This window comes from Dromiciops gliroides, chromosome 3, assembly GCF_019393635.1.
Source record: "Dromiciops gliroides isolate mDroGli1 chromosome 3, mDroGli1.pri, whole genome shotgun sequence".
NCBI classification, from domain to species: domain Eukaryota; kingdom Metazoa; phylum Chordata; class Mammalia; order Microbiotheria; family Microbiotheriidae; genus Dromiciops; species Dromiciops gliroides.
In genome coordinates this window covers 585682145-585744813 of record NC_057863.1, presented here as the reverse complement: position 1 = coordinate 585744813, position 62669 = coordinate 585682145, and the positions used below count along the sequence as shown (strand labels likewise).

General features: G+C 41.9%; 1 protein-coding gene across 4 annotated transcripts; it reads left to right on the top strand.

Moving 5' to 3' along the window:
* The first annotated feature begins 2322 nt into the window (after positions 1 to 2322).
* On the top strand, positions 2323 to 37215 carry TRIM3 (tripartite motif containing 3). 4 transcript variants are annotated; one of them, XM_043994689.1, is made up of 13 exons: positions 2326 to 2391; positions 3237 to 3435; positions 18582 to 18747; positions 18855 to 19086; positions 19351 to 19502; positions 19952 to 20132; positions 20586 to 21318; positions 21582 to 21685; positions 22437 to 22604; positions 23296 to 23464; positions 27578 to 27648; positions 27877 to 28017; positions 28109 to 28982. In XM_043994689.1, exons 3-13 carry the CDS (start codon positions 18617 to 18619, stop codon positions 28259 to 28261), a joined length of 2235 nt encoding a protein of 744 aa, XP_043850624.1. In that variant the 5' UTR covers positions 2326 to 2391; positions 3237 to 3435; positions 18582 to 18616; the 3' UTR covers positions 28262 to 28982. The 4 variants fall into 4 exon arrangements, with proteins under 4 accessions (XP_043850626.1, XP_043850624.1, XP_043850625.1 ...); XM_043994690.1 differs by lacking the exon at positions 2326 to 2391 and adding an exon at positions 2741 to 2756; XM_043994691.1 differs by lacking the exons at positions 27877 to 28017; positions 28109 to 28982 and adding an exon at positions 36564 to 37215 and having other exon boundaries at positions 2323 to 2391.
* The last annotated feature ends 25454 nt before the right edge of the window (positions 37216 to 62669 follow it).

Below are 62669 nucleotides of genomic sequence, written 5' to 3'. Positions count from 1 at the left end.
AGAGATGGTGGTGGCGGTAGTAATCTCTACAGGAGAGAAAATGTAGAGTTGACTTGTGGGAGTTCAGTATTGGAGAATAGTGAGAGCTGTTTGGAGTAGATAGGGTCAGTATGAATGAGGAGATCTGTGTGGGAAACAATGGAAGGTTGTGTGTGGGAAGACTTGGCTCATGAGGACTTTTGAGGGCACACTGTAGGTGTGTAGAGGGGCCCAGTGATGGGTCTAAAGAGGATAGAAGAAAGTTGGTAGGGGAACAGTGTAGATCCAGTGTATGAGATAGTCTGTTTGACTTTTAAAGTCCTTTATAAACTGGTTTCTTCCTACGTTTCCTACACTTTACCCACATAAGCATATTTTATGATCTAGTGATATTGGTCTCTTATTGTTCCCTAGGCTTAAAATAAACTGATTATTATTATAGATTAAAAGAAATTTCAAGAAGTAGAGAGTACAAAGGTATGTGTGTGTGTGGGGGGGGGGCATTGTCAAGAAAGACCTCCTTTAGAAAGTAGCACATAAGTTGTGAATTTAAGAAGGGCATACCTACAGCCTATGTAGTAGCATGCACCAAAGTAGGAAATGGAATTTCTTGTAAGAGAAATAGCTGGCAGATCAGTATGAGTCAAACAGAGGACCATAATAGAAAAGAAATGAAAATTTAAATGAGAGCTACATTGTGGAAAGTGTCAGGCTGAAGAGTTTGTATTATATTCTAGAGGCAATGGGGTGCCATTGATGATATTTTTGGAGAGAGATGTGACATGGCCAAATGCTTTAGGCATATCATTTTGGCAGCGGTGTGAAGGAAGTAGTGAAAAAGGGAAAGACTGGATGCAGGAGGCCTATTAGGAATTATTTCCATAGACTAGGTGAGAGGAGAGAAATTCTTGCTTGAACTAGGGTGATGGCTGAATGGAGAAAAGTGGACAGGGAAATTGTTGAGGAAGAATCCACAAACCTCACCAATGGATTGGATACTGTAATTGAAGTAGGGTTGAAATCTCTGTATGTGTATGTATGTATGGGGCGGGGATAGTAGAGATTGAGTGTAGATAGTGCAGTTCACTCTACCCCAAGTGGCAGTTGGTGAATTTATAGAGGGTCTGGTACCCTACAGGGTGAACAGTTGCAGATTCTCTGTGTGGGAATCGTTTGAAAGGGGGTTAAAAGGGATATCAGCTTTGGGGACAGAGGACTTGGGTTCAAGTCTGTTCTGTTACTTGCAAACAAGTCACGATGTACCTTCACTTTCCTCATTTCAAAACAATGAATATAGACTAGATGAACTTGGAGGTCTCAGCTCTTAAATTTATGAAACAAGGGTGTCTGGGGGAGAAGGTCAGTGGTAATGTTTATGTGTGGGAAGACAGAGATGAGTTCGTGTTTGGGATTCATAGAACGCCCCTTATGGAGGAATGTATGAAGTCTATTTTAGAGAAGGTGAGGAAGTCTGGGTGTGGGGATGGTATAAGGGAAATTGGAGGGGGTCTGTGTGTAGGGAGTCATTGCTTTATGGGGAGGGCAAAGAGGATGTACAATTACAGAGGCTCTTTGTGGAGGTAGATTATAATGGGGAGAGAATTCTGTGGGGACACCATTAACTGTCTCTGGACAAGACATCTATGTGGTCTTGGTTTGGACTGGACTAGTAATGTTATTGGTTTAGGGCACTCCTGGTGAAGGGAGACCCCTTGTACCAATACAGATCTTCCCAGAGTTGGGTGAGGGTGGGGGGCAGCGGAACTCAGATTAAGTCTCTGAGGCTGAACTCGAACCCAGATCCTCAACTCTGAGGCTAGTTCTGTACTAGATTGTCTCTACATAAGCATCTGTCTAATGTTTCTGGTGGGGGTTTGGGGGGAAAGAGGGAAAGGGGACTCGAGGGAGCAATAAAGAGCTATAGAGAGGGACCCGGGTCGGCTGTGTAAGGTGGAGCAGTGGGAGGAGGTAAGCATGTGGACAATAGAGAAGGATTCAATTGGTGAGGGTTATATGTGGGGGAGAGAATAAAGAGTTACCCCCAGAATACTCCCCTATGTGTAGAGGTAGTGAAGGTGATCTACGTGGGGAGGGGGAGGTTTTGAGAGGGGGAAAATCTGTGTGTGAAAATAATAAACGATTCATCGGGAAGTATTTGTATTGTGGAGACAATAGATGATTCAGTGGGAGCTCCGTGTATTTGAGAAGGGACAATAGAGTGTTATGGGGGGCATTAGAGATTTCAGTGGGGGGAGGGGATGACTAGATCGGGAGGTGGAGACAATAGAAGAGGCACTGATGGATCTCGGGATCTGCCCTGTGGAGGGAGGGTGGGGAAGGGAGAGCAGGCCATGGCTGGTTGGATTAGTTATGCCACGTCTGTACAGGGTGGTTGGTTCAGACAATGGGCAGGTAGGTCTAGGCGAGAGGGTTAGAGAGGGCAGCTTTGCCTATAGGCTGGGTCGAGAGCTGGGATTTAGAGGCGAGGCCGTGGGACTAGATGGTACCTAGGATGAGGGTGGGGGAAAGAGTTTACTCAGGAGGAGGGGTAAATGAGCCAGAGCCAGAGCTCGGCATAGGGTAATAGGCCTTAGGTGGGGCGGAGCCCTGGCCAAATGGGGGTAGGCTTGGAGGAAGGATAGCGGGTGTGCGTCGAGTTTTGGGAGGAGGGAGCTTGGGCCAGAGTGGGCTGAGCCAATTTGGGGCCAGACGGAGATGGGGGTTGGGAGGAGAGGGACACTGTAGGAGGGTATTTATGAGCTCAGGAAGGAGCAGAGGTATGAGATTGAGAAGCAGGCCCTGGGATGAGCCAAGTAATAGGGTAGTGGATCCTAGTACAGTGTGTATGGATCCGGGGACTGGGGTAGTGTGGCGGGGCTGGGCTCTGTGGAGCTGTGGGCGGAGCTTGATCCCCCTCCCCTTTGGTGAGGGGCGGGGCAAGTGGGGCTGGGGGGGCCTTGGTGCGGTGGAGATGGAGGGTGGGTGGGGCTGGAGAACCAACGGGCAGCCCCACCTCTTTTCTTCTCCTCCCTGCCCCACCCCCCTATTCTTCCCCCGCGATCTGGGGTGGCTAAAACGTGGGTGGAGCCGGACCCTGGAGCCCTGGGCGGGTCAGGGTGGGGTGGGGTAGGGTAGGGTGGTGGGGAGCCGAGAGGTCCTTGGGGGGCGGGGCCTGGAGTGTAAGAGCCCATCGGCAGCCACTCCCTCTCTTTCCCTTTCTCCCCGCCCCTTTCTCCCGCCTTCCCGGCCGTGTGCAGCCCGGGCCCGGCGGGCGGGCGCTGGGACTGGGACGTGGGTGCGGCGCGGCGCCGTTCGGTCAGCCTGGTGCAGTGACGGCCCCGGGGACAGCGGGGACAGCGCTGCTTGGCACCACGTGAGCCTGAGCCCGGCCGGGCCGCACAGAAAGCAAGGCGGAGAGCCTGGCTCCCGGCCCCTCCCAGCTTTCCTCAGCCTGGGGTGAGTGCGGCGGGTGAGGGTGGGCGGCTGGGCTGTCTCGCAGGGTGTGTTTGTGTGCGTGCGAGTTTAATTGTGTGGCTGACTCTGTGTGACAGTATGCATGCCTGTTTGCGGGTGTAGATATGTACGCATGTATGTTTGGGCTCCTGCGTCTCAGACTCTGGAGCGTGGGGTGGGGTGGTGTTGATGCTGAAGGGCCTCCATGTCCCTAGGGCACAGCTGGTATGGGATTGCTTCAGGGCATAGTGCCACTGCCTGGCACGCCCATCCCTTTCAGCCCCCCTCCTTTCCTGCTAGCCCAACCCTCACTGACATTTGCCCATCAGGACCTCCTTTCTCACCTCCTTCCCACCCCCCTCACCACGGCAAGGAAGCAAGCTGAATGCATCTTCCAGTTCGAGAGTCCAAAGGACTGGACGCCAGGAGGGGGTAGCAGGTGGGATAGGAGAGGAGCTAGGTTTTTTGCAGCTCTGCCTACCGAAGGTCGGAAATCTGGGCCCACCTCTTGGCCCGTGCCTGAGGTGGCTCTGAGGGAAGCTTGTTGGGAGGCAGACTTGACCAGATGGCTCTCTGTATTCTTTAGGGGGCTGTCCCCTCCCCCTCTCCCCGAAGATTCCTTTTAGGCTGAAGGGAAGGGGCTCCAGGACCCTTGCATCTCCGACAGAATCTGCTTTTTTACTAGAACCCCACGCCTGGCCCCTCCCTGTTTCTGGACTTTTGTAGCTTCCCTTCCTCCTGGCCTTGGCTTCCTGCCTATTTCCCTCCCCTGGCCCACCCAATCTGGCAAGTCCCTACCAGGCCTGGTACTCTGGTAGAGGGGGTTGTAGGATTGGTATCTGAGTCTGCCTCATCCTGGTGTTCGTTTTTGCCCTATGATGTTCAGTGGTGCTCCTTAGATAGAAGGATCCTCACCTCTCCTCTCCCAGTTACTTCCATTGCGGCTTGTACATGTAATATAGACAGTTATTGTTGTAGGTCAGGGAAGGAAGTGATCATTCTAATCTGGCTTCTTACCATCTGATCCATCCTGCATATACACTGCTAAAACACAGCTCTGATCATCCAAACACAAGTCAGGTCACAGAATTCCTTCTGAGTCACCCCAGGCATGGTCCCTCTTACTCTATAGCTTTGTCACTCCCCACTTGAAAAATCTATCAATGGTTCTGCAGTAATTGGACCTCTGAGGTCATTAGTAGAGAAATTCCTGCAATTCTACTTCAACACTTTCAGTAATGGGGCACTCATTATTTCCCAATTCATTTTTGAACAGGTGTATTGTTCTTATATTTAAGCAAAATCAGTAACTCTACAACTGATACCCACTGCTCCAAGTTTTGTCCTCTGAGGTACAAGTCAGTTCCTATTCTATGACAGCCCTTCAAATAGCCATTAATTCCACAAATATTCACTGAAGAATATGTTCATCGCCCCCAATTATAATAACAGATAGTATTTGCGGAGTTCTTTAAGGTTTGTAATATGCTTTAAAAGTTTAATCCCATTTGATCCTCACAGCTAACCCGGGAGGTAGGTGCTATTGTTATTCAAATTCTATAGATGAGGAAACTGAGGCAGAGAGGTTAAGTGATTTGTCCAGGGTCACACAAGTAGTAACTATCTGGATTTGAATTCAGGACGTTCTAACTCCAGGTCCCATGCTTTATCCACTGTGTCTCCTAATTATTATTAGCTATCTCTCAAAAATAGGCAATTAAAAGATTAATGGGGTATGTATGTGTACATATATGTATGTATGTATACACACACGCACACACACACACACACATATATATATTTATATATAGGTTTTTTTCCCCTTCTGTCCTTAGCTAAATCTATTAGAGAAGAAAAGACATAGGCACAAAGTACAATGTGAAAATGCAGTAAGAGGCACAAAGAGAGTGCTCTGGGTTTTCAGACGAGGGAGAAATCACCCTGTACAAATTCCTTCCCAGATGAACTGACATTTCCGCTGGGTCTTGAAGGACCATCTTCTCCTTAAGTCTTCTCTTTTTTCAGGCTAACCATCCTTAATTCCTTCATCTGGACCTCAGATGTCATGGCTTTGAGTTCCTTCACTATCCTGTGATGTATGCCACTTTGTCAATGTCCTTCTGAAAATATGCCCTCCCCCCAACTGAACACAAAACTCTAGATGTTGTTTGATTGGAGCAAAAGATAATAAGATTATCACCTCCCTTGTTTCTGGATGCTGTGCTTCTATTTATATAGTCCATGATCTTGTTAACCAGAATATTGACTCAAATTGAGTTTGCAGTCCACTAACCCCCCACCCCAGAATTTTAACTTGACATGCTGTCAAGCCACAGACACCCCCATTCTTTTTTATGTCATTGATTTTTTAACTCAAGAGCAGATCCTTAACATTTGTCACTATTAAGGCTCATAATTAGATTTTGCTCATCAATCTATGCTCTTTGTGGGTTGTTTTTTTTTTAACCTTAATCTTGACAGCCACAATATTAGCAATCTAAAGTTTTTTTTAACCTTTATCTTCTCATCCAACATATTAGCAACCTCTCTTTACTTTATTTCTTCCATAAATTTGAGAAGCATGCTACTTATCCCTTCCTTTAGATCTTTGATAAAAAAAATCTTGGAAAAGAACAGGATCTAGGACAGATCCCTGTGTCGCTCTCCTGGACATTTTCCTCCATCCAGATTGATATTACTCCATTATTCAATATTCATTGACTTTGATTGTTGAAACGCCTATTGTTCAGCCTAGATATTTTTTTTTCATTTTGTTAAGGGTATTATGTAAGACTGTCCAATGTTTAGCTTAAATCAAGATAAAATGTACAATATGTGACCCCTAATCATACCAACATAGTAACTGTATAAGAAAGGAAAATGTTATTATGTTACTACTTGGATTTAGGATACCTAAATTGTCTCCTATGGAACACCACTGTCTAATATTCCAGAAGCTCTGTGATTTCACTGGGGGTAAAATGCCTTAGTAGAGGGTCTTCATGTGTTTTTGTGGAAGGGAAGAAAATTTATTGCCAGTAGTCTGGTGATGAAACTCTGAACTTAACTGGACTGGTCCTCTGATGACATACACAATCTGTCACCAGGACTGGACAAGAAGACTTTCTAGCTTGGTGTGGGACCTGCCAGAACTAGTGGTTTACTGTTATAGACTTTTTTTTTTTTTTTTTTGGTGAGGCAGTTGGGGTCAAGTGACTTGCCCAGGATCACACAGCCAGTAAGTCAAGTGTCTGAGGCCAGATTTGAACTTAGGTACTCCTGAATCCAAGGCTGGTACTTTATCTACTGCGCCACCTAGCCGCCCCATGTCATAGACTTTTTTAAATTAAATTAAATTAAATTTTTTTAGTGAGGCAATTGGGGTTAAGTGACTTGCCCAGGGTCACACAGCTAGTTAAGTGTTAAGTGTCTGAGGCCGGATTTGAACTCAGGTACTCCTGACTCCAGGGCCAGTGCTCTATCCACTGCGCCATCTAGCTGCCCTGTGTCATAGACTTTTAAGAGCCCAGAGTCACCTCCATGCCATGGTGAGTACGGGATTTTAATGGAGAAACAAATACCACATTCTTTCCTAAACAGTGACCAACACTCATTTAATAATCTGTAGCCAGGGAGTTATATCAAGTTTACCACCCCATCTTTTGGTAATGCATCTTTTCCTTCTTTTAGAAAGCCTGGCATTTGCCCTTTTTTAGTCATTTGCAACCTTTACCTTTTATATAAACATTGACTCTGAAATCATATCTGATGTCCCTTTCGCACCTAGGAATATATCTGAATCTAGATAATAGAATCTGAGAGATAGTGGGTATCTTATCTAACCTAACACCCTCATTTTATAAAAATGAGAGCCAGAAAAGGCATTGACTTTCAATTCTCAAAGTTTGTTTGTGGCAGATTTCCAGTTCAGTGTTGTCTATGTTGCAACAGGTTACCTTTCTCAAAATTAATATGAAGACAAAATCCACAACTTTCTGAATAATTTTAAAAATAATTTTACTCATTTGTTTAGAGTCTAAGGCTCTAAACAAACCATTATTTGAACATTTAAAAGTCCATTTTATCAATATTTTTTGTTTTCTATCACAGTCATTTCTGGGGGAAAAAATAGCCTCCAGAGTAGACCCTCCCTTGTGACAAAGAAAAACAACAACAATAATAATAATAATAATCCAGCACAGTGATTTCACCTTAAAATGTAGCAGACATTCTGCTCTGTCAGCCCTCTCTTTGATGGTTTGAGGAGAGAGGTATGTCATCTGTCCCCTGGGAACTTCACATATTTTTACTTACAGTGTAACTTCGTTTTAGTATCTTTTCATTCACATCTTCATAATTATTGTGTGTAACATTTTTTTTTTTACTCTGCATATTTTGTTCTTCATCAGTTCATTCAAATCATCTTGTGTTTCTCCAAATTTCTTATACTTGTCATTTCCTTATGCATAATAATATTCCATTTCATTCAGATTTCATAATTTTTTTCAGCTATTCTTCAGTTACTGGGCATCCATTTTGTTTGCAGGTCTTTGTCATCACAGAGTGCTACTATGAACATTTTTGCATATATTTGACCTTTGTTCTAGACTAACTTTGCTTGGGGTATATGCCCAATAGTGGAATCCTTGGGTAAAAGGGTCATGACCATTTAAACACTGAGTTAATTTAATTTAATTCAGAAATGTCACAATGATTAGGAATAAACAGGAATATTTACTGGTATTGTTTTGTGAGGCAATTGGGGTTAAGTGACTTGCCCAGGGTCACACAGCTAGTAATTGTTAAGTGTCTGAGGCTGGATTTGAACTCAGGTCCTCCTGAATCCAGGGCTGGTGCTCTATCCACTTTGCCAACTAGCTGCCCCACCACCTTCACTTTTTACAGTTTCTTCCAAACATCTATTTTCAAATGTGTCAGCTCACTGACAGCGGACAAGTGCATTTCAGCATTGCTGGGAAGGATGTATATATAAGGCACAGAACAATTGACTCTATTCTGGGGTATTTGGGAGACCATTTCCTTTAGTAGCTCTAACACTTGGGCATCAAGCAAACCAAATTCTTTTATATATTGGGGCTTGTATTAATAGTACACAAGCCTTGGAGCCTATTCAATCCATTTATTAAGTGCCTACTATGTGGTATGTCCTGAGCTTGAAACCACAGCTTTGTGGTACAATAGATAGAGCTTTAGGCCTGGAGTTAGGAGGACCTGAATTCAAATCCAACTTCAGACACTTACTAGCTATATGACCCTGGGCAAGCCATTGGCATGCCTGCCTCAGTTTCCTCAACAGTAAAATAGGAATAGTAATGGCACCTCACAAGATTGTTGTGAGGAACAAATGAGATAAGTTTGTAAAGTGCTTAGCACACACCTAACAAATTCTTCCCTTCCCTTCCCATCACCAGTACTTACCAGTGGGGATGCAAAGATGAAAAACAAAATAATCTCTGTCCCCAAGGTGCTTACATTCTAAAAGGGGAGATAAGCACAAAATACGTGCTAAATAACATAATGATTGTGAAAACAGGAGAGGTAACTTCATGTTTGTCTTAGGGCAGGCTTAAGGGAAGAGGGTACAGCTGAGCTGGATTTGAAGGAAAAGAATTTCAAGGGGCAGTTAGGTGACACAGTGGATAAAGCACCGGCCTTGGATTCAGGAGGACCTGAGTTCAAATCTGACTTCAGACACTTGACTGGGCAAATCACTTAACCAGAAGGGGTCTGTTCAAGACATGGAGAGTACATCAAATTCATGGATGTAGAAGAAGGCAGGACAAAAAAATCTGGGAATGATGAATGGTATTTGGCTGAACTAGGCAGTACGAGAAGGGGAGTAATTAATAACGACTAGCATTTATATGTTGCCTTAAGGATTGCAAAGTGTTATATCTCTTTTGATCCTCACAAAAACTCTGTCAGGTACATGCTGTTATCTCCATTTTACAGATGAAACTGAGAGGCCAAGCAACTTCCACAGGGTCACACAGCTAGTATACATCTAAGACTGTTTAAACTCAGGTTTTCCTCATTCCAAGTTCAGTATTCAATCCACTGCATCTCTATGAGACAAAACATGAATGGTAGGATGGAGTAGCTTGTCATGGGCCTTGATTGCCCAGCTGAATTTCTGTTTTCTTTTATAAGAAGTGGGTGGGGGGCAGCTAGGTGGCACAGTGGATAAAGCACCGGCCCTGGATTCAGGAGTACCTGAGTTCAAATCTGGCCTCAGGCACTTGACACTTACTAGCTGTGTGACCTTGGGCAAGTCACTTAACCCCCATTGCCCTGCAAAAAAAACAAAAACAAAACAGAAGTGGGTGGTCACTGAAGGTTTTTGAGCCGGAGAGTGATGTGTTCAGACCCAGTGCATTAGAGAGAGCCTGGAAAGGAGAAAGCTTGTTAAGGAGACTGTTAACAGCACCCAGGAGAGGTAATGAAAGCCTAATTGAGGCTATTGGCAGTTAAGAGTGGAGAGGAAAAGGAACTATTTTAGAGTCATTGGTGGAATCAGTTGGAAGGAACTTCAGAGGTCAATTAGTCCAATCTGTACCTGAATATAAATCCCCTCTAGCATTCCTGAGAAGTGGTCACCCATCCTTCACTTTAAGTCTGCCAGGGATGAGAAACCTATTGCCCCATAGGGCTCATTCTACTTTTGGACAGCTCTAATTGCTAAGAAGTTTTTCCTTCCATCACTTTCATTTGACAAACATTTAATTAAACAAATTAATTGAATAAACATTAATTAAAAAATAAAACATGGCCTGTTGTTTCCAGGGAATTGTGCAAGACAGTGGCTATACAAACATAGACATGAAACAGTTTCTGCCTTTGAGATAATTATATCCTGTGGAGGAACTTACATCCTAAATCTAGCTAAAATCTGCTTTTCTGTAAATCTTCTCCATCACTCCTAGTTTTGTCCTCCAGAAAACAAATTTAATCCCCTTTCCACATGACAACCTTTCAGATAGTTATGTCCCTTTTAAGCTTTTTCTTTTTTTAGGTTAAATACTCCCAGGTTCTCTAACTGATGTGTGGTCTGGTCTCTATTTCACTATTCAGGTTGCCCTCCTTTGCACACCTGCTAAAGGTTGGTTGTCCATGCCCTTCCTAAAATTTGAGATACATGACTGTTCACAGCACTCCATCTGTGGTCTGACCAGAGCAGGGTAAAGCAAGACCACTACATCTTTCCTTTTGAATGGTCTTCTGTTAATGCAGCCCAAGAGCACATTCACATTTTTTTCTTTTTTGGCTGCTGGCACACTGTTGACTCATTGGGCTTGCAGTCCACTAAAACCCCTAGATGTTTTTTCATGTTTAATAAGCACTTTACAGGATCACAGCATCTCAGAGTCAAAAGGGAGCATAAAGTCCATCTAAATCCAACATATAGGAGAAAGGAAGAAGTATTTTTATAGCACCTACTATATGCCAGGCACTCTACTAAGCACTTTACAAATATTTTCTCATTTTATCTTCACAACAACCATGGGAGGTAGGTGCTATTATTATTCCCATTTTACAAGTTGAGGAAACTGAGGCAGACAGAGGCAGACTTGCTCAAGGTCACATAGCTAGTCAGTGTCTGAGACTTGGATTTGAACTCAGGTCTTCCTGACACTAGGCCTAATATACTATCTGTTGGACCTAGCTGTGCTACATACCTGACTGAGAATCATGCCTACAGCATTCTCCCAAAGTGGTCAACCAGCCTTCATTTAAAGCTCTGTAATGCAGGAAAACCTGTTATATCCCAAGGAATTATTGTCTAGTTACATTTCCCTATTCTGGGAAGTATAGTGGATAGAGCACTGGACCTGGAGTCAGAAAGATGAGTTCAGATTTGGCCTTAGACACACTCATTATGTGTCTTATTATATATGTATGACCCTTGGAAAGCTTGCCTCAGTTTTCTCATGTAAAATGTGAAGGTTAAATAGTACCTACCTCCCAGGAAATGATAAGGATAAAAGGAAATAATATTGGTAGAGCACTTTGTAAACTCTAAAGCCCTAAAACTCCCAACTCTAAATGGCACCTTTTATTCTGTTCTTATACTATTGATAAGTATAGAACTTTTCACTTAAATGTATTAACTTTTATCTTTTTACATCGGGTCATTGTTATAATAAGACAGGACTTATTTGCTAATTGAATAGGTGTGTGTCCTATTTCTCCACAACTAGACTGTGGACTCTCTGATTGCCTGGACTATGTCTTCTCTCTTATTCTGCCCTTAAAGGGCCTAGCATAGAGCTAGGAATATTGTGCATGTTTGGTAAAATACCTGTTAAATGAATAGGGGAGAAGAGTTAGGAGAAAGCTTCTTGAAGGACCTAAGAGTTAGATCTTGAAAGATGCTGAGAAGGAGGAGGGTGGTGATGGTGAAACTAATAGCTGAAGGGGGCAGCTACGTGGCACAGTGGATAAAGCACTGACCTTGGATTCAGGAGGACCTGATTCAAATCTGACCCCAGACACTTAACACTTACTAGCTGTGTGACCCTGGGCAAGTCACTTAACCCTCATTGCCCCCCCCAATTAATAACTGAAAAATATAAATATGTAATATTATATAAATAATATAAAGAAATTATAGCCCTTAAGAGTTTCAAAAATTACACATGCACATGTATGTATACTTGTTAAACAATGTGTATGTATATGCATACTATGTATGTTCTAGATAGTATATATCATCCACATATACACACATGATTAAAACTACACCAAGAGTTTTGGAATATCCTATATAATCTCACTTGTTCCTCACAACAGTGTGGGTGAGATAGAGACTTATCTCCCTTTGAGGTTCTCCATCAGATAAAGAAACGGAAGTTCAGAGGGGTCAGATGATTGGTTTGTAGTGCTATAACTTGTCAGGGAAAGGTTAAGTTTGAACACAGGTCTTGGCTGACTCCAAGTCTAGCTTTCCCCACACCACCTTGATGTAGAAAATCATAGATTTACAACTGAAAGGGGCCTTAGAACCCATCTAGTCCAACCTCCTCACGCTATAGCTGAGGAAATGTGTTTTCAGGTTTAACAGACCTTTTACATACATGATCTCATTTGATCAGGATCAGTGGAGAGGAAAGAGGGGGATTTGTTGGGGCACGAAAGGAAGGAAACACAACGGGAGGATCATCTGCTGAGAGAGGGGTGGGTGACAGCTTTGAGGAGGGAAAAGGGTGGTGAGGAGAGAGAAGAGTAGAGTGGTGGGGGGAGTTAGAATTGGGTAGTGAGGCAGTGAGAGGAAGGAAAGGGCAGTCAAGAGGGGGACAGTGAACTTTGAACCCCATGTCTTTGTATTGGCTCTGGTGTGCATAGTTCTTCGTTCTCAGGAGTACACTGAGTATCTTAGGCAATTCACTTCCTTGAGCCTCAAGCTTACATATCTGTCAAATGAGGGGGTTGGACTACATGACCTCTAAGGTTTCTTTCAGCTTTAAATCTATGACTCAGGTCTGAGGATTGAGTCACATGAATCTTAAAAGTTGAAAGAGGCCTCAGAATCATAACATTCTAGTTGTGTGATCATCCAGTCTTTGTTTTCCATTGATGGACCATGTCCTGAAATAGGGCCTACAACCTATTTCAATTTTTGACAGCTGTAAATTTTTTATATATATATATATATATATATATATATATATATATATTTGCAGGGCAGTAGGGGTTAAGTGACTTGCCCAGGGTCACACAGCTAGTAAGTACCAAGTATCTGAAGTCGGATTTGAACTCAGGTACTCCTGACTCCACTGCGCCACCTAGCTGCCCCAGCTGTAAATTATATTAAGCCAAAATCAGCTTCTCTGTAACTTCTTCCTGTTGCTGCTGTTCTGATGGGGACAAAGAATAAGTCTAATTCCTCTTCTGTGACAGCCTCCAAATAATTATACCAAATCAAATGTCATGCTGTTGCAGCCTGCTCCCCTCCTCCCCCTAGTCTTTTCTTCTCTGGGCCAAGTATTCACTCCCAGTTCCTTCAACCAAGCTTATATGTTCCAGTCCCCTTACCATTTGTGATATGTGTACAAATAGCAGTGAAACAAGGAAGAATGTGCTATGTATCCTGAAATTATAGGACTTTATTGGAGGGAGGTCAGGGCAACCTTAATGGATATGGTGGCAAATAGCTGGGTCTTGAACACTGGGTAGGCTTTTGACAAGTTCAGACATGAATGTGGTGGTGGGGAAAGGCATTTTAAAGTGGATTGAACAGTATGAACCAAAGAGGCAGTGGCATGACTATGTAAGGCATGTTCCAGGATAGCCAGGAGCCCAGTTTTATATGTGGATATGTAAGAGAAAGCAGAATGTGGTGTAGGGGGTGGCATTAAAGAAGAAAAGGAGGGGCAGCTAGGTGGCGCAGTGGGTAGAGTACTGGCCCTGGATTCAGGAAGACCTGAGTTCAAATCCAGCCTCAGACACTTAACACTTACTACCTGTGTGACCCTGGGCAAATCACTTAACCCCAATTGCCTCACCAAAAAAAAAAAAGAAGAAGGAGGAGGATGAGGAGGAAAGAAAGAAAGAAGAAAAAAGGATCCAAAATAGAGTTTGAGGAAGGAACAAGGGAGAGCCTTTTGGGGAAGCACTCAGACTAAGCTGAGGGGTGACTGATTGGAGGGGCAGTTACTGCCCAAAGGATGCCCCATGTCTGGGACAGGCTGGGGCATAGCTGGATAGAAGCCCATACTGTTAGCAATGATTCCACTTCTCTTCCAAATCCTCACCACATAGGTCTGCCTCCAGATCTAGGCCTCCTTGTCTTAATCCCAAGCCGCTATGCTTTCCAACCCGCCCTTCTTGATCAAGGCCTGGTTGGCCACTATCCCCGTTCTGCGGCTGAAGATCCCAGCTCGCATGTCCTGCCTGCACCAGCCTCACTGCCCCCTTTCCTGGATCTGTGCCCATCCTCTTTCATTGCCCTTCCGAATAATTAAGATTCCTTATGCCAAGATTTTAGACCCCATCCCCACCCACCTTAAGCTGCCGGCTGCTCCGCAACACGCCTTTTCCCCATCCCCCAGGCCCCCAGTTCCCAAGCTGAGCCTAGGGAGGGGAGTTTCCCCCTCCCCCTCTCCCTTTCCTGTCTGATGACTCTGACTCTGGCTTACAGAACTGCGTCTCGTTCTCCACAGGGGAGGACGGTCCCACGGGTTTGGAGGCAAGATGTTGAACCTAGTGGGGGTGAGGGTGGGGGTGGAGGTGGGTGGGCAATGGGAACTGTGTCCTGCAGAAAGCCAGTGAGGGGTACCTCGAAACGCTTCTCTGCAGCAGGAAGGGGAAAGGGAAAAGGGAAAGGGAAGAGGAAGAGGAGGAGCCGCAGCTTTCTCAGTCCTCTCTCTCCAGCCCCAGGCAGCACTGGCCTTGGGCACTGGCTGCGGCTCACTCCCCGCCCACAGCCGCTGTGCTGCCCTAGAGCGCCACCCCTACCGCATAACCCCTCTCTGGGGCCGGGTTGGAAAGGGGCTCGGGGCGTGGGCTGGTCGGACTGAGTACTGGGCTGTCAGCTGCTCTACCTTGACCATCTCTGCGCCTGGCCCCCTCCCATAGCTTCTTGACCACTTCTCAATCCAAGAAGCATAGAGCCCCATTTTCCTGAGACTAGTTTGTCCACTCTTCCCCTTAGCCCCTCTGTGTATGTATAATCTTTCTCGGTCAGCATCCTCATCACTTTCTCCTCATCCAAGCCTAGTTCCCTATATCAGCCCCAGGAGCCCCCTTACTCAACCTCGAGTCCCCCAGTCCTTGAGTCTATGCTGCTACCCTCCCCCCCACCCGTGCCCCTTTCCACTACTTCATTCTACTAACTTCCTGACCCTCTAAACCTGCCTTCCTTACTCAGCTCATGTAACTCCTTCAGTCAGAGTCTGCTCATTCTCTAGCAGTCTCCTGAGCCTGCTCTCCACCCCTGTCATAGAATCTTGAGGTTTAGATCTTGTAGGAGTCTTAGAGGCTAGTCCAACCCCTTCATTTTACAGATGAGGGATCAGCCCAGAGAGACTCAGTGATTTGCCCAAGGTCATACAGCTACTTAGTGATAGAGTTGGGATTTTTACCCTGGTTGTCTGACTACAAATCCATCCAGCAGCTTTTCTTTCTTTCTTCCTTCCTTTCTCTCTTTCTTTCTCTCTTTCTTTCTTTCTTTCTTTCTTTCTTTCTTTCTTTCTTTCTTTCTTTCTTTCTTTCTTTCTTTCTTTCTTTCTTTCTTTCTTTCTTTCTTTCTTTCTTTCTTTCTTTCTTTCTTTCTTTCTTTCTTTCTTTCTTCCTTCCTTCCTTCCTTCCTTCCTTCCTTCCTTCCTTCCTTCCTTCCTTTCTTTCTTTCCTTCTTTCAAGTGACTTGCCCGGGGTCACACAGCTAGTAGGTGTCAAGTGTCTGAGGCCAAATTTGAATCCAGGTCCTCTTGAATTCAGGGCTGGTGCTTTATCCACTTCGCCAACTAGCTGCCCCTCCAGCAGCCTTTCTTTTTTTTCTTTTTTTTTTGCGGGGCAACGGGGGTTAAATGATTTGCCCAGGGTCACACAACTAGTAAGTGTCAAGTGTCTGAGTCTGGATTTGAACTCAGGTACTCCTGAGTCCAGGGCCGGTGCTTTACCACTGCACCACCTAGCTGCTCCCACCAGCAGCCTTTCTACCATGTTGCCAGTACCTAGGGGCCCTTCACCATGTCCCTTAACACCTGCTTCCTTGTCTGTACCTTAACTAAAGCTCCTGAGCCCCTCAACTCCCAAAGTTCTCCAGTCATTTGAATGTCTCCTCCAGTTCCTGGGCAGTCCCTTCACTTTGCTTTAAATTCCCTTGAACTCTTGCTGGTATTCGGAGGAGTACCCTTCCTCTCCCCTCTCTCCAACTTTACTCAGTTTCTTGAGTCCCCCCAAAAATTAATGTTCAAACCCTGCCTCAGATATTTTCTAGCCATGTGACCTCAGACAAGTCACTAATCCTCTCTGTTTGGTAGTTTCCTCATGTAAAATGAAGAGGTTGGAATTGATGGCCTTAAGGTTACTTCCAGTTCTTAATTTATGCTCCTAGCTTTCTCGTCCCACCCTCCTGATTTAGCTCCCATAGAGCCTCAATACTCCAACTCGTGAGTCCTTCACTTCAATTCTTGCACCCTGATCTTAAAGCCCAAAGCCCAGACTCCTTACTTAACTACTGTATAGCCTTTCTAGCCTTCCAACTTCAGCACTTCACCCTCCCTTTCTCAGTCTCCTGACCTCAAGTAAGTGGGTTAGAGCTGAGGAGCAAGATGACCCCAAACACTTTTTTTCTATTCTGTCCATTTTCCCGTTGGGATCTGGCCTTCCTGATTCTTCCTTTAAGTTAATGTCTTCAGAAGGTCTTTTAAAGGAACTCAAGAGTTTTTAGCCTGCAGAAAAGACTTGGAAGGGACTTGGTATCACTTTTCAAATATATGAGGGACTGCCATGTAAAAACATGATGCTCTTTTTCTGCCTGGCCCCAGGGGACAGAACTGAGAGCATGGGTGCAAGTTGAAGAGAAGCAAATTTTGGTTAAAAAAAAAACAAACACAAAAAACTCCTTAAGTATGATAATCCTTAAGGATTATAATTGTATAATTATAATCCAAAGTGGAATGGGTTGCTTCTGGAGGGAGTAGGTTCTCTCTCTCTCTCTTTAGGTCTTCAGATAAAGGGTAAATTTGCTGAGGCATGTTGCTGAGGGAATCCTTTCTCTGTGGTGGGTTGGACTAGCTGGTTTCTAAGATCCCTTCCAACTCTGACATTCTCTGCTTCCTCCCCTCCTGTAAATAAGGCCCTGTTTTCCTCCAGCATTTCTCGCAGAATTCTGTTTCTTCCACTACCTGGTCCCTCCCCCTCATCTCATCCTTACCACAGGGCTCTATCCTGCCTTCATCCGCTTTCTAGCACTGTTTAGGGAGGCTCTGTCCAGTATTTGTTCTTGCCTCAGGTTGGTTTGAGGGGTCCCAGGTGAGGATCTAATCTGGCATATTGGGTTTCAGGTCACTCTGCTTTGACTTTGCTGAAGCATCCTTGGCTACTTGATGGTCTCTGTGACTTTGAACCTTTCTGACACCGCCTCCCTCTCCATTTGCCTAGAGCATGCTCACAAGCCTTTTGTTAGGGCTCACACAAGGAAGTGTGTTCCCTCCTTATTCTTAGACTTCATCTCAACTCCTGATCAAGCCTGGTCCCTTGAGTGCTTTTACTTAGATGTTTTGTTTTCCTTCCTTCAAGACTCTTACTTCAGTTGGATCTCCCCTATTGTTTTTTTTTTATTTAATACCATAGCCAAGATGATAGGTACAACCTGAGCCAAACGAGTATTCATACTCTTTTTCCATGCCAGGTTACCAGCTCTTCATCCACTTCTCCAGCCTATTTTAATTACTCATCAGCATCATCATTCCCCTCCCCCCAACCTCCCCTTCCCCAGTTTCTGGCCAGGAGAATCCCATTTTGCAATTTTTGTCGTTCAGTTATTTCAGTTGTGTTTGACTCTTCCCTATCCCATTTGGAGTTTTCTTGGCTAAGATACTAGAGTGCTTTTTCATTTCCTTCAGCTCACTTTACAGATGAGGAAACTGAGGCAAAGAGGATGAAGTGAGTTGCCTAGGGTCACACAGCTAGTAAGTGTCTGAGACCAGTTTTGGGTTCAAGTGTTCCAGACTCTAGGCCTGGTGTGCTATTTACTGAGCCACCTAACTGCCCTTTTAGAATTTTAAATGTCACAAATACCAGTGATGTGTGGATGGGCCTGCATCCCAGACTGCCCGTCTTCTTCTCTTGCACTGGCTGTCCCAGATTTCCCCACTCTGTCTTTGGTTTCCTATATACACAGAGAGCTAGTTTTAGCAAACATCCTTGTTACCAGAAAGAAAGGATTCAGGAAAGAGGGAGTTTGTGTGACTATACAGAGTTCTCATGAAGAGGAGATACTATTACTAAGAGAGGGGACTATTTGCTGAATGGATCTGAAGGAACATCCCCATGAAAACCATTTTGGGGAGAAGGATAAAGAGTAGAGAGGGCAGGTGAGACACCCTATGCCCTCCTGTGCCAATTGGTGGCATCTCTTGGAAGAAGGAGGGGGTTGACTGACATGTGTTTCTCTCTTCCTAAAGACTGGCCTGAGGGGGAGGAACTAATTGTCTGCACCATGGCAAAGCGGGAAGGCAGTACCAGCCCAGTGGTTCGGCAGATTGACAAGCAGTTCCTGGTGTGCAGCATCTGCCTTGATCGATACCATTGCCCTAAAGTTTTGCCCTGCCTGCACACCTTCTGTGAGAGGTAAGTAGCATAGATAAGCATAGAAGTGATTGGGGAACTGCAGTTCCCTTCTCCTTGACTCTGACCCATGTTCTGATGCTGCCGACACCCTTTCCTTCTCCTTGCAGGTGCCTGCAGAGCTATATACCTGCACAGAGTCTGACGTTGTCATGTCCTGTGTGCCGCCAGACTTCCATCCTCCCTGAGCAGGGTGTTTCTGCTTTGCAAAATAATTTCTTTATCAGCAACCTTATAGAAGTAATGCAGAGGACCCCTGATGGAGGCCGTGATCCCACTGCCCCTCACCCGCTCTGCGCTGTGGCTGGGCGTCCTCTCTCCTGTCCCAACCATGAAGGCAAGGTGGGCCCAAGAGAGGGCCAGTGAGGCCAGGGCTGTGCCTATCTGGACAATACAAGGATAGGGATGGAAAAAGGGTGGGGATGAAGAAGAGAAAGGAGTAGGCTGAGGGGAAGTTGGCACAGTTATGGATGGAGGGGGCTGGGGCTTCTGGCTGGTTAAAGGAAGACTGGGCAGGGGTAGGCTAAGAAATTACTTGGGGTGGCTAGTTATTGTGGCTTGAGGAGCTGAGCTCTGGCCTATCAGTTTCTGCTTGTTTGCTCCCAGACAATGGAGTTCTACTGTGAGTCATGTGAGACAGCCATGTGTGGGGAATGTCGAGCTGGGGAACATGGGGAGCACCGCACCGTGCTGCTCCGGGATGTGGTGGAGCAGCATAAAGCAGCCCTGCAGAGACAGCTAGACACCGTGCGCAGCCGGTAGGAATGGTCAGGGTGTGCTGGGGCTGTGGGGAAAAGGGACCCTGAGAAAGGCCTAGATAAAATGCGGCCACAGATTTGGATCTTGTGTCTCAGATGACCAGCTATGTGACCTTGGCCAAGTCATGCAAGTCTTCTGTGCCTCTCTTTCCTCCGTTATAAAATGAAGGGACTGGGGGCAGCTAGGTGGCGAAGTGGATAGAGCACCGGCCCTGGAGTCAGGAGTACCTGAGTTCAAATCCGGCCTCAGACACATAACACTTACTAGCTGTGTGACCCTGGGCAAGTCACTTAACCCCAATTGCCTCACTAAAAAAAAAATAAATAAATAAAATAAAATGAAGGGACTGAACATGGTGGTTTCCAAGTTTCCTTCTGAATCTAAATCTAGGATCCTTTGATCCCTCACAGATTTCAGTGTTAACCATCTTTGCCTATTCCCTTTCTAGGTTGCCCCAGCTGACAGCAGCCATTGCCCTGGTGGGAGAGATCAGCCAGCAGCTGGTGGATCGGAAGGCTGAGGCCCTGGCCCAAATCAGTGGGGCCTTTGAGGAACTGGAGCAGGCCCTACAGCAGCGCAAGGGGGCACTAGTCAGGGACCTGGAGGCCATCTGTGGGGCCAAGCAGAAGGTGGGCTCCCAGCCCCCTTTCCCAACTTCCACCCCCAATTTGCCCATCCTTTCCCCATTCCCCCATCCTGTTCCTTTTTTTGTTCTCCCCATCCCATTCCCTTACCCCCTTCCTTATTTAAGGGTCCTTCTTTTTCCCTGGGTCTGTGCTCAGCACCATCCGCACTGTGGTCCATAGTGCTTTCTGTGCCCTAATGGTACTTATTCCTGCTGTACCCTATAGCAGTGCCCCTTCTCTGCCCCTTGGTGCTCTCCCTGCACCCCACAGTGCCCTCTGCATGGTATTCTCCATGTGCCATCATGGTACCCCCTGTCCCATACCCCTATGTGCCATGTCCCTGCTGTGCCCCAAGGTACACTCACTATATCCCCCTGGTGTCCTCTGCATGTTACCCTCCCAGTGCCCCTATGGTACCCTATCTATGCCCCCACGGTGCCCGCCCCATGCCCCCAGGTGCTGCAGGCCCAGCTGGAGACACTGCGTCAGGGCCAGGAGCATATTGGGAGCAGCTGCAGCTTTGCGGAGCAGGCCCTGCGGCTGGGCTCAGAGACGGAGGTGCTGCTCGTGCGCAAGCAGATGGGGGAGCGGCTGGCAGCGTTGGCCAGCCAAGCCTTCCCTGAGCGGCCTCATGAGAATGGGCAGCTGGAGCTTCTTCTAGAGACGGACGGCCTGCGCCGCTCTATTCTCAACTTGGGTGCGCTGCTTACCACTAGTGCCACAGCCCACGAGACGGTGGCTACAGGTGAGGGCCTTCGCCAGGCGCTGGTGGGGCAGCCAGCCTCACTGACTATCACCACCAAAGACAAGGATGGGCAGCTCGTGCGCACAGGCAGCGCAGAACTTCGGGCTGAGCTGACGGGCCCTGATGGGGCTCGCCTTGAAGCCCATGTGCTGGACCACAAGAATGGCACTTATGAGCTGGTCTACACAGCCCGTGCAGAGGGTGAACTTCTCCTCTCTGTACTGCTGTACGGGCAGCCTGTACGGGGCAGCCCCTTCCGGGTGCGTGCCCTGCGCCCTGGTGACCTACCCCCCTCTCCTGATGATGTCAAACGCCGGGTCAAGTCCCCTGGTGGTCCTGGTGGCCATGTGCGACAGAAGGCTGTGCGCCGGCCCAGCTCCATGTATAGCACAGGAGGCAAGAGGAAGGACAACCCTATTGAGGATGAGCTGGTCTTCCGAGTTGGTGAGCGACTTCCCTAGCCAGCTGTCCATAGAGGCAGTTGAAGTCCATGCAGGGTTGCTATGGTGTGTGTGTGTGTGTGTGTGTGTGTGTGTGTGTGTGTGTGTGTGTGTGTGTGTGTGAGAGAGAGAGAGAGAGAGAGAGAGAGAGAGAGAGAGAGAGAGAGAGAGAGAGAGAGAGAGAGAGAGAGAGAGAGAGAGAGAAGGAAGGAATATTTGGCTCCAGGGCCTATTTTCAAACCCTTCAGAACAATGCTTTTTCTACAGGTAGCCGTGGTCGAGAGAAGGGCGAATTCACCAACTTACAGGGCATCTCTGCAGCCAGCAGTGGCCGCATCGTGGTGGCTGACAGCAACAACCAGTGCATCCAGGTAATAATTACTCCTCCAACCCAACCACCAGGGTATTGATGTGATACTCCTCTACCACCATCCACCCACCTGTATGTGTATCCAGGTAACAGCCTCCTCCAAAAGACCAGGCAATGTTAGCCTCACCTCAATCTACTAACCAGGATATTGAAGCAATTCAGGCTTTCATTGGTTGTACTACTGATACCCAGCCCTTAGCTTTCGAGGCACTCTGGGAAGTTTAAAAAAAAAAAAAAAGCTAAAACTGGCCCCTGCCCTGACTCAAGGAGCATATTTTGGCTAGGGAAGACTTGCATTTATGTGTAGGCAGAGAGGAAGGAGTGAGTTGAGAGGGAGGTTGAAGGTATGGGAGAGAATATGGAGGAGTAGATCTGGGTTCAGGGAGAGGGCTCAGTTTATTTTTTGTTTTGTTTTTTGTGGGGCAATGGGGCTTAAGTGACTTGCCCAGGGTCACACAGCTAGTAAATGTCAAGTGTCTGAGACTGGATTTGAACTCAGGTGGCAGGTGCTTTATCCACTGCGCCACCTAGCTGCCCCCGAGGGCTCAGTTTAATAGAATGAGGACACCTCTTCTATCTTTGCCCTCTTTTTCCCTAACAACCAGTGAGTAGAGCAGAAGGGTCTGGGGTCTGTAGCTAGGGAAGTCTCTTCATTCACTCTCTGCTTTTATCACATCAGCTATGTCCCCTTCGTCTTCAGCCTCCTCTTAGTCTGTCTTCACAAGAGTGTGATCTCTCACTGCTTCTCCTAGGTGTTCTCTAATGAGGGCCAGTTCAAACTCCGCTTTGGCGTACGAGGCCGCTCTCCTGGGCAGCTGCAGCGTCCCACAGGCGTGGCGGTGGACACTAATGGTGACATTATTGTGGCTGATTATGACAACCGTTGGGTCAGTGTCTTCTCACCTGAAGGCAAGTTCAAGGTGAGAGGCATGCATGGCTTATCGCTTTCCATCTCCTTCCCTGTGCTGAGTGTGAGAAGGGAGAAGAGATGAGACTATTTAAAAGTTAAGCAGTGGTCCATTAGGAGGCTGGATTGACAGTTGAGCATTGGAGATCGTGAGAAAGAATTTACTAGATTCTCCCAGCTGGAGTCTTTCTGTATATCTCTCTTTTTTTTTTGGGGGGGGGGAGCAGGGCAGTGAGATTTAAGTGACTTGCCCAGGGTCATACAGCTAGTAAGTGTCAAGTGTCTGAGGCCAGATTTTAACTCAGGTCTTCCTGAATCCAGGGCCAGTGCTTTATCCACTGAGCTACCCAACTGCCCCCAATGTATATCTCTTTTTTCCTGGACTCTCTTGGTTCTGGGCCTGAATGTGGTTTCCTCTTTTTGAGCTAGGCCAGTAGAGCCCTCTCATTTCCTCTACTCTATAGTCTCATATTGTCTTCTTTCTCCTTCATGGAGCCCCTGGAGGCAAGGAGAGACAAAAGAAGAGTGAGGTTGGAGAAGCCTCCCTCTACTTCTTCCTTGCTCTTCCTCTACCTCTTGGCCTCCCTATTTCCACACTAGTCTGTCTGTAAGACCCGATGATGCTAGGACGTGATGATTTTCCTACCCTTACCCTATCTTGGATGACCAGCTTAGCCCCCCTTTCCCTCTCTGGGCTTTTGCAGACCAAGATTGGAGCTGGTAGGCTCATGGGACCCAAGGGTGTGGCTGTGGACCGAAATGGGCACATCATCGTGGTGGACAACAAGGCTTGCTGTGTCTTCACCTTCCAGCCCAATGGAAAGCTAGTGGGTCGCTTTGGGGGCCGTGGTGCCACTGACCGCCATTTTGCAGGTATGGAGATAGAGTTATAACCAAGAAATTCTGAAAATTACTAAGAGATTCCCTACTATCCCAAGACTCTTTCTTCTTTGGAGACTGTGTCACATCTTCTTCATGTTGGACCTGAGGTCACCCTATCCACACATACCCACTACCCTGGGACTCCCCTTCACAATCTCAGAAGCAGAAAGCATCCGTACCTAAACAAGATTTCTTTCTACCAATCCTCTGCAAAGGTTATCAAGTCTCTGCTTGATGGCCTTCAGTCATGAAGAGCTTATGACCTCTCAAAGTTGCCAATTTTCCTTTCAGAAACCCAGCCACTATGAAGTTTTTCTTTGTCAAACCTAAATCTCTACCTGAAACTTCTACCAAATGCTGCTGCTAATTCTGCCCTCCAGAGCCAAATAGAGCAAATCTAGTTCCTTTTCTGTACATTATCTTTTAATACTTAAAGGGTTGGGCTCATGTCTCACCTCTTTCCTCTAAGCTAAATATCCGAAGTTCTTTCAAATGACTGTCATGTGGGATGGTTTCCATTGTCCTCAACATTCTGGTCCCCCACTTCTAGAGGGGTTCTAGCAAGTCACTGGCTTAAAATATGGTCTTCAGAAACTGAGCAGAGTACTCCAGAGATGACCTCATCGGGGCAGATGAGAGTGGGGCCGTCACTTTTATTATCTGGGAAGCAATGCCTCCTTTAATGCAGGCTAGGGTCCCATTAGCATTTTTGGTTATGTTCTTTTGTTGAATTACTGAATTTGCTTTCAGCCCACTAAAATCCTTAGATATCTTTTCCATGAATTGTTGTCTAGCCATATCACCCTTATCTTATACTAATACAGTTGATATTTTATGTCTGTGTGCATAGAACTTTATATTTTTCCCTATTAAATATCATCTTACGATATTTGGCACATTGTTTTTGCCTGTTATGATATTTTTGGATTCTCGCTCTATCATTCATTATGATATTAGCTATTCCTTCCAGATTTGTGCCTTAACAAATTTGATAAAGATGCCATTCATTTAAGTCATTGGTAAAAATATTAAATAACACAGAGCCAAGGGTAAATCCCTCTAAGTTCATGTTGACCTATTGGTAATTTCTCTTTGGGTCTGCTCATTGTAACAGTTCAGAGTCCACCTCACTGTTCTCTTATCATCTGCTCAAGAATAGCATGACTTTGTCAAAATGACTTGCTGAAATCCAAGTGTTCAGCCTCTGTAGCATTTTCCAGATCTACCAGACTAGTGACAGTCAAAAAAGGGAAATGAGGTTAGTCTGGTGTGACCTGTTTTTGATGAAGCTGTTCTGGCTCTTTGTGGTCACTGCTTTCTTTTTTGAAATGCCAAGAAATCTACCTCTTTAACATTAGGATCTAGAATGGGGCTTCTTTACTTGGGGTCTGTGAATTTGCTTTTAAAAATATTTGGAAAACTTTCAGTATAATTGATTTTCTTTGCAATTATATATTTTATTTTGTGCATATGAAAAACCTATTCCAAGAAGAGAGTCTTAGATTTTATCAGACTGCTAAAAAGGAGTCTGTAGCACAGAAAAGTTTTAAGAACACTGATAGGGAATTTTGTCAGAGATCTATAAGACAATCTCAGTGGCCTGTAGTTTGAAGGTTCCACTTTCCTTTTTTTTTTTTAAAATCAGGTTGACACATTTCCTTTTCTAATCTTATCGCACCTCTTTTGTTCTCCATGAATTTTCTTTTTAAAATAATTATTATATATTGGCCAGCATATTTCACAAATAAGATCATTTTTTTGGGGGGGGGGTGAGGCAATGAGAGTTAAGTGACTTGCCCAGGGTCACCCAGCTAGTAAGTTGCAAGTGTCTGAGGTCAGATTCGAACTCAGGTCCTCTTGAATCCAGGGCCAGTGCCATCCAGCTGCCCCCCCCTTTTTTTTTCAAATAAGATCAAAGGAGAATAAAAACCTAAAATGGTTACACATGAAACCACAAATGTTCCTTATTTTTAGTTTGATTTTTTTAAAAAAAAGTGTATATTCACTTTAACAGTATACCAGAATGTTCCTATTCCCATGGCCCCTTCTCATTTTCCTTCCTGTGCATTTCTTGTGTCTTCCAGAATCTTGGATAAGTTAGTCCAGGTTAAGTGCTCTTCTAGCCTCCTATTTGGGTTTCCACTCTATTTACCATTGTCCATTTATCCTTCCCAGTCCAAATATCATCTATGTTGGCAGAGAAACCAGGAGCAGAATATGAATTGATTAGTTCTGCCTTCCCTCTGTTGCCCATTATCACCGTCCCATTTACTCTAAGCAGCAATTGTATAAGTGTGTGATCATGAGCATGCCACTTAACCTCTGTCCACCTCAGTTTCCTCATTTGGAACATAGGTTTTAAAACCAGCAGTAACCTCCCAGGGTAGTTGGGAGAATCAAATGAGGTGCTGCGCTTTGCAAACCTTAATGATCTCTATCAAGGTCTGTGAGTAAGATTGTTATCTTCCTTTTGTTCCCAGGAAAGCAAAAAAAAAAAAAGAGAGAGAGAGATCCTTTCAGTTCTTTTGATTGGCTATCATCAACTTTAGCGCATTCTGCGCTCTACCACTACCAACACTATGCTTGGAGAATCATGCCACTTTATCAGTTAAGAGGGTGCCTTTGTTTGATCCTGACTTTCTTCTCTTTGCTCAAGAATTTTAAGATAAGAGCGAGGAGTCATATCCTGCCAATGTTCTTATTATCACTTCTACTGCAATGCAGTTAAATTTAATGTAATCATCTGTAAAGTACCCTTTGCTTACAAGGTTCCACGTCGAGCAATAGGGATACAAAGAAAACACACAAATCAGATCTTGCTGTCAAAATGCTTATAATCTCCTGGGGAAATATAACATGTACAAAGAAAAGTCAATATGAGAAAATGTAATGGAGAAAGAGCATTGGGAAGGGGTTCCTGGAGGGGGTCACATTGAATTAATATGACTTTCTTTGAAATAGAAAATGGTGGGAATTCTTTTAGATTGGCTTTCTTTACATAATTCTGGATCATGCTTTTCCTTTTTGCTATTTCTAGCACTCAAAGCTTTCCTGGGGGAATATCTTTTATCATCAAAGGCCTGTTAACCCTCATCTACTTTGTTTAGTCTGAGATTTCTATTCTTTTCACACATAGCAGCAAACTACCTTGGTTTGGGGTTTGTGTAGGTGATGTTTTGACTTTTTAAATCTACTTTAGAAGACAGACCCAGAGTTAAGAAGAACTATAGATGTCCCTTAATCCAACCTCCCAGTATGTAGGTTTTTTCATTTAGTTTCCCTAGCACATTGAACACGTATAACCTATATCTGGTTGCTTGCCACCTCAACGAGTGGGTAGGGTAGGGAAGGAGGGAATGAGAGAGGGATAGAATTTGGAAATCAAAACTTTAAATAAATGAATGGTTTCCCTAGGAGATGTTCATGGATGTTCATATCAAACAAATCTTTAAAAAACCCAAACACCTTTTTTTATCAGTCTTTGAGACTTCCCCCAGCCTAATCACACAATCCCATAATTCTCAAAGTTTAATCTATAGTCTAGTTTCTTATGGTACTGTATAATACTAGAATAATTTAATATGTCAGTGAATTCTCCCATGTTGGTTGGAATTAGGCCTATTGTAGCAGTTCTCTTAATTGCTTCTTTTGATTTCTGTAGAATAAAAATGTCATTAAAGCAATTCAAGCATGTATTATAAGAGAGAGGAGTCCAGCAGATGGTCCATATAGTTGGGTTATCATGGGCCCCACCCTATTCACTACCCTTTATTGCACATGCACACACGTGCACGTGTGTACATGCATACACACATACACACGCTTACATACCTCTGTTGTCCTGGGACCACCCAATGAATTTCTGAGCAGTTTCTGAGGGCTTTTATTCCCATCTCCCATATAGAAACTCTTTTTTTGTTGTTTTTTTGGTGAGGCACTTGGGGTTAAGTGACTTGCCTAGGGTCACACAGCTAGTAAGTGTCTAGTATCTGAGGCCAGATTTGAACTCAGGTCCTCCTGAATCCAGGTCCAATGCTCTATCCACTGTGCCACCTAGCTGCCCTGAAACGCTTTCTTAATGCTTCTTCTCTCCTGTGTCTTAAGGTCCCCATTTTGTTGCTGTGAATAACAAGAATGAAATTGTGGTGACAGATTTCCATAATCATTCAGTGAAGGTTAGTGACATCCCTCCAAATATCCTTCTATACCTTCTCCCCCCCACCTCTCCCACCTCTTTCTACACTCTGGATATCTAGGCCACCTTTTTCCCCATGACTCCTTTCCTTTCCAAAGCCATTTCTTTCCCTCCTATTTCCCCTTTCTTGTTGCTGTCCTTAGCCCCTGGCCCAGTGTTTCCCACGCTGGGTATCTTTGAACTGGCTCTGAGTCCCCTCCCATCCCAGGTGTACAGTGCAGATGGGGACTTCCTTTTCAAGTTTGGCTCCCATGGTGAGGGTAATGGGCAGTTCAACGCCCCCACTGGTGTGGCTGTGGACTCGAATGGGAACATTATTGTGGCAGACTGGGGAAACAGCCGTATCCAGGTGAGTTCTTATCGTCTCTAGTTCCCCAAGGCCTGGGAGGTTAGGGGCAGGGGGCAAGCTGAACTTCCCTAACTTCCCCTCTGCCCTACAGGTATTTGACAGTACAGGCTCTTTCCTATCCTATATCAACACCACCGCAGAACCACTCTATGGCCCCCAGGGCTTGGCACTGACCTCCGACGGCCACGTGGTAGTGGCCGATGCAGGCAACCACTGTTTCAAGGCCTATCGCTACCTCCAGTAGCTGCTCTGCTGGTTCAGACCTGGATGGATAGACAGATGGACAACACCGCTCCAGGGATGGGATGGGCCCAGGACCCCTCCACTGCGGGCCAGATCAGGGAGCAATGAATATGGGAGCCATGTGCCCTTTACCACCCCAGGGCCTTCCCCAGGGACCTTCTCCCCATGTTCACCAGTTGACCTTTATCCTCCTCTCCTCACCCCTTCCACCCCTCCCCTCCCTCCACCCCATCCCTTCACGCTGCACTTTATTTATTCGGTTCCTGCTTTGGTGACTGGGGTGGAGGGGAGGCTGTGGGGGAGGTGAGCAGGGCTGAGAGGCCTGTGAAATCTCCCTGAGCTTACCATCCTGCTGCCTGCCCACTTGCCCACCCACCCACCCATGTGGTTTTTGGTTTCTACAAGAATGTGCTAAGCTTCACCCTTAACCCCTATCCCCACTTAGACCTATACCCCAGGTAGGGGATCTGGACCCCCTTTAGGCCTGGTCTTAGCCCCATCACGTAGATCAGTTGCTGCCAGTCCTTCTGACCTGTCTCCAGGAGGAGCATGGGGCATTCACAGCCAAGGGCTCTGGCTGCCTCAGAGCTGCTTCACGGGGCAGTGCTGTAGGCTGGCAGGCCATGGTTGCCCCTCTGCCCTCTCAGACAAACTGACAGACACAGTAATACCCTTGCCCGGCCCGCTTCAATGTACAAAATAAACGGTCTCCGTGGCTTCCATTTTGATCCTTCTTGGAGAAGGGGGATGATGCTGGTTCAGGCACCTCCCAACCTCGGAATGTGGGATGAGGAGGTGGACCAGAAGCCCTAAAATTGGGAAAGAGATGGGATGGGTGGAAGCAGGCAATGGTTCCCTCAGACCTAGCCTCAGAGCAGACTCTCCTAATGGAGCTTTGAGGTTGGACTGTGGTGGTAATGGAGAGAGTTGCCTCTTAGACTGTAGGCCTGCCATTCCTTTTCCTTAGTGCCCTATCCTAGGCCTAGGGGACCAGAGGGGATCTGGAATATGGAATGATGTAAGGTTTCTAGTATCATCAGAACAGTCATCACCTGGGTAGAGATGAGGACAGGAATGCGATAGACTCAGAAAACCATGAGAAGAAAGGGTCCCGAAGGGCAAGCTCTGGCTTGTTGAGAAGGGCCAGAGGGATAGGATGATAAAGAAGGCTATGCCAAGTGGGGTACCTGCCCTGGGCATCTTGTACCCTGAGGAAGGTGGCCTTCCAGGCTTAACTTCACATACTTAACACCTGATATTTGGACCAAAGCAATTGGCAAACCCTCCAGGCAGGCTTCCGGGAGATGTCTGGGTAGTTCAATAAAAGTGTGAACGACTCAAGACTTAGGACCTAATTGTGAGAGTGCTACCACTTGTACACACCCAGCCATATTCCTACATACAAAGAGTGAACACTAGGATAAAAATTTAGAGGAACAAAATGGAATAAAGTTCTCGAGAAAATGTCATATGGACGAACTTTGATAATTTGGACAGGGACTAGTTTGGGGGTGGATTTGTTTCTAGATGAGGTGCCTTTCTGGATCCTTGGGGACATTCTTGGGTTATATAATAGATTCAGCAATACAATAAAAAATGGCTAGGCAGTGGAGAGACAAATAACTATTTGTCAAGAGCTTGAAGTTGACCAGGGAAAGACAGGGAGCGGTAAAGAATCCCAGAAATCCCAACTGAATGAGGGAGCTAAAGATGCTGATAGCAGATGTGTGAGGTATGAGGGAGAAACACACTAAGTAATTCTCAGGCCAAGAGAAATAGGTTTCATTCCCCAAGATCTACAATTCCTATCTCTCACAGCATTGTCTGTGGGGTATATTTGGATGGCATAAATGGCTGATCACTAGACTATCCCCCATGAAGGAACTAATGTGGTGGGATAATAGGTTATAGGACCCCAAAGTGTGTCATCTCATCAGTGTTTTTACTTCTCCCAGTGACACAGATCACAGCTTACCCATGCCTGTCCACCTTATGTGACATTTGTCTGTGTCTTCCTATAAATCTGCCACATCAGGATCCCCAAACGTGGGAAGGGCCTTTCTCGGGTTTTCTTGATATCGTATGGGTGCCAGTGGAGCAAATGAGAGCTGTCCAGAAGTTATTCCTCCTCCTTGTGTAACTAGCACTTTTCTCCCCAGTCATAAATTTTTCTCCTTAGAATAATAATAATGACCAAGATTGTTTATGGGACTTGGAAAAAAACTTTACATTTTGACCCTTAACCCTAAGTGATGGTATCAATAGCTAACTCCAAAAGAGTAAACTCAGAGAGGTTGTGACTTACTCATGGATACATAGCTATTAAGTATCAAAGGCAGGTTTTGAATTCAGGTCTTCCTGATTTGAAGTACTTTGATGTCCCAACTTGGTGTCCAGGTGACTTTCCACTCAGAAGTCTACACCAGTGAAGTGCAAGCTCTGGCTGATTCTACCACTTTTTTTTTTCTTTTTTGGTGGGGCAATGAGAATTAAGTGACTTGCCCAGGGTCACACAGCTAGCAAGTGTCAAGTGTCTGAGGCCAGATCTGAACTCAGGTCCTCCTGAATCCAAGGCCATTGCTTTATCTACTGCACCACCTAGCTGCCCCCTAATTCTACCACTTTGAAAAGACTTCAAGTACTATTCCAACAAAAGATATTATCTGCTTTCAGGATCAACTTAGCCAAGTATGAAGAAGTCCATAAGCTATTTGGCTACTTGGTCATGAGCTCTTTAGCTATGACAACCTATGAAACAAAGGGAAAAAATGGTCTTCTGTTTCTGCAATGATGATGGCAGACTGGCAGAAAAGGTGGCAGAAAGTGCTAAGTCTTGTCCAATTACTACTGGAGTAATTGAATCATATCAGTGTTGGCATTCTTGATGGGTAATACTATATCCTTAATTTCCAAAGATGGGACAACATGATTATAGGATTGAAATTCCCACTTCTCTGAAGCAAGCCTAACATCTCTGGATCAAATATCTATTAGTCAAACATCGCGGGGGTGGGGGTGGGGGGAGGCAATCCTCATCTGGAGATATCAGAGATAGGGACAAATTCAACTAGGGGAAAAAATGACCAAAACCCAAGCCAGTTTAGCACCAAGGTGTTTTTAAAATTGAAAAAATGCAAGAGGAGACAAATGGGAAAACAGGGTGCAAAGGCAGAAATTGAGGGGACAGGGTGAACAATTTCAAATCAGCATGTTGGGGATCTGTCTGGTTTGGCCCGTTTCCCCAAAGTTCTGGTCTTTTTATGATGGCTACAGGTATTCCTCACCTTCACCCTGGCATAATCAGGGAAAGGGTGTACCTATGCTCCCCTCAGATCATGGAGCCATTTAGGAACTACCTTTATCAGCAGTGTCCACTTTACTTCAGTGGATGGCACTCCTCTGGGCTAGCCCTGACAAGACTAAAGAAAATCAGGATTTCAGATTGGGAAGAGACTCCAGTTACCAACCAGTTCAAACTATACACTCCTGGCAAAGAATACCCTCCACAGCACATCTGACATAATCATCCAGCCTCTGAAGACCTCCCTTTTTGTTGAACCTACTGCTTAAGGTGCCTGGCCCTTTCAATTTCTGATTAGCTGTCATTGTTAACAAGTTTTTCCTAACATTGATCTTAAATTTGCCTCTTTGCAACTTCCACATAATGTTTTTCGTTTTGCTTTCTGGAGATAAGAACAAATCTCATCCTTTCACATGACAGCTCTTCACCTCCTACAAGATTGCTATCATGTCCATCCACAAAGACTTCCTACCTCCATGCTAAACATCAACAGTTCTTTCAACTGATCTTTTTTGTGGTATGCCCGCCAAGCACTCCACTGTCATGGTTGCCTTCCTTTGAACACTCCAACATGTAGCTTTCCTTTCTAGGAATGGGTCTACAAATGAACCCCATACGCTAGAAGTAATCTGAACAGGGTAGAGTACACAAGGACTATCACGTCCTTATTTGTGGGTAAGATTACATTAACTTTCTTGGCTGCTGTATCAGACCATTGACTCATACTGAACTCGCGATCCTATGAAATCCCCAGACCTTTTTCAGATGAACTTCTGTCTAACTTTACCTCCTCCACCTTGTAGAATTGATTGGGGTTTTTTTAGCCCGAGTGTAGGATTTTATACTTATGCCTATTAAATTTCATCTTATTTGGTTTGGTCCGATGTTCTACTAGCCTGTTAAGATATTTTAAAATACTGATAGAAGGATCAAACTCCCAGAGGAGAGACATGAAGTAAAGGGGCCAAGGGTAGAGGTAGAGAAGTAAGCCTTGGCAAGGAAAAGGTCTGTCTCTTCCTCAGAGACAGAAGCAAATGAAAAAATGGAGGACGTCAATGAAAAGATTTGAGGTGCAAAACTGAGAATAAGAGGGAGTTCAGGACAGGTGGCCATAATTTTCTCAAGATAAAATAAGTTATTCTGCTGAGAGGGAGATGGGAGGAAAGGGTGTTTTGGGGGTTTTATGAGAAAAGAAAGGGTTCAAAACATGCTTTGAGCAATACAATACAGAATCAGGGAAGAGTAAAAGGATCATTGTGAAACAATGAGGACCCATTTGATATTCAATTTAAAATTTGTAGTGGAATCATGGGTTGTATGACTGCTTCTGATTTTGTTGTTCAGTGATATCTGACTTCATGACCACATGGGGTTTTCTTGGCAAAGATATTGGAATTCCTTCTTTAGCTCCTTTTTCAGATGAGGAAACTGAAGTAAACAGGGTTAAGTGATTTGCCCAGTCACACAGCTAGTATCTGAGGCCAGATTTGAACTCAGATAAGTCTAACTGATTCTAGGCCTGGCACTGTATCCACTGTGCCACCTAGTGGCCCAGCTACTGATAGCAGTCAGCCATACAAAGTATCAGTGAAGAAGGAGTAATGGGAGTTACCCAGAGTTGAAGTTTGGAACAAGATGAGCAGTAATAGAGCAAAAGGACAAGGTATTCATTCAGTGGTAAAAAGACAGTGTAAAACTGAACTGATTTAACCATCTGGCCAAAATTTTAAAGGAGAAAAAAAGTGAGAACACAGGTGAGTGAGGCCTGGGAAAGCAGGAAGGGATGGAGTACATAGAAGTTGCCATGAAAACAGAGGATAGGTATGGGGGGTGAGGGATGGGAGAGAAAAAAGATAGGAGGGGCAGCTAGGTGGCACAGTGGATAAAGCACCAGCCCTGGATTCAGGAGGACCTGAGTTCAAATCTGACCTCAGACACTTAACACTTACTAGCTGTGTGACCCTGGGCAAGTCACTTAACCCCAATTGCCTCACCCAAAAAAAAAAAATAGGAGATTGTGGTTAGAGAGGAATTTCAGAGTTTAGAATGATAGAAGTGGGATGCTTCTGGGTGATGAGATCAAGGGCATTACCATCCTTATGTGTGTCTGAGGTAGAGTCAAGGTACAAGTACAGGGATGTCCTCCTCTCCCTACCTCTTCTTATCCAATTTCTTTTAAATAAAGTATTCTGGAGTATGGGGTATCATCATACCAAAATTCAGTAATAACCTATAAGGTCAAATGTGATTTTTTTGCATTAGAATCTCTAATTTATCTTGCTTGTGTAGCACATGGTCTGATGCAATGATTCCAGCTTCTACTCTTAAGTGAGGTCCCCAGAGAGTGGCTACTAACATCCTTCATGGCACTAAGAGTCATTCTGAGGTTTTTCAGGGTTTATCTAATGCTATAATTCATCAGCCTCCACTGGTGTGCTTCCCACCATCATTGTCAGTTGATATTAGTTAATCCATCATACTTAGGTTTTAGAAAGGGGTATTCACTAAGTTGGCAAGAATGGTTCTTACCATCCCATTCTAAAAAACTACAAAAATCCATATACTATCTGGAAATAAATCTATCAAATTACACAAAATACTTCTATAGATCCAATTTGAAAGTGCTCCTTAAACAAAGAGCTATTTAAATATCTGAAGGAATATTCAGTGCTCATGACTAGTTGTGCCAATATGATAAAAATGAATGCTTTATCAAAGTATCAAAAGGATACTTTAAAAACTTGATGAATAGCAAAATTTGTTTTGAAAAATAAAATATCTATAATATCAAAGGAAATAAAAGGGGGATGAAGGGGAAATAGCCCTTTCAAAGTTTATATTATAAAGCAGTAGTCATCAAAACCATTTGGTACTGGATTTAAAAAGAGAGAGGTAGATCAATGGAACATTCTAGACAAAAGGGAATTAGAAATAACGGAATTCAAAAACCCAGTGCCCAATAAACCAGGAAGCATCAATTACTTAACAGAATTCCATGTCTGATAAAAACTTATAGGAAAATTATAAAGGAATCTCCCAACACATTCCATAAGAAATTATAAATGGATATGTGACCTTAATATTAAATATCATTTCATTAAAAAAAAATACAAGAGGAGCAGATAATCTACCTCTCATAACTACGGGTAGAAAAGTTATTCTTAACCAAACAAAGAAAAGAGATGATTACAAAAGATAAAATAGACACTGATTACATGAATCAAAAGCTTTTGCATAAACAAAATTCACCTAGGGAAGTGGTTGAATGGGGAAAAAAATCTTTGCATTAAATTTCTCTGACAAGGTTTATTATCCAAGATATACAACTTACATATGCATATTACAAATTGTTACAAAATTACAAAGAACTATCATAGTTCCAAAGAAGAGATATGAAAAAATTCAACCCCACCCCACCCCTATGCACAAGGGAGGTCCATGAGTGTGGTGCATTGTACATTTTTTCAGAATTTTTTTCAAAATATAGATCAGCTATGCTGATTTTTATCTTTCTTTTTTGTCTTAAAAATATTATTTGTAGTATAGGATACTTTTATGGGAGGGAAGAAGTAGGGATATTGGGGGAAATTATGGTGATATAAAAATGTCAATAAAAACAGATTTTTAAAAATTAATTTTAAAAAGAATAGTTAATACAAAACATTCTCCCAAAGGTCTGTGGCATTCTTTTGCAAGTACAGCCTAGGGGAAAGTGGGCTCAAGCTTAGTACACATAGTTCCTAGAAGTTCTTTTGCTGTAGTTCTAATATTTCTTAGGTATGGTGTAGTTTCTTTTGCTGGATTCTTTATGGAACCTTGAATCTGCATCCAATTCTGTTCTTGGTTCCTGATGCAAGCATTGATAGATATTTTGGGAATGCTGTTAGGATTAAACATAGATAAAATGCTTACATTCACATACAAAAAGACTTCACATGTCCCTTTATCAGAACTTTATCCTTGCTAATATGATAATGAGAAGTCCAATATCCTCTTGACTTTTCTAAGCTCAGAGCTTCTTTTTTGACTAAGGAGGGTGGGGAGAGACTAAGGCTCAATCATCTATTCTCCACCACCCCACATTAGATTCTTACATGGAGGTTTGACTGGAATGGCTGCCACCACCAAGCTGCTGGATCATCTGTTCTCTGGTTCTGAAATGATCTACTAATTTATAGAAGACTTCTGTAGTATGTCAAAGTCCTCAATCAATCCTATCTGCACTTTTAGTTCTTCATCTGTCATCATAAGGAGGTGGAGAGCAAGTTTCATCATTAGTCCTCCAAAATTATGTTTTGTCATTATTCTGATAAGAATCCTTAATTCTTTCAAAGTTGTTTGTCTTTACTTGTTGTCGTTGTATAACTTCTTCTATTTACTTCACTCTGCATCAGTTCATATAAATCTCAGCTTTCTCTAAACATCACTTGTACAACCATTCTTCAATTTATGGACACACTCTAAGATTCACATTCTTTGTCACCTCACCAAGAACTATAAATATTTTTGTATATTCTTTTTTTTTGCAGGGCAATAAGGGTTAAGTGACTTGCCGAGGGTCACATAGCTAATAAGTGTCACGTGTCTGAGGCTGGATTTGAACTCAGGCCCTCCCGAATCCAGGGCCGGTGCTTTATCCACTGTGCCACTCAGCTGCCCCCAATTTTTATACATTCTTAATTAGAGTTTGTTTTGTTTGGGACTAATTCCTCACTCAGTCTACCCTCATTCTAATTCTCCCTTCTCCCCTTTTGCTCCTATTTCCATATTGAGTGACATGTATTTCTGTACCCAACTCTATATGTGTTTGTGTGTGTGGGGAGGGTGAGGGTATCTTTCCCTCCTTGACCAGTTCAGATGAGTGAAATTCATGTGTCAGCCACTTCCTCCTTTGCTACCTCCTTGTTTGTGTAGGTGTTTACTTTCAAATGCTGATTATGTGAGATAATTTCCCTTTCCTACCTCCTAATGAATTCCTTTTCTCTTTCCATTCTTCTTTTAGATCATTAAGACAAAACCTCTCCTTGGCCTTATCTAGTTAAACTCTCTCTATGACTCATGGATCATTGGTTTAGAAAGAACATGTGAAATCTTTCTATATGTGAATGTAAGCACCCTATCCTTGTTTAGTATCTTATTGTTTATTCATGTTTGCATTTTTATGTTTCTCTTAACTCCTGTGATTGCATTTCAAAGTTTCTATGTAGCTCTGGTTTTTTCATCAGGAATGCTTAGAAGTCCTCTATTTTGTTAGAAATCTATTTTTTTCCTTGTAGAATTATACTTAGTTTTAACGGGTAAGTTATTCTTGGCTGTAATCCTATATCCTTTGTGTTCTGAAATATCTTATTTTAAGCTCTTTGCTTTATAGTGGTGAATGCTAAATCACTTGTGATTCTGACTGTGGCTCCTTGGCTCTTGAATTCTTTATTTCTTCTGCTCACAGTATTTTTCCATGAATGTAGAAGCTCTGGATTTTGGCTATAATCTTTCTGGGAGTTTTTATTTTAGGGTTTCTTTCAGGAAGTGACTGGTGGATTCATTATATTTTCAACTTGCCCTCTGGTTCTGGGAAATCTGGATATTCGTTTTTTTGTTTTTTTGTTTTGTTTTGTTTTGTTTTTATTGAGGCAATTGGGGTTAAGTGACTTGCCCAGGGTCACACAGCTAGTAAGTGTTAAGTGTCTGAGGTCGGATTTGAACTCAGGTCCTCTTGACTCTAGGGCTGGTGCTCTATCCACTGCGCCATCTAGCTGCCCCGTGTTTGACAAATTTAAAGATCCAAGCTTTTGGGGTAAGAAATCACTATTTGACAAAAAACTGCTTGGAAAATTGTAAAACAGTTTGGCATAAACTAGGTATAGACCAACATCTCACATTGTATCCTAAGATAAGGTCGAAATGGGTACATGATTTAGACATGAACCCATAAGCAAATTAGGAAAGAATGGAATAGTTTACCTGTCAGTTCTGTGGAGATGGGAAAAATTTAGGATGAAACAAGAGATAACATTACAAGATATAAAAATTGATGATTTTTATTATATTACATTAAAAAAGCTTTGCACAAACAAAACCAATGCAGTCAAGATTAGAAGGAAAGCAGAAAACTGGGAGCAGGGGGATTTTTTACAGTATTTCTTATAAAAGCCTTATTTTCCAAATATGTAGAGAATTGAGTAAAATTTATAAGGAGAAAAGTTATTATTCAATTGATAAATGGTCAAAGGGTATGAACAAGCAGTTTTCAGATAAAGAAATCAAAGCTATCTCTAGTCATATAAAAATGCTCTAAATCATTATTGATTAGAGAAATGAAAGTTGAAACAATTCTGAGGTACCACCTCACACCTATAAAATTGGCTACTATGACAGAAAAGAAAAATGATAAATGTTGAAAGGGATGTGGGGAAATTGAGACACTAATACAGTGTTGGAAAGTAATTTGGAAGTATGCCCAAAGGGCTATAAAAATATGTATATCCTTTGACCCAGAAATAAAACTACTAAATCTGTATCCCAAAGAGATTTTTTTTAAATGAAAAGGGATCTATTTGTACAAAAATATTTATAGCAACTCTTTTTTGTGGTGGCAAAGAATTGGGGAATAGCTGAAAAGTTGTGATATATGATTATAAAGGAATACTATTTTGCTATAAGAAATGATGAGTGGGGGGCAGCTAGGTGGCACAGTAGATAAAACACCAGCTCTGGATTCAGGAGGACCTGAGTTCAAATTTGACCTCAGACACTTGACACTAGCTGTGTGACCCTGGGCAAGTCACTTAACCCTCATTGCCCCGGGGCGGGGGGGGGGGGGAAAGAACTGATGGAGTTTGAATGCAGATCAAAGCATACTATTTTTCACTTTCTTTATTTTTTCATATTTTTTGTTTTGTGTTTACTTCCACAACATAACTAATATAGAAATATGTTTTGCATGATTGCACTTCTATAACCTATATTAAATTGCTTGCTGTACCAGGGAGCAGGGAGGGGGGAGGTGAGAGAAGGAAAGAGATCATTTGGAACTCAAAATTTTTTTAAATGAATGTTTAAAATTTTTTTACATGTAATTGGAAAAAATAAAATATTATTCAAAAAATTGAAATGAGAACTAGAGAAAAATGGAAAGAAAAATAAGAGCTATGGAAGAAAAAAATTAGAAAGAGAATTAACAGCCTGGTATAAGAGATACAAAATCTTGCCCAAGCAACAAGCACCATAAATATTTCTTGTCCATGAAACCAAAGAAAAATTTCTTTAAGTCAAAAGACTCAAAAATAAAAGAGAATGTAAGTTATCTCATAGTAAAACAAATTACCTGGAAAACAGATTGAGGAGAAAAAATTTAAGAATCATTGGACTAGGGGCAGCTAGGTGGCGCAGTGGATAAAGCACCAGCCCTGGATTCAGGAGGACCTGAGTTCAAACGCGGCCTCAGACACTTGATACTTATTAGCTGTGTGACCCTCAATTCCCCGCAAAAAAAAAAAAAAAAAAAAGAAATCATTGGACTACCTAAATTTTTTGTTGTGCAATCATTTCAGTCATGTCTAACTCTCTGGAACCCCATGAGGGGATTTTTCTTGGCAAAAATATTGGAGTACTTTGCCATTTCCTTCTCAACTCATTTTACAGATGAGGAACTGAGGCAAACAGGGTTAAGTGACTTGCCCAGGGTTATATAACTAGTAATTGAGGCCAGATTTGAATTCAGTTCAGTTCAGATTTGTCAAACACTAGATTACTGTGGTCATTTACTTTTATGTACTGGGTACCTAATCTATTCCACTGATCCACCACTCTATTTCTTAGCTAGTGCCAGATTATTTTGATAATTACCACTTTATAATACTGTTTGAGATAAGCCACCCTCCTTCACAATTTTTTCCATTAATTCCCTTGATATTCTTGACCTTTTGTTCTTCCAGATAAATTTTGTTATTTTTTCTATTCCTGTAAAACGATCTTTTGGTAGTTTGGTATGGCACTGAATAAGAAAATTAATTTAGGGAGAATTGTCATCTTTATTATTTTGGCTTGGCCTACCCATGAACAATGCATGTTTTCCCAATTATTCAGATCTAACTTTATTTGCATGAAAAATATTTTGTAATTGTGGTCATATAGTTCCTGGGTTTGTCTAATCAGGTAGACTTTTAGTATTTTATATTGTCTATAGTTATTTTAAGTGAAATTTCTCTTTCTATCTCTTGCTGATGGGCTTTGTTGGTAATATACAGAAATGCTGGTGATTTTTATGGGCTTATTTTGTAGCCTATAGCTTTGCTAAAGTTGTTAATTATTTCCACTTGTTTTTTAGTTGATTCTCTAAGATTCTCTAAATATGCCACCATATCATCTGCAAAGAGTGATAGTTTTGTTTCCTCGTTGCCTATTCTAATTTCCTCAATTTCTTTTTCTTCTTTTATTGGTATAGCTATCATTTCCACTGCAAAACTGAATAATAGAGGTGATAATGGGCATTCTTACTTCACCTCTGATTGTATTGCAGAGGCTTTTAGCTTATTGCCATTACAGATAATACTTGCTGATTGTTTTAGGTAAATATTACTTATTATTTTAGGATAAACTCCATTTATTCCTATTCTTTCCAGTGTTTTGCATTTTACCAGCATCTATTAAGATAATCATATGATTTCTATTGGTTTTGTTATTGACATGATATGGTTATTAATATGTTATTGATAGGCTGATAGTTTTCCTGATATTGAACCAGCCCTGCATTCCTGGCATAAATCTCCCTTGGTCATAGTATATGATCTTTGTGATTTTTGCTGTAATTTCCTTGCATCAATATCCATTAGGGAAATTGGTCTATAGTTTTCTTTCTCTGTTTAAGCTCTTTCTGGTTTAGGTATCAGCATCATATTTGTGTTGTAAAAGGAATTTGTTCCATAAAAGGACTCCTTTGCCTATTTTCTCAAATAGTTTATATAGTATTGGATCTTCTTTAATTTATAAAAATATTTTTCATTCCTTTTTAAAAAACTCTTGCTTAATCACTTCTGGGAATTCTAGTGGAATTTGTTCCCAAGCTGTGTTTTTCTTTGAGGCTTTGCTTGTAGATGTTTGGAATTATTCTTTTCTTTTTAGTTTGTCTTGAGCATCCCTGTCACTTTAACAGATTTTTAGAGTGGGGTCCTTTTTTATTTACTTATTCTTCTAGCCTACTTCCTGACTGTAGATTTCATGTTAGGGCTGGGTCCTGTACAGTTATAGAGGGAGGTTTAGGTTAGTCCTGTTTCTGCTTTTTTTGGGAAGTACCAAGTGTTGTATTATTCCAGGATTTCAGTGACAGCTCAGTCTGGGGACCTGGAAAATTTTAGTGTTACCAAAAAGGTCTGATGCAGGGCAAAGTCTGATTGTCGCCTTTCTGATCTAAGCTCTGCAATTTCCTGATCTGGGTTTGGGTCTGAGCAACAATTGCTTGCTGGTAGATTCAGTCCCTAGCAGTCAACTGGAAAGCTTCACTTATTTGTAGTGTCACAACTTCAGGTTCCCCTTTTGATTGTGATTCCTGCCCTGGTTATTCCTCTGCAAGCTTCAGTTCCAGTTACTCTGGGATTAATATCATACTCTGTTCCTATAATATTGCTGCTGCTTGCTTTAGAACTTACTCCTTGCTTAATATACAACTCAGAACCCATGACTGCTATCTTCCCCACAACATAATTCCCCTCCTCTGTACACACTGGATATATGACCCCGAACAGAGTAGTGGGTGACAAAGCTGCCACTTGGCACCTGTTCCCAGGCTCTGCCTGTGCTAATCCAATATAGTATGGTTCTTGGACTTCCTCTTGTTCTGGTTCATGCCCTCTCCCTGAACACTGGAGGGCTCTGTGAGGCTCCAGACTCTTGGCCAGACTTCCTTCCCCCAACATCTGCAGACCTCTCAATTGGGCTCCCTATGCCAACCTGGGCTGGAAAATGACTATAATGATGTGCCATGAATATAGACTGAAATAATGCAGTCACTGGCTGAGAGAACAATGAATTCCCTTCCTCCCCCTCCCCATTATCTATCACATATCCTTAATGACACATTTTATTGTTGATGTCCAATGTAAGGGCCAAATACAAGTGTGATGGGACATCAAACATATATACATATACACACATGTATATATACATATGTGTATTCACACAAACATATTTAGAAGCATCATGAATTCCTAAATGGTATTTAAGCCTTCTGGTTATTCCAAGTTCCCCAAACTCTATCTTGAGCTTGAGTGATGGACTTTCCTTGAGAGATTTATTAATCTGTTAGCCATCATGATTGTATCAGAAAGTAATGATATATGAGTATGCCAAGAGAGAGGATTTGTTCATCAGAAAATGTAGTAATTTACAGTAACTTCAGTGCTTCAAAATAGCCACTATTTCATCAAGGTGGGAGCATATCACACCTTCTCCAAATCTTAGCAGGTTTTCTGAGTTGGTGTGTGCAAAAAAAAGCAGCCAGGTCTCTGGACCACTTTGCACTTAGCTTAATTTGGTGCATTAATTCAGAACCTTAATGTAGCACTCTCAACTTTTTTTATCACAAACCCCCATCAGTAAAATATTTTTGAGTATGCCCCTTAATACATATATTTATTTATACATTATATACATGTATTAAGAAGTATGCCCATTGTACAACTTATACAAAAATAGGAATTAGAGGATGAGATAAGATGTAAAAATCTATTGAGTACAAAAGTCATTTTCGCTTTTCCTAAAAATAATATTAATAATGATATCTTAGTGAGATAAATATGATTGATTATGCTTCATTACTTTTGAAAATCTTGGTTTAACACTTTCTGATACAGATATTGGTTCTAAGTCTAATTATTAAACTTCTTAGTTTTAATGGTTACCAGAGCCGAAAAAAAGACCTCACAAAGATATATAGATCCAAATGGAAGCTATGTACCATCAGCTATGTTTACTAATTCGCGATCATTAATTTTCATTCCCATCCACTGATTATGTAGAATTTTTTGTTGAAATTTGACTAATAAATATTCACAGTCTCTGATATCAATCAGTTGTTCTTGTAAACTAATTGTATGGTGTTGTATTTTTGTATTTTTTCTTTTGCATTTTCTTTGCATTTTTAAAATTTTTAACAAATGGATTCAAAACCCACTGAAACTCTTCAAATCAAAGTTTCAAAAACAGGTTAGGAAATTCCATTTCCAAGTTTTTAAGCATGCAAATATGAGAATTGTTATAGGTAAAACATAATTTTCAAACACCCAGAGAGGAAAAGGAAATATCCAGGAGGAGAGAGAATGTAGTTAACAGTATCATGTGCCACAGAGTTCAGAAAGGGTGAGTACTGAGGTAAGGCCAAGGGGTCTGTCAATTAAAAGAGCATGTAATTGTGGAGAGAACATTTCAATCGAGTGAAGTCAAAGATGAGGATCAGGATGCTGAGAATCTAGGATATTAGAAGGTTGGTAGGATCCTTGTCAAGAATAGAGATGGGGGGGGGCAGCTATGTGGCACAGTGGATAGAGCACTGGCCCTGGATTCAGGAGGACCTGAGTTCAAATCTGATCTCAGACATTTAACACTTACTGTGTGACCCTGGGCAAGTCACTTAACCCCAATTGCCTCACCAAAAAAAAACAAACCCAAAAAGAATAGAGATAGGGAAGGGTGGAAAATTAGAAAAGGGTGGAGTTTGGTAGGGGGCAAGGGAGGGTAAAGCGATGAGATCTATGATGTAGTTCACAATTTATCTGTGCTTGCTCATCCTGTACTATTTTCCACTGGAAAATAAAAAGGGGAGAGGTTTTCCTGCCCTAAAGCCTGCCTGCTGAGGGATGCTTGTGGCAGTCACAGGGTAAGCTGGGAGTTGTCAAGGAATTTTACCTGTGCAGCTGCTGTGGCATGCCTAGGTCTCTGTTAAATCAATCTGGGGATAGGTTGGGAGCTTGCATAGCCACAGGAGGCCAGCTGCTGGAGGGTTTAGAATCAGGATTGTTGTATTATAATGGGTAAGGAGGGTATTGTAGTTGTGACCCTCTGATTGGCTATCAACAGGAGGGTGGAATGCAATCCATCTTCCCAACCTCAGATGGGTTACTGCTTGAGGCCTTGCCATAGTCCCCTGGGCTTCCCCCACTTTGGAGACCACTGCCTTAAAACCCTTCTCCTGTTATAGTATGAATTACCCCAGCTGTCTACTCAGCCCTGAAGAGCTCTGCCCTTAGTATAGTCCTGGAATCAGATACAGCATAGCTAGCATTTTTTATACAGTGCTTTAAGATCTGCAAAGGGCTTTACAAATATTTTCTTATTTTTATCCTCACAGAAACCCTAGAAGGTAGGTGCTATTATTATTATTGAAACATATTTGCCTGGGGGTGGGTTGGGGCATGTAGTTAGTAAAAGTCTGAGGCTGGATTTGAATGCAGTTCTTCTTGATTCCAAGGCCAGTGTTCTCCTACTTGAAGTTTTCTAAAGCATTTTATATGTGTTAACTCATTTGATCCTCAGAACCCTGTGAGGTGGGTGCTATTGTTATCCCCTTTTTATAGATGAGGAAACTGAGGCTGAGGGACATTAACTGACTTGCCCAGGGTTACAAAGCTAGTGTTTCAGGCAGGATTCTTGACCCCCCCCAAGTCCAGTATTGCATCTGTTCACCATTTAGTGAAAGAGTACCTACTACCTCTTGAGGCAGCCTGTTTTACTTTTTGTAACTCTATTTGGTAGGAAGTTTGTCCATTAAAAGAATGGAAATCGGGGAGGCTAGGTGGCGCAGTGGATAAAGCACCGGCCCTGGATTCAGGAGTACCTGAGTTCAAATCCGGCCTCAGACACTTGACACTTACTAGCTGTGTGATCCTAGGCAAGTCACTTAACCCCCATTACCCCACAACAAAAACAAAAACAACCCCCCCCCCTAAAAAAAGAATGGAAATCAGTCTTTCCCTCACTTTTCCCACTTCTTCCTTTTTGTTGTTAAACAGAAAGGTCAAGTCCCTTAATAATCCTTCCAAATACTCATACACAGATATATGATTCTCTCCAAATCTTCTGGTCTCCAGGCTGAATAGCCCCAATTCCTTCAATAACAAGATTTCAAATCTCCCTCACCATTCTGGTTGTCCTCCTTTAGATGAGCTTCAGCTTGTCAATGTTTTTCTAAGCATGCGATGCCTACAACCACAAAGAATAAATATTCCTGATGTGGTCCTATCAGGCCAGAGAACAGCAGACTTGTTAATCTGGATACCATATTTTTATTAGTGCAGGTTAAGATGGATTTAGCCTTTTTGACTACTCTGGCACACTTGATTCACAAAAAGCTTGTAGCACATGGAGATCTACAGGGTTTTTTTCAGCATGGGTTGCACACTGAGGGATGGGTAAGGAACAGAGCTGCCAAAAATTCTCTCAAGTGAGAAGAGGGAGCTGGATCATAAGTACCTCTGCTCCCAGAGCATTGAGGCCTGTGCCAACAAATTTAAGGTTCTCTCTTTGCCCATAGATATAACAGTAACCAACTGCCTCTCGATCAGAGGAATTCTGCTCTTCCTGTGTATACACAAAAGACTATATTCTTAGTAACCAAGACCAGTGGTATGAGCCAATAGAGAGACATAAAGCATACAGAATAATCTGGAAAGGAATTTCCCTGAAATTATAGGCATTCAGGATTACCCAGGAACACAGTACTGAGCACCTCTCATATAAACCACTCTCCATAGTAAACCTATCCAACAACAACATACTGTAAGTTTCTTGAAGACAGGGACAATTTTCACTTTTTTATCCCCAGTATCTCACGTGATACCTGACATGTAGTAGGTGCTTTGTTATCGTGTGTTGAATGAATGAAATGAATGGGATACGTGGGAGGCTTTTTTCTAGTACCTTTAATATTTCTTAGGTACCAGTGCAGGGTCAGCCTCTCCATCTGTTACCCTTCTGCCTCACTACACGACTGGCTTACCTTTTCTGCTCATATATTTCCTGGATGATGAGTGGTATAGCACTTTTTGCTTACAAATAATTTCTGGTAATATTTAGGCCACAGCCCAAAACACTCAACCTGAATCTTTGCATTGCTCCTTAGGTCATTTACAATTATGATTCTTCAGAGACTATGCTGATCTATGATTTGCAGCCATCTGACATTACCAGGGGAATACTAATATTAAAAATGATTTTGCATCAGGGAGCAGTTGGGGATCACTGAAAATACTGCCAATGTAAGAATAAATTGGTAGTACAAAAAATATTTCTAGCACTCTTTGTGGAGGCTAAGAATTGAGAATCAAGGGAATGTCCATCAATTGAGGAATGATGGAAGAAGCTGTGCTATGCTATATGATTGTGGTGGAATGGTCTTGTGCTATAGGCAATAACAAACAGGATGATCCCAGAAAAACCTGAAAAGACTAATGAACATTGATGTATGGTGAAGAGAGCAGAGCTGGGAGGACATTGTGCATAGTGACAGCAGTATTGTTCAATGCACAATTGTGAATGACTTAACTACTCTCAGCAATGCAATGATCCAAGACAATCCCAAGGAACTAATGAGGAAGCTTACTATGCACCCCTATAGAAAAAACTGATAAAAAGAATACTTGTGGATTGTACATATATAACCTGGTTGCGATCTTGTGGAGCGGGGGGGGGGGGGGGGAGAGGGAGGGAGAAAATTTTGGAACTCTAAATCTTATAAAAATGAATGTTGAAAACTACCCTTACATGTAACTAGAAAAAATAAAATAAAATACCACTGAGGAAAAAAAAAAAGGTAAATTGGTAGTGCTGATCCCTATGTATTGCCCCTTGTCCAGGTACTAGAGGAGGAAAGATAGGTGAGTGGACACTAATGGCCCAACTGCCTCCCAGGGTAATGATCTGGAACTTGGGGTGTGGTCCCTATATACACCAACAGGTGGCACTATGTGCTTGAGGTACTTGATCAGCTCTTTTTCCCACATTCTTTAATAGGCACTGACAGGGCCTAGTGTAGATCTCTGTGCACATGCCTGGGAGCACTTCTAGCCTCATACCAGTTCCTGTCTCAGTTCTCCAATAAGTCTAGGTTTTTAAATATTTAAATAACAATCATGCAATATTTCATAAATGTATCACAATGGGCTCCTATTTGTCCCTACTCCATTAAAAATACTGTTTCCTTTCCAACTTTGTGTGACTCAAAGGAGAAAACCTGCATTATAGATTAGAATTCATTTACTGAATTAAATCACAATTAAACATAGTATCAAAACTCCTGGCTACTGGTCATCCCAGCAGAGATCTAAAAACTTTTCTACTCTCCTGCCTTCAGTTTTTAGTCAGGTATTCCCTAGGAACAAAAATGTCCTTTTGGAGAAGCCCATTTCTTTTTTTTTTTTTTGGCAGGGCAATGAGGGTTAAGTGACTTGCCCAGGGTCACACAGCTAGTAAGTGTTAAGTGTCGGAAGCCGGATTTGAACTCAGGTACTCCTGACTCCAGGGCCGGTGCTCTATCCACTGTGCCACCTAGCTGCCTGAGAAGCCCATTTCTAATATTCACTTTCATTTTATTTATTTATTTATTTTTTTGCAGGGCAAGGGGGATTAAGTGATTTACCCAGGGTCACACAGCTAGTAAGTGTCAAGTGTCTGAGGCCGGATTTGAACTGAGGTCCTCCTGAATCCAGGGTCGGTGCTTTATCCACTGCACCACCTAGCCCCCCCTATTCACTTTCATTTAAAAAAATTAAAACAAATTTTATTTTCAATTCCAAATTCTTTTCTGCTCTCTACCCCTCCCCTTCCCATTGAGAAGGCAAGAAGTGATACCCCTTATACAATGAAGTCATGCAAAACGTATTTCTGTATTAGCCATGTTGAGGGGTGGGAGGAGGAGGGAGGCAAGAAAAATAAACTAAGGAAAATATTCTTGTTTTTGTTTTTTTGTTGGGCAACAAGGGTTAAGTGACTTGCCCAGGGTCACACAACTAGTAAGTGTCAAATGTCTGAGGCCGGATTTGAACTCAGGTACTTCTGACTCCAGGGCCGGTGCTCTATCCACTGCGCCACCTAGCTGCCCCGAAAATATTCTTTAATCTGCTCTCTGAGTCCAATAGCATATTTCATCATGAATCCTTTGGAATTGTGGTGGATCACTGACTGATTAGAGTAGCTAAGTATTTCACAATTCATTATCTTTATAATGCTGCTACTACTCTGTGGAATAATCTCCTGATTCTGCTCATTTCATTTATCATCAGTTCATATTAAGTCTTGCCAGGTTTTTCTGATACCTTCCCCTTCATCCTTTCTTATAGCGCAACAGTATTATATCATATTTACATATTATAACTTGTTCAGCCATTTCCATTTGATGATCATCCCCTCATAGTTTCCAATTTTTTGCCATTACAAAAAAGAGCTACTACAAATATTTTTGTAAATATAGGTCTTTTTCTTTTTTCTCTGATCTCCTTGGGGTGAAAACTTAGTCGTGGCACTGCTGGGTTAGAAAGTATGTGCAGTTTTATAGCCTTTTGGACATAATTCCGAATTGTTAACTAGAATGATTAGAATAGTCCACAGCTCCACCAAGAGTGCATTAGTGTACCTCTTTTTTTCCCCACATCCTGTCCAGCATTCATTGTTTTCCTTTTCTAATCTTAGCAAATCTGATGGGTGTGAGGAGGTACCTCAGAGTTGTTTTAAGTTGCCTTCTTAATTTATTAATGATTTAGAGTATTTTTTATGACTATTGATAGCTTTGATTTCTTCCTTTGAAAACTGCCTGTTCATATCCTTTGATCCTTTATCAATTGGGGAACGACTTTTATTTTTATAAATTTGGATCAGTTCTCTATATATTTGAGAAATGAGACCTTTATCGGAGAAACTTGTTACAAATATTTTCCCAGTTTTCTGTTCTTCTTCAAATTTTGACTACATTGGTTTTGTTTGTGCAAAAACTCTTTAATTTTACATAACCAAAACCATCCATTTACCTACTTCTTGTGAGCCTTTCTATCTCTTATTTTTTCATGATTCCCCTTGTCCACAGATCTTACCAGTATTTTTTCCCATGTTTCCCTGATTTTCTTATGCTATCACCCTTTATATCTAAATCACTTACCCATTTAGAACTTATCTTAAAATGCAATGTGAGATGTTTGTCTATGCCTTGTTTCTGCCAAACTGACTCTCAGGCATTCCCTTAATTTCTTGTCCCTGAATGAGTGAGAAATTATATGAAAATGCCAAGGAAAAACAAACCTACCTAAACAGGCGTTGCACTTGAATTCCCCTAAACAATATAATACTCTTCCTCCTTTCAATTCTGTATGCAGCTCGTTGTCCATCTGCATTATCTGTCCAAAATAGCTAATGTGGGCAATATTTATATTTCTTCATCTTCCTGTTTTTCCTGTGTGGATTATTAGGCTGGTTTCTTTTGGGGGGGCTGTACTTTTCAAAGAGCATGCACTAAACTATTCTGGGACTTGAGACAATCAGCAAAATGTAATCTAGAAACAGCTTTTGAATGACTTCTACATATATAGGGAATCCTTTTTCCATTTGGATTCTGTGAAAGACATCCTCCTGGATAAAGCACTGGCCTTGGATTCAGGAGGACCTAAGTTCAAATCCAGCCTCAGACACTTGACACTTAACTAGCTGCGTGACCCTGGGCAAGTCACTTAACCCTCATTGCCCTGCAACAAACAAACAAAAAAAAACAAAACCAAAACCAAAACCAAACAAAAATCAGTGAAAGACATCCTCCGTGACAAACATTTTTGGTGAGTGTATATCCCCCTACTTTATGCTTAATTTGGTATTGATAATAAAAGTATCATTGAACAAAGTTTAGTCAACAAGTGTTTACTGAGTGCCTTTCATGTTCCAAGGACTATACCCTAGTATAGTACTATATATACACTAGTATAGTATAGTACTGGGGATATTAATAACAGTGATAATAATAGTCACTAGCATTTATATAGTGCCTACTATGTGCCGTGTATTATGTCAAGCACTTTGAAAATATTATCTCATTTTTGATTCTCACTTGGGATGCTGGTGTTTCTATTATCCCCATTTTTCACATAAAGGAAACTATGGCAGATAGCAGTTAAGGTCACAGAGTTAATACGTGTCTGAGGTTGGATTTGAGCTCAAGTATTCCTAACTCTTTAAGTCCAGCATGCTATGCACTGTGTGATCTAGCTGCCTCAAATACAAAAGTGAGTCACTGTTCTCAAGGTCCCTTACAATTCCGATTCTACTAATTATCCGCAGCCCTGTGTCTATCAAAGACACCAGAGACATCTGGTTTGAGGAAGACTTCTCTAAGGCTGCATTTTGTTTTACTTTGTCATGTGCTTTTCCCCCATTCTGTAAACAATTAACATTATGTGGTCTTTTATTCTCTCCCTTTTTGTTTTCAACTAATTGTGTGACTCATGAGATATCATCTGTTATAGAAAAAAATCATCTGCTCCTCCCATATTTTCATCAACTTGTGTGTGGATGATTCTCATAAAGATTATATGGTGATGAAATACTAAGTTTACTGCTGATCTTTTTTTCCTGCATCCTTTCCATATTTTCAAACCCCAGGATATTGTAGAGCCTGATAAATGAGATATATTATCTAACCTAAACTAAATGTCTACACTAGAAAAAACCAAGTGGAAGAAGAATGCCTGTAGTCCAGACTATGACGTGAAGTTGGTTGGATAACACCACAGGCTCATTTGTCGTCATATCTTGGACAAATAGTGTAGAAGGACAGTGAGCTTAGCCCAAAATTGAACAGGAGAGGGGACTGACTGGACTGTCTTTAGGAGGTTGCACAAATTTTTTTAATGAACCCTCCCCCCCCCAAGCTTCTCTCTGAAACAAAAGCTGATTTTTTTTGGTACCAATATTCTTTCACTACCATCCAGTGGGGGACAGCATGGCATAATAGGTTAAGGGCTGGTTTTGGAGTCAGGAAAACCTAGGTTCAAGGCCTACTTGTAACACACTACTTGTGTGACGCTGGGCAAATCAATTAAGAAGATTTCTGGGAAAATTCTAGAACAGATCCTTTAAGAAATGATTTCTTCCCCTTCAAATTTACTTTAGATTTACTTTCTATGTATTTTACATGTAGACATATGTACATCTTGTCTCCCCCCAAAAATGTAAGCTTCTTGAGGGCAGGGACCAGTTTTGCTTCTTTTTGACACATTATGGGTACTTAATAAATACTTATTGATTTATTGCTATATTGTTAGGTATATTGTAGACAGGATTTCTGATTTCTGTTCAGATGCTAGCAGTACTATCAAGGGTTCTTAACCATTTTTTGGTGTCCCCCTTGGCACCCTGTTAATGCCTATGGTCCATTTCTCAGGACCCTGCTTTTTAAATGCATAAGGTAAGATACATAGGATTAGAAAGGAAACCAATTGTACTGAAATACAAACTCATGGACCCCCTGAAATCTATGTAGATTCCAGGTGAAGAACTCCTCTACTAGATGGTCTGTGAGATTCCTTGATTCTGAAAGACAGAGTGGTTATTAAATCTGACAGTGGCTGAGCAGGTGGGCAACCTGAGGAGGCTCTTGTTATTTATGGTCAGCATGGATGATGACTTATTGATTTTAAAGAATATTTAGAAAAGTAAGCAGTGATTACAAAGAACCAGCTTGGCTTCATCAAGACCAGCTCATATAAAACTAACTTTATTTCCTTTAGTGACAGGGTTACTAAACTAGTAGTTTCAGGGCAACACTGCAAATATAGTTTAACAAGATTTGAGTGAAGTGTTTGATAAAATGTCTCATGCTATTTTGCAGAGAAGATGGAGAGATATATACTAGATCATGCAATGGCTTCAGAAGTGCCCCACTACCTCTAAACAGAAAGTGCCACTGCTCTTCTTTTCTTTCTCTGACCCTGACCCTGAATAGTTTCTTACCTGTTCATTTCCATGGCTCTACTTTAGCATTTCTTGGAGGGCAAGCAGTTAGTTACTTCCTCCTCTGAGCATCCAACTCTCTTCTCTTCAGGAAGATCTTCAAATGTGTGTTTTAGCTCCAAGTATTCAACAATACTTTTCCTTCCCTTCTTCCTCTGTATGACTTTCTTCCACTCTCTAACTTCCTGACAAGGGTCAGATTTCCTCTCTGCCACTTTGAATCCTTCCATTCAAACTCCTTCCTCCATGTAAGGAGAGGCATTTCTGAAGTCCCTTCATCTCCTCCTCTAGGAGAGAGATTTGGAACACAGATGTATGGTATGATTATGGATTTGAGTCAGATTAAACTCTGAGGATGGGGTCTGGAAGGTACCCAGCCCTGCCCCAGTATAGTTAGTTTAGAAGTTTATTGCTTGTCAAATTCTCACTGTCTCCTTTAAGTTTTATTGCCAATTAACAGTATTTTTACTTCTGCTCAGTCTCCCCACTTGTCAGCTACATATTAGTTTTGTCTGCAATCCATCATGTGTCAGAACCCCAGTCAGTGGGTCAGGGAGTTTGCCCACCAATTCAATACTCGGGACTCAAGAAGAAAGGACGGGGCTTGGCACAGGATGCAGTAATTGAGTTGAGACCAGATGTTAAGTGACATGTCTCTTTTTCTCAGAGCAGAATCCCCTTGGCCCTGGGGTCCCCAACAATAGATTATTCTTTTCTTCCCAACATAACTGAAGATAAATTTTAACCCTGTCATCCTTCTAGAATTAACACAACTATAAAACAATGCTAAAACACCTGAGTGACTCTTCCTGTTATTCAGGTTGAATATCTTTAGAGACAGGAGCCGGGAGAGGGGAGTCAGTGGGAACTGTGAGATCTGAAACATCTGACTGTCACTCCCCTGTTTCCTCTTCCTTTGGTTTGACCTTGTTCCCCCTCCCCTTTTCCCTCTTGTTCCTGGAACATGTATGCATGTCTCCATACATTGATCACGAGCTGAACACGAACCCTGGGTGAGACAGGATTGGATGTTAGATTGTGAGCTCGACCTAGTGTGCGTGGGGACTTCCCCTCTGACCAACATTCCTATATAAGGTCAAGGCATGTATTAGCTGGTGCGGCTCAAGCATTGAGCTTGCCCATTCCTGTGGGAATGTAATAAATCTGTCTCTGCTTGACTTGGTGGTCTCCTCGAGTTATTTGGGTAAACTGAGGCAGTTTGCTCCATACACAGATAATAGTTACTTGTCTGTGGCAGAAATGTAAACATTGCACAACCAAATAACTTTAAAAAGATTTGTAAATGAAAACCTTTAATCTTAGAAGAAAACATTGATTTAAAAAAGAAATCATGCCAAACAAACCTCATTCTCTTTTATCAGACTCATAGATGCTAGAAATGCTTTAGACAATAAATAGCATAGCTGTACTTCAGCAAGTTGTTTGAAAAAGTCTCCAGATTCACAAATCTCAGAGTTGAAAAGGGCAAATATCCTTTACAAGTAGCCATCTGGTGTCCACTTGAAAGCCTCCAGTGATAGGGAATCCACTACTCTCTGAGGCAGACTATTCCATTTTTGGATAGCCCTAATTGTTAGAAAAATTTGCCTTATATAGAGCTGAAATCTTCCTCTCTACACTTCCACTCGTCTCTTTTGGTTTCTCTCTTTGAGACTAAGGAGAACAAGGATAATTTGATGATAATCTTGTAGATAAGATAGAAAGATATGGATTAGATGGTAATATTATTCATTGGATTTTGATTTCTCTGAATGACTTGAATCAAAAAGTAAATGGATTTTTGCCAACCTATTAAGTCAGCCTTTAGTGAAGTGTCCCAAAGGTGCTGTTCTTGTCTCTATTCAATAATTTTATCAATGACTTTGTAAAGGCATGGCTGTTATGCTTGTTATATCCGTGACTGACACAAACATGGGAGGAATAGGTGACTCACTAGAGAATAGAGTCAGATTTCAAAAATATATTGACAGGCTGGAAGCATAGACCAAGTCTGAATAAGATGAAATATAATAAGCATAACTATAAAGAATTACATTTATTTTTTTAAGAAATAATTGCACAAATACCATATGGAAGATATATTACTAGGCAGTGCGTCAGGAAAGAACTGGAGGACTGTTTAAAAAGTAGGTTAAAGCTCAAGATAAATCCACAATGGAACACAACAGCCAACAAAGCTAATGGGCCCTCTGGCTACATAGAGTCTTAGAGAGAGTCTAGAAGGAGGGTATTGATGACAATCTTGCTGTCTTCTTCCCTGGTCAGAACAAGTATGCAAAATTGTTTTCAGTCCTGGGTTCATCATTTTAAGTGACAGACTGAAGTATGGCCGAACAATGGTCACCTGGAAGGTAAGAGAAATGAAGACAACTGATGGAGTAAGATTGGTTAAAAACATTAGGGATGTTCAGTCTGAAAAGTCGAAGACTTCTGGGGGGTGGTGGCTAATGATCACTGTCTTCAAGTATTTAAAGGTCTGGCACATAGGATTGTATGAGGAGCACATAGGAAGTTATGAAGAAGCATAGTTCAGTTCAATACAAAGAACAACTTCTGAATAATTAAAACAGCAGTAGTAGTGGTAGTGGTAATGGTTGTGGTGGTGGTGGTGGTGGTGGTAGTAGCAATTAATTGTCTATTAGAGGAGATCTACAAGTGGAGATTGGATGACTACTTGTCAGGTATATTTTAGACAGGATTTCTGATTTCTGTTCAGATGCTAGCAGTACTATCAGGGGTTCTTAAGCATTTTTGGTGTCATGGACCCCCTTGGCAGCCTATTAATGCCTATGATCCATTTCTTAGAACCCTGTTTTTTAAATGAATAAAGAAAAATACATAGGATTAGAAAGGAAACCAATTATGCTGAAATACAAACTCATGGACCCCCTGAAATCTATCCTTGGACCTCTTTATAGACTCCAAGTGAAGAACTCCTATATTAAATGGTCTGCAAGATTCCTTGATTCTGAAAGACAGAGTGATTATTGAATCTGACCGTGGATGATTGGGTGGACAGCCTGAGGAGGCTCTTGTTATTTATGGTCAGCATGGATGATGAAGTACTGAGATTCCTTCATATTTCTATACCTAAAACACAGCCTTGACCAAAGTTGCAAGGAAAAAGTTCCAGTCCAATCTAGTACTATACTGAGGAAAAACCAAACAAACCAACCAAGATATCCTTACAAGCTATTTATTGGCTGATTTAAAGGATCTGTTCATGCCTCTTGTGTGCCCCAAGAATTCAACCTTATTTGTCAGGAATTGGCCATTGCAGAACTAGAGCAGATAATATATCTGGCATCCATACAAGCTTTATCAGGTCAATAAAGCTATATTTCACTTATCATTCTATGTTTACTAGCTATGCCACTATGGGCAAGTAACTTAACCTGGTTACTTCAGTTTTTTCATTTGTAAAATGAGGATAATAACAGTACCTGCTTTCCAAAGTTGAGAATCAACTGAAATAATAATTGTAAAGTGCTTAGCATGTATGTGGCACTTAGTAAGCACTATATAAATGTTAGTTGTCATCACCACCACCACCACCACCATCATCTACTGTCAGAATCCAGGTTATGCAAAATACAATTAGTGGGCCCCTAGAGAGGAGAATGGGTGATATCAGGGTCAAGGAATTCCCAGTCACCCCTACCAAGGTTCAAAGGGTTCTGGTCACTGTGAGTGACCTATCCAGATATAAAATAGTATTAAAAATTAATTATTAGCTAATCTAGTCTGAAGAATTATATAATTGGACTTATGAAAAATTGTAACTATATGAAAAATTATAAGTTTAGAAAAATTATAATTGGGCCATAAGTTCCATCTTGGTCGCCATTCAAATGTAAGAATATTTTACTTACTGGCCTAATTTGGGGGGTCTAATCTGACTGGGGTACTAATCTGTGGCCTCTTGAATCACTGGCTATCTGACTGCTATTAATTTAATATGGGCCATTTATAAAGTTCCACCACACTGCTCCACTCCCAAAATCGATAAGCAAAAGATTAAGAAGCCTCTTCCATTTTAACAGCAGACGGTTTATTTATGAGATACAATTTAAAATTAAGAATACAGGGAAATAAAATGTACAACCTGACTGCGTACCAGCGTGTCTCTTTCCACCTGCTGCGCCTGGAACATTTTTAGCCTCCTCCTACGTACCAACGGACCTTCTTCTATAGCGTTCCCCTCACTGAAAAGCCCCCCTGCTCCCTATCGGCCTCCGTCCCTTCTTGCTCTTAGTTTTTTCTCCTTCCCCTGTCCTCTTAATCTCTTGCATCCTTCTCTGTTCTCTTAATATTTGCTTTCTCTAACCTGTACCCTGTGCTGACTGCTTCTGTGCTCTCCGTTCCCTCTTTACGTAGCCTCAGTCTCCTTAGCGTCCTTGTAGCCCCTTTCCAACCTCTTAACCTTCCGGCCTCTCCCTTCCTCCTCTTAGTCCTTCAGCGTTTTTCTTTCTGTTCTCTTAATCTTCCAGCCTCCTTTCAGAGTCTCTAATCTCTGGAGCCCCCCCCCCCTTTATATATGTTCTTTCTCACCCCTCAAATCTTGGGCTCTCTGCACCCCCACTCACACCAAGCTAATCTGCCAGCCACCCTAGGGCTGCGGCCGGGCTGGGACCCGGATGCTGGAGCGTCCCCTGTGTACCACACCCAGGGCTCCAGGGGCCCGTGCTCCACTGTGCACCTGGGACCTCTGCACGGGCTACGCCAGAGTCCCGCCTGGACGAGCCTGGGATCTCTGGCATAGATCCTCTCAGGGCGAAGGAAGCTGGGGCTTTTTCCCCCAGCTGTCTGACCTGGCATCTCAGCCCAGGGGGCTTTTTGTCTCAGCTGAATTGGAGGGGAAGGGGCACCAGCCCCTCACACAGAAAAAAACCTTGAGGGCCCAAGGCTTTCTAATCTCAGCCCAAAGGTAGGGTCCCCAAATCAAAATAAATTTCCACAATAGGCACCTCTTAATTATTTCAGCCATCACCAGGAACTCAATAAACATTTATTGAGTGTCTGTAATGTGTATAACACTGAAAAAAATTTAGATAAGACATTGTCCCACCTACAGCTTACAGTTTCAGTAGGAGAATAAAACACAAACACCAATTCACTATTTAGTGGGCAGAGTAATGGATTTGTAATCCAGAGGACCTAGATTCAAATCCTAGCTCCACTATTTACTACCTGAGTGACTTTGGGCAAGGACTTAACCTTGAATTTCCTCTTCTGTAAAAATAAGAGAGTTAGACTAGCCTTTGAAGTCCCATCTGAAGTGCCTTGGTAGTCCCATCAATGACATAGATCATAGCCAACACACCTCTAGATACTCCACTGCTCTTTGTATGAGAGTACATAGTAGGCATTTAATAAATGTTTATTGATTGATAGAGGCTATTGCTGGAAAGACTAGTTCAGTTTTATATTTGATCAGCAGCGATCTCCCCTTTTCCCATACCTGCCAAGCTGTGTGGCAGGGGGTGGGATGGGTAGGAGGAAATCAGTTGCACATTCATCATGTTGGTGTGACCATGGGGCTTGAGTACAGTGCCATCTGGTGCATGATTTATAAATTACATTACTGTGATGGTTAATTAATAAAATGACACCCTATTTTCCTCAGGGCTTAAGGGAGACAGTACATGAACTGGTGCCCCAAGTATCCCTTAGGATACTCACCAATAAGGGTGCAATAAGCTTGCACTGGCTTATGAGAGCTAATAGTTAAATTTTCCTTGTGTGAAATTACACACTGGAAATCAACAAATGCTGCAAATCAGAACTTGGTCTATTATTTGGCTAATTATATAGACTTAAGAAAGTGATGGGGAAAATGTTAATAATGCAGGTAAAATTTTAAAGGGTGTCATAATGCAGATTGAAGTATATGTTTTTCTTTTTTTGTCTGTGTTTTCTTTAGAAATTTGGCTAACATGGAAATCTGTTTTGTCTGACCTCACATGTATAATTTATATCTAATTGCTTGCCTTCTCAAGGAGGGGAAGGGGCAGGAGGGAGAGAATTTGAAACTCAACATTTAAAAACATATGTTAAAGTATTTTACATGTAATAGTGAAATATTTAATGAAATAAATTTTTACAATATTTGAGTGTGTCATAGTACTTTTCCCCCCTATCAGGGAGTTGGTTGTTAAACATTTACCAGCATAATACTACTGCCCAAGTATGCTCACACATACCTAGCTTATGCAAGTATCAATTGTCTTTAAAAAAAATTCTCCAAGTTCTTTGTTCATCCACATGGATCTCTCTAGATCCCTTTCCCCCAATGAAATAATATAATCATAGCTTTAGAAATGGAAGAGATGGGGCAGCTAGGTGGTTCAGTGGTTAAAGCACCGGCCCTGGATTCAGGAGGACCTGAGTTCAAATTCAGCCTCAGACACTTAACATTAGCTGTGTCTGGGCAAGTCTCTTAACCCTCATTGCACCCCCCCTGCCCCCCTCTCCCCCTAAAAAAAAGAAATGGAAGAGACCTAAAAAAACATCTAATTCAAAACCTTTATTTTGCAGGTAAGGAATGACTTCACCTCAGGTCATTCCGAGGTTGAGAAGAAAAAGGACTTAACCAAGGCCACAAAGGCATTAAATGGAAAAGATTTGAATTCTATAAGAAGTGTTCTGTAGTTCTCTTTAATACTTATACCTTCCCTCTGTCGATTATCTCTCATTTCTCTTGTCTATGTTTTGTATAGAGTTATTCACAAGTTGTCTCCCCTATTAAATAGTGAGCTTCTTGAGATCAGGGACTGTCTTTTCTCCTTCTTCTATCCCTAGTGCTTAGCATAATATCTGGCACATAGTAGGTGCTTAGATGCTTACCGACTGAGTCCACTTTCAAATCCAGTGCTTATTCCACATAGAATTCTGTTTGTATAACTAACAAATATTTTATCGATTTGTTTTTAAGGTCACTGTCAATTCCCAAACCCCTTTCTCAATAGTACCTACCTTTGGGGGCAGCTAGGTGGTACAGTGGATAGAGCACTGGCCCTCAATTCAGGAGGACCTGAGTTCAAATCTGGCCTCAGACAGTTAACACTTACTAGCTGTGTGACCCTGGGCAAGTCACTTAACCCCAATTGCCTCACAAAAAAAAAAAATTTTTTTTTTAAATAGTACCTACCTTTGTGACAAGGGAAAATATTTAAACAAAACAAAACAACACATCGACCATGTTGCATTTATCAGTCCCCTAGAATCAAGATCAGTAATTCTTTCAATCTGAAATCTAATGTTATTTTCCTTTCAGTCACTGTGTGTTTTATTCTGTTAGTTTTCTGTTTCCTTCATTCTGCAACAGCCCAGGGAAGTCTTTTCAAGCTTCTCTATATTCGTCATTTTTGTTATTTCTTATGACATAATGACATTCATGTTGTTGTTCAGTCATTTCAGTTGTGTCCAACTTTTCATGACCCTATTTGGATTTTCTTGGTAAAGATACTGAAGTGGTTTGCCATTTTCTTCTCCAGCTTATTTTATAGATGAGGAAACTGAGGCAAATGGGGTTGTTACTTGCCCAGTATCACACAGATAGTATCTGATGTCAGATTTGAACTCAAGAAGAGTCTTCCTGACTTCAGACCCAGCATTCGATCTACTGTGCCAACCTAGCTGCTCCTTTCACATTCATATGATGCAATTTTCAATTCCCCAATCAAAGGGCAGCCACTTTGTTTCCATTTTTAAAAATTTGCACAAAAAGTGTTATAAATATTTTGCTAAATATAGGAAGTTTCCCTCTGTCTTTGACCTTTTTAGTGTATATGCCTCACAGGGCTAATGTTAAGGTCAAAACATATGGATAATTTAGCCACTTTTCTTACATAATTTAAAAATTTTCCCGTACAATTCATAGTCCCACCAGTAGTTGGGCCAATCCACAGTCTTGCCAGCAGTTAAGTAGTGTGATTGTTTCCCCCACATTGACTATTTCCATCTTTTATTATCTTTGCCAGTTTTCTGGGTGTGAGGTAAAACCCGAGAGTTGTTTTAATTTGTATTTCTCTTTACATTATTTGGAAGCATTTTATAAACAGGATAGTTGATAATTTGCATTCCTTCTTTTGAAAACTATTTACGTCCTCTGGCCGTGTATTTATTGAAGAATTCTACTCACAGCTTTAGGATTTCATTCCTGTGAACATCAAATCTCTCCTGGTCAGACTTCTGTAGAATTTTAAGCCACTTATTCCCATGTTTCCTTTTCATGAATTTTTAAAAGTTAGTCCTCATCAAATTCATGCTGAACATCAGGCTATCCTCAGCTTTCCTCTCCATTTCTATAACAGATCTGAGTTTGGAGTAGTTACTGGCTACCAAAGGTTTTTTTGTTTTTTTTTTAAACATTTCTGCTTTAGTAATCAGTTACTCCTTGTTAATCAGAATCAAGTTCAGAGTCACATTTTCCTTCTTCTACCTTTTAAAAATGAAACCACTGAGTTAAGAATCGGTTAACTCCTCGATTTTTATCATAAAAGTGTTTTATTATTTTCTAGTTACATGTAGAGATAGTTTTCAACATTTGTATTTATAAGATTTCTAGTTTCAAATTTCTCTCTCTCCATCGCTTTCCTTTCTCTTCCCCAAGACAGCAAGCAATCTGATATAGGTTATATATGTACAATCACATCAAACATACTTCTGCATTAGTCATGTGGTGAAAGAAGAATCAGAACAAAAGGGAAAGACCTCAAAAAAGAAAGTAGAAACTGTATGGTTCAATCTGCATCTAGATTCCACAGTTCTTTTTTCTGGATTTTGAGAACATTTTCCATTATGAGTCCTTTGGAATTATCTTGGATCATTGTATTGCTGAGAAGAGTTATGTCTATCACAATTGATCATCACACAACATTGATACTGTGTACAATGTTCTCCTGGTTCTGCTCATTTCACTCAGCATCAGTTCATCTAAGTCTTGCCATGTTTTTCTGAAGTCTGCCTGCTCATCATTTCTTTCTTCCTTCCTTCCTTCCTTCCTTCCTTCCTTCCTTCCTTCCTTCCTTCCTTCCTTCCTTCCTTCCTTCCTTCCTTCCTTCCTTCCTTCCTTCCTTCCTTCCTTCCTTCCTTCCTTTTTTGTGGGGCAATGGGGGTTAAGTGACTTGCCCAGGCTCACACAGCTAGTAAGTGTCAAGTGTCTGAGGTCGGATTTGAACTCAGGTCCTCCTGAATCCAGGACTGATGTTTTATCCAGAGTCACCTAGCTGTTCCACTGCTCATCATTTCTTACAGCACAATAGTATTCCATTATATTCATATACCACAACATGTCTAGCCCTTCCCCAATTGATGGGTAGCCCCTCAATTTCCAATTCTTTGACACCACAAAAAGAGCAGCTATAAATATTTTTGTACATGTGGGTCCTTTCCCCCTTTTTATGACCTTTTTGGGATAAAGACCTAATAGCGGTATTGCTGGGTCAAAGGGTATGAACAATCCCATAGCCCTTTGGGCATAGTTCCAAATTGCTCTACAGAATGGTTGGATAAGTTCACAGCTCCACTAACAATGAATTAGCGTTCCAATTTTTTCTACAGCTTCTCCAACATTTATTATTTTCCCTTTTTGTCATATTAGCAAATCTGATGGGTGTGAGATGGTACTTCAGAGTTGTTTTAATTTGTATTTCTCTAATCAGTAGTGATATAGAGCATTTTTCATATGGCAATGGATAGCTTTGATTTCTTCATCTGAAAACTGCCAACTTTGACCATTTTGCAATTGAGGAATGACTTGCATTCTTATAAATTTTATTTAGTTCTCTATATATTTTAGAGATGAGGCCTTTATCAGAAACACTGGCTGTAAAAATTATTTCCCAACTTTATGCTTCCCTTCTAATTTTGGCTTCATTGCTTCTGTTTGTACAAAAACTTTTAAATTTTAATTTGATGTAATCAAGGTGATCCATTTTGCATTTCATAATATTCTCTGTCTCTTGTTTGGTCAAAAATTCTTCTCCTCTCCATAGATCTGGGAGATAAACTATTCCTTCCTCTCCTAATTTACTTATGGTATCACCCTTCATGTCTAAATCATGTATTCATTTTGACCGTATTTCAGTATATGGTGGAAGATGTTGTTCTATGCCTAATTTCTGCCTTACTATCTTTAACTGCTCCATTTTTGACAGACAGGTCCAGTGTTTATCTAGATGGTTGAAGTTCCTTATTTCCCAAACTCCTCATGATTTTTTCATTCTTTTCAAGTAGTCCATAGTATATGTAGAGAGATAGAAGGGTTTTTTTTTTAATGGTCAAAAATAGATTCACTGCTGAGAGTTACATAATAAAAGAAGAAATCTGGATTAGAGAGAGAGCAATGTCTTTGCTTCCTTCACTTTTCTTTTGTTTTGGATGAAATTCATTTGCAAGTCAGGGTAGAAAAGAATTTGGGAACTTCTTGGCACAGTGGATAGAGCACAGGGCCTAGAGTCAGGAGGACCTTAGTTGAAATTTGACCTCAGACACTTACTGTCTATGTGACCTTGGGCAAGTCACTTAACCCTGTTTGCCTCAGTTTCTTCATCTGTAAAATGATTTGGAGAAGAAAATAGCAAACCATTCCAATATCTTTGTCAAGAAAACTCCAAATGGGGTCACAAAGGGTTGGACACAACTGAAACAATCGAATAACAAAAAAAACCAAAGTCAGATGAAGGATTTTGATCACAGCTCCAATATGTCCATTAAAATTCTGTGGAGACTGTGAGGTTGCTTTTCATTGGAGGTCTTTAAGTGAAGAATAAGTGCCTATTTGGGGGTGATATTATGGAAAATATTTCTATACTGGTAAGGGTTAGACTAAATGACCTCTGGTATTTCTTCCGATTCTGTGATTTCCCTTTGTCACCTTAGATGGCTTGGCCTAGGTGAGGAAGCAGTTTAAGCAGCTGCAGTCATCAATTGACTTGTGACTCAGCAAGATTACCTGGTAGTGGGGATGCTCACTGCTTTCTAATCCAAGGACCCTATTAGAACCAATGATTAAATATGTCCATTTTTTTTTAGGGAAAGCCAGTGGAGACCTTATTTTTTCTTGGATAGTGTCAGGTCACCATTAGGATGCTGTTCTTCATTTTATCAA

What these genes read in the sequence shown, in the direction of transcription:
- TRIM3 (XM_043994689.1), top strand. Translation starts at nt 18,617, where the DNA reads ATGGCAAAGCGGGAAGGCAGTACCAGCCCAGTGGTTCGGCAGATTGAC. An exon ending in TCTGTGGGGCCAAGCAGAAG is followed by an intron (nt 20,133 to 20,585) that starts GTGGGCTCCCAG and finishes CCATGCCCCCAG; the next exon opens with GTGCTGCAGGCCCAGCTGGA. An exon ending in GGGGAAACAGCCGTATCCAG is followed by an intron (nt 28,018 to 28,108) that starts GTGAGTTCTTAT and finishes TCTGCCCTACAG; the next exon opens with GTATTTGACAGTACAGGCTC.